Source organism: Dromiciops gliroides, chromosome 2 (genome assembly GCF_019393635.1).
Source record: "Dromiciops gliroides isolate mDroGli1 chromosome 2, mDroGli1.pri, whole genome shotgun sequence".
NCBI classification, from domain to species: Eukaryota; Metazoa; Chordata; class Mammalia; order Microbiotheria; family Microbiotheriidae; genus Dromiciops; species Dromiciops gliroides.
This window is the reverse complement of record NC_057862.1, coordinates 190908069-190979528: the sequence shown is the minus strand read 5'-3', so window position 1 is coordinate 190979528 and position 71460 is coordinate 190908069. Positions and strand designations below refer to the sequence as shown.

At 43.6% G+C, this 71460-nt stretch overlaps 3 protein-coding genes across 4 annotated transcripts in view; all 3 read right to left on the bottom strand.

The window, feature by feature from the left end:
* Positions 1 to 4803, bottom strand: part of IVD (isovaleryl-CoA dehydrogenase) — an 18926-nt gene extending 14123 nt beyond the window's left edge. For both annotated transcript variants that reach the window (XM_043983627.1, XM_043983628.1), the window contains exons 1-3: positions 4594 to 4803; positions 2511 to 2600; positions 2011 to 2062 (exon numbers count right to left, since the gene is read on the bottom strand). In XM_043983627.1, coding sequence (XP_043839562.1) covers positions 2011 to 2062; positions 2511 to 2600; positions 4594 to 4734 — 283 coding nt within the window. In that variant the 5' untranslated portion in view covers positions 4735 to 4803. The remainder of the gene's footprint in view (positions 1 to 2010; positions 2063 to 2510; positions 2601 to 4593) is intronic.
* A 17490-nt stretch (positions 4804 to 22293) lies between these two features.
* On the bottom strand, positions 22294 to 29957 carry KNSTRN (kinetochore localized astrin (SPAG5) binding protein). The gene is made up of 9 exons (XM_043985786.1): positions 28336 to 29957; positions 27963 to 28057; positions 27344 to 27464; positions 26396 to 26443; positions 26125 to 26230; positions 25862 to 25955; positions 24977 to 25038; positions 24397 to 24471; positions 22294 to 23834 (listed from the first exon to the last, which is right to left on the bottom strand). Exons 1-9 carry the CDS (start codon positions 28392 to 28394, stop codon positions 23703 to 23705), a joined length of 792 nt encoding a protein of 263 aa, XP_043841721.1. The 5' UTR covers positions 28395 to 29957; the 3' UTR covers positions 22294 to 23702.
* An 8283-nt stretch (positions 29958 to 38240) lies between these two features.
* On the bottom strand, positions 38241 to 54203 carry DISP2 (dispatched RND transporter family member 2). Its single transcript, XM_043988618.1, is given in 12 exon segments — positions 38241 to 42789; positions 42791 to 42970; positions 42972 to 43316; positions 43851 to 43948; positions 45431 to 45558; positions 45824 to 45833; positions 45836 to 45938; positions 46325 to 46448; positions 47294 to 47323; positions 47603 to 47810; positions 47813 to 47934; positions 54022 to 54203. Coding segments are annotated over 12 exon segments (4242 nt in total). The 5' UTR covers positions 54147 to 54203; the 3' UTR covers positions 38241 to 40020.
* Between the last annotated feature and the right edge of the window lie 17257 nt (positions 54204 to 71460).

Here is a 71460-nt window from a genome sequence, read left to right as displayed (position 1 = left end):
TGTTTTTTTTTAATTGAGCTCTAACTCACATTAAAAATCAAACACTTTTGGGGCAGCTAGGTGGCGCAGTGAATAGAGCACCGGCCCCCGGAGTCAGGAGGACCTGAGTTCAAATCGGCCTCAGACACTTAACACTATCTGTGTGACCCTGGGCAAGTCACTTAACCCCAATTGCCCCTGCAAAAAAAAAAAAAAAAAAAGAATGTCAAAGGAGAGCAGCACTAAGGCCTACTTCTGCCTATGTCCTGACTCCTAGGCTTGATAAGTGTTAAGAGTCTGTCTCTGGCTCACCACTTCAGTTAAATGTAATACTCACATTCTTTGGACACATAGAGAACTAGGTAAAAGGAATGTTTCCTGCACCCAAAGCCGGAGGGTATATACAGGGACTTCACAAATCCTCAGGCAACCTGTTGTAAACAGCAGGGCAAAGTAGATTTTTTGTACTGGGGGTGGTGAATTCCCGTTCTCCAAGTTCTGGATTAAGGTATTGGAGGCAGGGGTAAGAAATGGGGATTCTCCTAGCTACCCTCAGAAAGAGTAAGTGGGCTTCATCCCTGCTAAGCTCAAGCCCCTGTAGCATGTGAAAAAACCAACAAAACTAAACAGGTTCCCCATCCCATATTGCTTCCCTGACCAGCCTCAAAGCTTTTGGGACAGTTGTCACTGCACTCCCCTCCTTCTTTGCCCCACCTCCAATCTGACCTAGCAACTCTCTACAAAGAAATCTGACTGATAATTAAACCACCTGCTGTCCCACACATTTTCCTCTCTTTCCTTCTTTTTATGCTATTCCCTCTTCCAGGAATGTCAACACTCTCTTCATCTCTGCTGGTTCTACCCATCCTTCAAGACTCAACTCAGAAGCTACCTCCTTTAAATAGCTCTGCTGGATCAGCCCCGAGAGGAATGATCATAGCATACTGGACAACAGTCTTAGAAAGTACGTACTAGCCCAATACTTCATTTTACAAGATGAGGAGACTGAGGCCCGGAAAGGTTAAGTGACTTGTTCTCCCAAGACAATCACCACACTCGTATTACAGTAACCTTGCACTTTCTTTCCTCTCTTCATAGACTAACTCTTTAAAGACAGGGGAGAGTCATTCATCTCTGTTCTAGCTCCCCACAGTGCTTTTCACAGAGTGGAAACCTGTTTGTCAGATGAATAAAATTCAGCTCTCCACGCCCAAGTTCTTTGTGAGGCTTGACTCAGCAAGGGAACAAGCAGAACAGGACAGGCCTATGGATTTTTCAAGTTGATAATGGCAAAAGACAACCTCCCTGCTGCCAAGTGGATCCCAAGGCCAAACGGCAGTGACACACTGTACCGACATACTCAGCAAAGAAGTTGTTGGCTGGACTGTGCTCAAATGAAGAAGCAATGCTAAGATACTAGAGCAGCCACCTCATCACAACTTTCTCTGGCTGTACTACCGAGAAGAGTCCACTAGGCAGAAATCTAGCACAAGGTCTTTTAGTTGGTGGAGGGGACGGAGCAGTGGGGGATGGACAAGGCTGATTCTGCTAAATTAGGTGGGTTTCATTTCTTAATTCAGTCCCTATATCCCCATCAGAGCCTGAAGTCAGTGCTATCTGTTCGTTGTTTGGACTCTGGGTTAAGTCTAGCCAGAGATAAAGACGAGGAGAAGAGGGACATCTCATCTATCCCAGGCTACTTCAAGTCTGAGAAACCAAGACTACTGCCAAGACCAGACATGAGAATGAAGGAGGGTATGGGGAGCCACTGTAGGAGGCTGGGAGTTAACAGATCAGCTGGTGATCATGATGATCCTGAATCGGAAGAGGAAGGACGAGGATTCTAGGCAGAAAGAGAAGAAGGTGTCCTGAGCAGGGGGAGACAAGAAGTTGAGGACACTGGCAGAGCTGGGGAAGGTGAAGGGAGAAATCTCTTGTACTGTCAATAAATAGTAACTCTTCCCACTCCTTCTGGGAATACTGGGCATAAAGAGGATAGAAAAATCTGTTTTCTTCAGGGACCAGACTCACCAGGGGCTGTGATGCCCAACACTCCTAGGTTCCCCAGTTGTTTCCAGAATTCCTGCAAATAGAAAAGGAACCACAAAATCAAGCAACCAGTATCTGACATAAAAAAGGAAATCAACACAGAACCCAAATACTCAATCCCAGGCCACTTAAAAAATGACATAATATTACTGGGTAGGTTTCAGCAAAGTGGCCACTACAAATGAATTAACCTTTTTTTTTGGGGGGGGGGGCGGCACTGAGGGTTAAGTGACTTGCCCAAGGTCACACAGCTAGTAAGTGTCAAGTGTCTGAGGCCGGATTTGAACTCAGGTCCTCCTAAATCCAGGGCTGGTGCTTTACACTGCGCCACTTAGCTGTCCTCTAAATGAGTTAATCTTAAGCAATGATGTGTGTCCTTAACCATCCAACTCTTGGAGCACAGCGTTTTCTTGGAGCATTTTCTTTTGAGAGGGACTAGAGGATATCGTCTCATTGCCAGTAGTACAAAACTCTGGACTTACCCGAAGGTCCTTGAACTCGTTGGTCTGATCAATTTCATGGGCTTTGGGAGCTAAATGTTGCTGAAGGAATTTGAACATGGTCTGTCGGAGCTGGGAAACAAGAAGGGAAGGGAAAACTAGATGAATAAGCATTGCTGAAAGAGATCACTCACTATAGATTACAAATTCTTTCCACATTCTCATCATCTGAAGGCCAGCAACCCACTAAGGCATACTGAAAGAACCAATCTCAGCTTGAAGAGGGACATTAAAACATACGCTGACCCAGATGCTGAGTTGTGGACCTAGAAATGAAATGTCATTCCAGAGGAGAAAAGAATCTCTAAATTGGCCCAAAAACTGTCAAGAGGATCACAGAATCAGAGATTAGAAACAGAAAAGAATCTTAGAGATGATCAAGTCCAATCCCTTTATTTTAATTTGGAGAAAGATGAGTGATCTGCCAAGATCATAAAGCAGAAGAGCCTAGATTTAAACCTTTCCTCTAACATCTCTCTCCAATTTGCCATGACAACCAGCTCAGATGGTCAACCTTTTGGGTATGATCCCCTATTGGTTAAGATTCCTCAGATACACTCTACCCAAGGTCACACAGAGTGGAGGCAGTCATTGATAGACCAAACATCCCAGAGTTGGAAGGGACCTTAAGTTTCGACTAGAGACCAACCCTCTCAATTCAAAGATGAGGAAACAGGTTTAAGAGGCTAAATGTCTTACTTGCCCAAGGTTACAAAGCCAGTAAATGCCTGAGGTTAGATTTTAACTCTGGTCTAACAACTTCAAATAAGCACTTTTTTAAAAGGGCCACCAAAGGGTTATTGTTATTAAATATTGAAACAGGTTACCAGAGGACTACAGAATAATTGTCCATCTGGGAAAGCATAAGAAATGGCAACAAGGGGACAGGTGGCGTGGTGGATAGAGCACCGGCCCTGGATTCAGGAATACCGGAGTTCAAATCCGGCCTGAGACACTTAACACTTACTAGCTGTGTGACCCTAGGCAAGTCACTTAACCCTCATTGCCCAGCCCCCACCCCCCCAAAATAATAATAAGAAATGGCAATAAAAATGTTGTTTGAGATGATTCAGGTGCAGTTGGGTCTACAGAATAAAGAACAGATTAAATGCTGTTGTTGTTTAGTTGTATCTGACTCTGAGTGACCCCACTTGGAGTTTTTCTTGGCAAAAGTACTGGAGTGGTTTTGCCATTTTCTTCTCGAGTTCTTTTACAGATGAGGAAACTGAGGCAACCAGGGTAAAGTGACTTGCCAAGGTCACACAGCTCGAATAAGTGTCTGAGGCCAAATCTGAACTCGGGTCTTCCTGACTCCAAGTCCCTGCCTCTATCCACTGTGCCACCCAAATGTCCATTAAACCCTTCGGTCCCTCTAAATTCTTAGTCTCGTCAAATCAGTGAACTTGAGTTCAGAGCTGGGGGCTCTGGGACCTCATCGGTACCTAAGAAGAGAGAGCTTTGGGCAATAGAACCAAGATGTACACAAAGGAAAAGCATGATAAACATTCTTCGTCCAAAAAGGCTGGACCAGTGCCAAATCCGCAAGGCAGGGGGCCGCGGTTTGAATTTCCATATGCCCTCAGCCTGCCCTTGTATAATATAATGTCTTTCCTTACCAGGGCGCCTCTTAATGTTAACATTAATCTAAGAGAAGAAAGGTAAACACTGGCCCGGACCGCAGGTTGCAGGACAGTGCCCCGTGGTCCCTCTTTAGGTCCCCCCGCTACTGGCGCGCTTGAGGGGCCCGGCATCCAGCTGCTGGGGATATGGGGCTGCCCGCGGGCCTGAGGCTCAGTGGGGGTTGCTCTCCTGGGAGGAGGCACGGGGCACGAGGCGCTCCGCTCATCGCTCAGAGGGGGAAGACAGGGCTAGTCCGTCTGCCTCAGGCCGCCGGGCGCTTGAGAAGCTGAGGCTGGGCCCGGGCTGGGCCCAGGCCGGGGGCCTGAGCTCCTGCGGAGGGCGGAGAGAGGGGAGGCCGGGGGGACGGCGTGGGTTTAGCGGGTGCTTCGGCCGCCACCCGCTAGGGGGAACTCCGCAGCGAGGGGCCAGGGGACACTTTTGCTACCTGTTTCTGCTCTTCGTTCAGCCTGTTTATCGGTGTCATCCACAGGCATCGTCGAATATCCCCGCCGTGAGGCGAGGAGCGCGGGCGGCCGCAGTCTCCACCAAGGCAGGCGGAATAAATCAGCCAAGATACAGGCGCCATCACTGCTCCCAGGTCTGAGTCGAGCCTTTTGACCTGGGCCTATCGCTAGCAACTCCACCAATCTGCGAGTGTCTCTCCTCTGTCCAATCAGAGAGGGGGTGGGGTAGCCAGCAGCCTATCAGCGTCCCGATGCTCCAAGTGACACCCTCCTCCAGACGCAGGACACCTTCAAGCCAATCAGCGGCGGCGTCCTGAGCGGCTAGGTCTCCTCCCTGCGAAGCAGCCGAGAAGTGCCAACAGTGGGCAGTGGTCAAATCTCGCCATGGCTATTTCTACAGGGATTAGCACTTCTTAAGGCTGCCTTCTCCCTGTACCACTCATTCTTCAAACAAAATAAAAATTTTCTGGCAAACTCTCAGTTGCCAGATTGCAACATTCCCAGGGAATATTTGGTTCCTCTAGACCTCACTCTTAGGCTTGGGGGATCAGTCTGAGAATCACCTTCTCTAGCCCATTCTTTTTACAACAGGTAAAAAAAAAGTACCTAAAATGGGGTTGGGAATGCAAGAGACCAGAAGAGACAGGCTCTTAATCACTTTTTAAAAAAATTACTATTATTGTATTAATAGTAGTATTTAGATAGCTCTTACTAAGTGGGAGGTACAGTACTAAGTGCTTTAAAAAAATATTACCCTAATTGTTTGCCCATCGGTTGGGGAATGGCTGAACAAGTTGTGGTATATGAATTAATGGAATACTATTGTACTGTAAGAAACGATGAGCAGGGCCGATTTCAGAGAAACCTGGAAGGGCTTTCATGAATTGATGCTGAGTGAGATGAGCAGAACCAGGAGAACATTGTACACAGTATCGTCAACATTATGTGTTTCATCAACTGTGATAGACTTGATTCTTCTCAGCAATACAATGATACAAGATAGTTCCAAAGGACTCATGATGGAAAATGCCTCTAAATCCAGAAAAAAAAAAGAACTGTGGAACATGGATGCAGATTGAACCATACTGTTTCTTTGCTCTTGGTGCTATTGTTTTTCTTTTTTGAGGTTTTTTCCTTTTTGCTCTGATTCTTCTTTCACAGCATGACTAATGCAGAAATATGTTTAATGTGATTGTACATATATAACCTATATCAGATTACTTGCTGTCTTGGGAAGAGGGGAGGGAGGGGGAAAAATTTGAAACTAGAAATATTATAAAAACAAATGTTGAGGGGCAGCTAGATGACACAGTGGATAGAGCACCGGCCCTGGAGTCAGGAGTACCTGAGTTCAAATTTGACCTCAGACACTTAACACTTACTAGCTGTGTGACCCTGGGCAAGTCACTTAACCCCAATTGCCTCACTAAAAAAAATAAAAACAAAAATAAAAACAAATGTTGAAAACTATCTCTACATGTTACAAGAAAAGAATAAAATTCTTTTATAATAAAAAAAATTACCCTAATTTATCTTCCAACAACTTTGGGAGGTAGGTGTTATACTTTTCTTAATTTTAGAGGTGAGGAATTGGGGAAGATTGAGGGTTAGGAACTTGTACAAGGTCATACAGTGTTTGAGGACCAGTCTGAAATTAGGTCTTCCTGACATAGACTGCCCAGCACTCTGTGTATCATGTTGCCACAAAGAACAGTGGTAGTAGTGATGGACAGAAATTAAACAAATGCCTAATATGCATGTACTGCTAGTTTTGTGGGCAGAAGATACTTGTCAACCTGCTTTTTTTCATGAGAAATTAGACAAAACACTACAAGTGAAGTGGTTTCAGACCAATGGAGGACCAAAAAGACTGCAACACATTGCTAGTGGGGTTCAATTAGTTGGGGTTTTTTTAAATGGGCTAAAAGGGGACTTTTAAAAATAAAATAAAAGTTTGTTGCACTGACAAAAAAAAAATTGAAAAAGTCAATGAAAAAAGATGGCAGCCATCCAAGGGATCAGAGGAGTCTGGCTTAAATCACCACTTCTCTGTCCCCTTAGCACACAATTAGCCAAAAGATTTATATATATTTTTTCAATGTTTTTTTTTGTCAGTGTAACAAACATTTATTTTTTTGCCATTACATGTAGGGTAGTTTTCAACATTCATTTTCATAAGATTTAGAGTTCCAAATTTTCTCCCTCCCTCCCTTTCCTCCCCCCTCCACAAGACATCAACCAATCTGATATAGGTTATATATGTACAATCCACAAGTGCTCTTTTTATCTGTTCTTTCTATGGGGGTGGATAGTAAGCTTTGTCCATTAGGCCTTTGGGATTGTCTTGGATCATTGCATTGCTGAGAGTAGTTAAGTCATTCACAATTGCTCATTGAACAATACTGCTATCAGTACGAACAATGTCCTTTCCAGCTCTGCTCACTTACTATACACATCAGTTCATATGAGTCTTTCCACATTTTCTGGTATTATCCTGTTTGTCATTTCCTACAGCACAATACCATTCCACTACAGTCATATACCCCTGCTTCTTTAGTCATTCCTCAATTGATGGGCATTCCTTGATTCCCAATTCTTAGCCACCACAAAGAGTTGCTATAAATATTTTTTGTACAATTTTTCCCCCTTTTCTCTTTTTCACGATTACTATTGTTAGCTGTTTCCCCTCCTGCGTAGTCCCGTCCCCATGATATTTACTCGATTATCTGATGTAGGAGGAAAAAAAAAGGATTAACAGAAAAACCAAAGATCCAGGCTCTAATTCAGATATTAGCTCCAAAAGAGGAGTCAGACCCCCAGTTAATGGATAACTTACAAGTCAGGATGCTAGGTTATCATACCCACAGTGATTCAGTACCCATAACAGACCATAAAGGGTCAGGTCATATAACATTAAGACCTTAAATAAAATGACAGGGTATAGAAATTCAATTGAAAAATGTGAAACATAGCCATGGAATCAGATAGAGACATGCACAGAAAAGGGCCAAATTTGTCCCCAGGTTTCACCTTATGACGTGTAAACCCCCAAAACACACCCTCCACCAAAAAAGTACCTGCCTTGGGGAGTTTGTCTTAGGACCCCAGGAACTCCCAAATAGGATAAGCCTGCCCCTGTATCTCCCATAGGTGGAGAATATTATAATGAGTACAACAGGCCCTCCCTGGTACCTTCCTAAAGTGGAGATTATTTAAATGAATCTGATCATCAATTTATCCATACTTAACTATAACTGTCTTTTCTTTCTCTATTCCAGAGATACCTATCTACTATTCTGGTTCTCCTCCCTGTGATCACCTCATGGTGATTGCAATATAAACTTGGGAAACTGAGTCACCAGTCTTATAATTCTGTTGGGGGATGAGACATGATCAATTTGACCCCAAATTCCAGCCTACATCATTATTACCTTATTCAGTCGATCCCGCTTGCAAAGAGAGGATTTGCTTCTGGCGTGCTGTCCCCTCCCCCAATCTGCCCTACCTTCTTTGTGCCCCTCTCTCTTTATCCTCTTCCCCTCCCATTTTCCTGCAGGTTAGATAGACTACTCTACCCAATTGAGTGCATATGTTATTCCCTCCTAGCCAATTCTGATGAATTGAGTCTTGAGCCAATTTCTGATGAATGTTAGGCTCATTTACTTCCCATATTAAATAGATTATACCACCCACTTGGGTGTGTCACGCGCGCGCTCGCCCCCCCCTGCGTGTTAATCCCTCCTTGAGGCAACTCTGATAAGATTAAGGTCTTTGAGCCTATTCTGATGAGTGTAAAACTCATTTACTGCCATGCTCCTCCCCCATCTCTTCCCCCACTCAAAAGCCCTTTTGTGTTTCATCCCATGCTACCTCTGCCTTTCCCCCTCCCCCAGTACATTCCCCTCATCCCTCAACTTTACCCCAAAGATGTCATCATGGCACATGACCACCATGAAATTGGATCTCATTCACTGGATGTCTTCTAGGAAAGGCCAGATGACCACTTGTTGGGATATAGTAAAGAGGAAGTCTTTTTTTAAATTATGAGTTTAATCAGATGATTTTCCAGGGCCCTTCTTACTCTGAGAACATGTGATTTCCCCCCCATCATGTTAACAAGAATATAACAAAATATTGTTAAATGACTTATTAAAATATTAGCACAGAAAAAAAAGATGTCACCATGGGGCAGCCAGGTGACACAGTGGGTTCCCCATAGGGGGATCCCAGCCAAAACCTGGCCTCAGACACAAGACAGTCAGTCACCCACTGCACGACCTCAGGTATGTCCCCCAACTCCAATTTTTTATGGTTCTCTAGGGTCTTGTATTTGAAAGTCAAATTTGCCATTCAGTTCAGGTCTTTTCATCACAAATGCCTGAAAGTCTTCTTTTTCATTGAAGTCCTATTTTTTTCCTCTGAAAGATTATATGCAGCTTTGCTAGATATATGATTCTTGGTTGTATTCCCAATTCTTTTGCCCTCTGGAATATCATATTCCATGCCCTCCAGTCCTTTAATGTAGATCTTGAGCTATCTTGACTGGAGTTCCACAGTACTTGAATTCTTTCTTTTTGGCAGCTTGCAATATTTTCTCCTTGACCTGAGAGCTCTGGAATTTGGCTATAATATTCCTAGGAGTTTTCTTTTGTGATCTCTTTCAGGAGGCAATGGGTGAATTCTTTCAATTTCCATTTTACCTTCTGCTTCTAGAATATCAGGGCAATTTTCCCTGACAATTTCTTGGAAGATGATGTCTAAGCTCCTTCTTGATCATGGTTTTCAGGTAGACCAATCATTTTCAAATTATCTCTCCTGAACCTATTTTCCAGGTCAGCAGTTTTTCCCAGAAGATATTTCACATTGCCCTCTATTTTTTATTCATTTGGATTTGCTTTATTGTGTCTTGGTTTCTCATAAAGTCACTGGCTTCCATTTGTTAAATCCTAATTCTTAGGCAATTATTTGTGTCAGAGTGCTTTTGTACCTCCTTTTCCATTTGACCAATTTGGCTTTTCAAGCTATTGACGTTTTTCTCATGTCTTTCCTGCATCACCTTCATTTTCTCTTTCCATTTTTCCTCTACTCTCTAACTTTATCTTCAAAGTCTTTTTAAGCACCTCTGTGGCCTAAGACCAATCAATTCATATTTTTCTTGGAAGCTTTAGACATAGGGGTCCTGACATTGACAACTTCCTCTGAGGGTGCACCTCAATCTTCCTTGTCACTAAAGAAACTTTCTATGGTCCTCACTTTTCTCTGGCTGCCCATCTTCCCTTTCTTTTACTTGACTTTTAGCTCCCTAAAGTGGGGCACTGTTTCCAGGCTGCAGTATCCCAAGTTTCAGGAAGTCCCAGGTGGTATGATTTAAGGAGGAACAGGTCCTTACTTGCCTGGCCTGTTCCCTGGTACATAGATGACCCCAGACCAACTTGCTAATCAACCAGCTTTGTGTGTTGTGGTTGTCAGCTCCAACGAACATGTGTCCCTCTCCCATCTGGGCCACTGCTACTCAAGCCTACCTCCTGGTTCCCAGCAGGGGTGAAAAACCCAAGTTCTGCCTCAGCACCAGCATAGACCCCTGCAATCTCCCCCCTGCCAAGGGCTTAGCCCTCTCACCAGACTGTGAGCTTAATTCCAGATGACACTGGCACTGCAGCTGATTCAGAGGCTCTGGCAGTCTCTTTCTCTGGAGAGGCCTTCCTGAGACTGGATCTGTGTCAGTGTGATTGTGGGGTTGGGTTCCGACTCCTGTCTCAGCACGGCAGCTCCCTCCTTCTGACCTTCCAAGCTGTTCTTGGTTGGAAGATGATTTTGGCACATTCTTCTGTGGATTTTGCTGCTCCAAGAATTGTCCTATGGCATTATTTGGATGGTTTTTGGAGCAATCATGTCATGAGTTTGAAAGCTCACTGCCTTTCCTCTGCCATCTTGGCTCTGCCCCAGAAGTCTTAACCAAGAGATTTTTTTGTGTGTGTGAGGCAATTGGGGTTAAGTGACTTGCCTAGGGTCACAAAGCTAGTAAGTGTTAAGTGTCTGAGGCTGGATTTGAACTCAGGTCCTCCTGAATCAAGGGCCGGTGCTCTATCCACTGCGCCACCTAGCTGCCCCTAGCCAAGAGATTTAAAGAATGTTTATGTTTAAAGTATTGCTTAAGCTGAAGGGCTACAGAGATAGTTCATAGGCTGAGTGGAGCACTGGCACTTGTGGCTGCAGGAGAGCAGAAGAGCTGGTCACACCAGGATCAAGAGGATTGCTAGCACTTATAGCTTTAGGGGATTAGGGGGCCTTCCTGGGTAAAGATGAAAGTGAAGACCAGGAGAGCAGTGACCACACCTCTCCCTGGATCATACTACTGTGGAAGAATTGAAAATTTGCAGACATCCCCCCTCCCCCCTACTCCCCACCCCACCAACTCCACTGAAAACAGCCTAAAACTTGGCACAGTGCCAACTGTAAGGGGCTAAAATTCTAGCTATAGCATCTAAAATCTAATGAGTGGTTGCCAATAAATTATAAGCTTTAGCGAGAGTATTTAAGTGTTTAAGTATTTATTACAGAGGATTAGGATCAGAGAGAAAAGTAACAATCTAACTATTTCTAAGAGACCCTATCATCCGATCCACCATGGCGAGGTCAGGAACCAAAAGAAACAGAATCCCTCTGCCAGCATCCGCTTCCTACTTCCTGTCCTCCTCCCAGAAATGGGAGGCTCCTCAAGTTTATTGGCTGGTAGCCTTGATAGACACTACCCACGAGCAAATGTCACTTCCTGACACCAAAGAAAAGCCACATGGCCTTGCCCTCAGAGGCCTTCTCCTCATGGTGGAGCTTTCCTACAGTAAGTCTCCAGCAGGTGGCATCATTCCAATCATTACACTTCCCATTTCCAGGTAAGCAGACCCCAACTTTAAATTCAAAGCCAAGAAATAGGTTGGAAAGATGAGTTTACAACAACAAAAAACTACCGCAAAAAGCTACTATCATGGCAGGGAAGACCAAACTGAGAAGACAATGTGAAAAGTGCTACAAATAAAGCCTCAAAGAAAAATGCTCCCCGGATCTAAGCCCAAGAAGAAGAATTTCTGGAAAGAGATAAGACTGATAGAGGAAAAATTTGGAAAATAAATGAGAGTAATACAAGAAAATTATGAAAAGAAAATTAAAAGCTTGGTAAAAGAGGCACAAAAGAAATACTAAAGAAAATAATGATTGCACAGGACCTGGCAGCTTCAACATTAAAGGATCTGTTAGGGCTAAAATTCTAGCTATACTGTCTAAAATATCTAATGAGTGGTCACCAATAAATTATAAGCTTTAGCAAGAGTTAGACTTTTAAGCATTTATTAAGGAGAATAAGAATTTGGTAAAGAGAGAGAGAAAAGCCTGATTCATCTATCTATTAAAGGGAGAGAACATTCCTAGCTCCGTTCTCTGCCAGAGTCCACAGGAAACAGAGTGAGTCAGAGCACCAGCCTCCCCCTTCTTCCTCCCACAAGCAAACATCACTTCCTGACACCAAAGACACATAGTTTTGCCCTCAGAGACCTTCACCTCATGGCGGAGCTTTTCTACAGTAAGTCTCCAGCAGGTGGCATCATTCCAATCGTTATAGATCACATGGCTTGGAATATGATATTCAGGAAGGCAAAGGAGCTTGGATTACAACCCATAATCAACTACCCAGCAAAACTATTCATTCTCTTTCAGGGGAAAAGATGGACATTCAATGAAATAATAGGGGGCTTCCAAGGCTTCCTGAGAAAAAGACCTGAACTGGACAGAAAATTTGATCTCCAAATACAAGACTCAAGAGAAATATAAAGAGGTAAACAAGGGGGGATGGGGTAGGTGGGGGGGGGGAAGAAGAGGTTGTTCAATGAGGTTAAACTGCTTACTTCCCTATGAGGGAGGATAATACTGTTAAGGTGTTATTAAATTGACTTTGATGTGATGATATAAAGAAACTTAAGGGGCAGAATAAAAGACTAGGGGGAGGAGAGGAAAGGGGAGGTGGAATGGGGTTAATTGCACCTTATGAAGAGGCACAAAAAGAACCCATTACAATAGAGGGAAAGAAGGGAGGGGTGAGCATTGTTTCAACCTTACTATCATCAGATTTGGTTCAGGGAGGGAATAACATACACTCCCATTTGTATAAAGGAACTTGGCTTACTCTTTAAGAAAAAAAAAAGGGGAAGGGGAAAAGGGTAGTATTGATAGAAAGGAGGGCAGAAGTTGGGGGGGAGGGAAATGTGCAATAAAAGGAAGGGCAGATTTTGGGAGGCAGTGATCAGAAGCAAAACACTGGTCAAAAGGAATAGGGTGAAAGAAGGGGAAAAGGAGTACAAACAAAGGGGAAAAGAGGATGGAGGGAAATAAACAGTTAATAATCTTAACTGTGAATGTGAATGGGATGAACTCTCCCATAAAATGGAAGAGAATAGCAGAGTGGATTAAAAATCAGAATCCTACAATATGTTGTTTACAAGAAACACATTTGAAGCAGAGAGATACATACCGAGTAAAGGTAAAAGGTTGGAGCAGAATATATTATGCTTCAGCTGATGTCAAAAAAGCAGGAGTAGCAATTCTTATCTCAGACAAAGCAAAAGTATAAATAGATCTAATTAAAAGAGATAAGGAAGGAAAACTACATCTTGCTAAAGGGTATGATAGATAATGAATAATATCAATACTAAATGTGTATGCACCAAGTGGTATAGCATCCAAATTCTTAGGAGAGAAGTTAAATGAGTTTCAAGAGGAAATAGACAGCAAAACTATACTAGTGGGGGATCTGAACCTACCCTCTCAGAATTAGATAAACCTAACCACAAAATAAATAAGAAAGAAGTTAAAGAGGTGAATAGAATATTAGAAAAGTTAGATATGATAGATATCTGGAGAAAACTGAATGGGGATAGAAAGGAATATACCTTTTTATCAGAGGTACATGGTAGTTTTCTGATGAAGTCAAAGCCATATTGCCATATGAAAAAATGGTTTAAATCACTATTGATCAGAGAAGTGCAAATTAAACAACTCTGAGGTACCACCTCACACCTATCAGATTGTCTAATATGACAAAAAAGGAAAATAATAAATGTTGGAGAAGCTGTGGGAAAATTGGAACACTAATGCATTGTTGGTGGAGCTGTGAATTGATCCAACCATTCTGGAGAGCAATTTGGAACTATGTCCAAAGGGCTATGGGACTGTTCATACCCTTTGACCCAGTGGTACCACTGCTAGGTCTGTATCCCAAAGAGACCATAGAAGAGGGAAAGGACCCACATGTACAAAAATATTTATAGCAGCTCTCTTTGTGGTGGCAAAGAATTGGAAATCGAGGGAATGCCCATCAATAAGGGAATGGCTAAACAAGTTGTGGTAGATGAATGTAATGGAATACTATTGTGCTGTAAGAAATGATGAGCAGGAAGAGTTCAGAGAAACCTGGAAGGACTTACATGAACTGATGCTGACTGAGAGGAGCAGAACCAGAACATTGTACACAGTAACAGCAACATTGTGTGATGAACAATGGTGATAGCCTTGGCTCTTCTTAGCAGTGCAACGATCCCAAACAGTTTCAAAGAACTCATGATAGAAAATGTTCTCAATATCCAGAAAAAAGAACTGTGAATTATGAATGCAGATTGAACCATACTGTATCTACTTTTGGACTGGTTTTTTTCCTTCTTTGAGGTTTTTCCCTTGTGATCTGATTCTTTCACAAGATGACTAACGTAGAAATGTTTAATGTGATTGTACATATACAACCTATATCAGACTGCTTTCTGTCTTGGGTAGGAGGGAGGGGAGGGTGGGAGAAAAATTTGGAACTAAAAATCCTGTGAAAACAAATGTTGAAAACTATCCTTATAACTAAAAAATAATAAAATACTTTAAAATTTTTTCTAATGATTGTTTTTCTTTCTTTCTTTTTTTTTCCATTTAAACTGGAAAACTGAAAGCTTTTGGATCTTAATAAGTACTAAAGATGAAGGGTTTTTGTTGTTGTTTTGCTAATTCTAATTCCATGTTTATTGTTCATTCTATCTTAGAGTATCCTAAGCTTTTTGGAAGGTTTTAAGACCTAGTTTGTTCAAACTGCTTTTTTATTTCTTTCCATATTTATTGAAGTACAATTGATTTTGGTTAATTGATGTTTGCTATTTAGTATTTAAGAGAATGTTCTTGATCTTATATGATTTGTTCTTTACATTTTTGTTCCATCACCACCATAACCCTCTGGACCAAGCTTCCTATATAGCCATACAGACAACTGACTTACTGTTTTGTGAATCTACATCAAGTAGTCCAGATTTGATGATACTTCATCAAGAAGGGAATTGTGAAGGAAATGGACAAAACCTAGTGCTTGAAGCACTAGGAGTTTTAGAATCTTCTTTCCCCCTTCCAACATTTAAAAGTAACCATCCAAGTCAACAAAGTGGAGCCTTCAGGATCACATAAAGACTTGTCCTCTATTCTTATTCTATCTCAAAGGGAGGCTTCCACTAGATCTTAGATCCCTGCTTCCACTTGGACATTTTGATAAGATTATAGAACAAGATGGTCTAATGAACAAACAAATGTTTTTTTTCTTTGGTGAGGCAACTGGGGTTAAGTGACTTGTCCAGGGTCACAAAGTTAGTAAGTGTTAAGTGTCTGAGGTCAATTTGAACTCAGGTCCTCCTGAATCTAGGGCTGGTGCTCTGTCCACTGTGCTACCTAGCTGCCCCCTATAAGGAAATGTTGCTGATGAGTTCACTGACCATAGCTCTCCTTTTGGGAGTTCAGTGACTTGCAGTCTCTGGAGACTATCCATGTATGTGCCTTTCAACTCTCCCCTTTGGCTGTTCCATATTCTTTTTTCCAGGCTGGTAAGTCAGAAACATAATCACCAAAGTAAGGATTCACTCACGCTGACTGAACCACACATATGCTGAACAAGGAGGGAGAAGAAAGGATATACCTGGAGTCAGATTGTAGGCCAGAGGGAAATCTACAGGGCCTCACAGACCCTAGCCCATGAGAGGAGGGGAAAATCCTTCACAAGGAGGAGGTGGGGAGGGGGTGCAGCTAGGTGGCCCAGTGGATAAAGCACCAGCCCTGGATTCAGGAGTACCTGAGTTCAAATCCGACCTCAGACACTTGGCACTTAGTAGCTGTGTGACCCTGGGCAAGTCACATAACCCCCACTGCCCTACAAAAACAAAACAAAGGAGATGGGGGAGGAGAGCTCCTGCCACATGTGGGCTAGAGTGAGGTGTTCTTTGCCTCCTATGTGATCCTGATGCATGACAGATAAACTAGAGGTGGGACTATAGATACTCCCTGAGTGTCATCTATTCCTGGGGGGGGGGGGGTCTGACCTTGGAGCAAAGCATATCTGGTAGGATATGACTGCATGAAAGAAGTGGTATTTGAAGGAGGGATACAATTTTAATTGGCAGAAATGAGGGGAAATTCATTTCAAGGAGTAATTGTTGCATGTGTGAGATAAAAAGATAAATATTAGATCATAAATCTCCCCTACTTAACCTTTCCCTTAATTTATCTCCCAGACTAGTAAATGGAAGAAACTTCTGGTTTTCTAGATAGAGCCTTTATTGTATGGTAGTCACAAGGTGATGTTGATTAGAAGGATAGGAAAGTAGAAATACAATACAAATCGTCTTAAGTCTAGGCTTAGTCTATATTCTGTATAAAACTCACCAAAAACCCAAGGCCACTTTTGGGGAGAGAGACCGAGTCAAGCGCATGCTGTTAACCGAGAGCCGGCCGAGTCAAACTCCAGTCCGTGTCTGTCTGTGCAGCCCAGCCAGGAGAGCCACAGAGCAGGAAAAAGCCCCACTTCCATTCTCTCCACCCCGGAAGTCGAGTGCGTAGCAGGCAGTCTGACGTGCGCAGCAGGCAGACTGTTGGTCTCCTCCCCAAAAGGGTGGTCCTTCAAAAACTGGAGTCTTTCAGTTATCCTAACCGACTGTTAAAAAACTTTCATATTTTTTTTTACCACATTTCCCCCCTTTGCTTCCTCAAGAAATGGAATGTTTCCTTGATGGAACAGTAAAAAGAATATAATAACTATTGCTAACTAATAATATGTGAACAACAATATAGAAAAGGAAGAGAGGAAAGTTTTGTCCAGAGGGGCAATTTTTTTTTTATCCTCATGAACCGACGCTTTGCCATTAGTCTTGCAAAGGGAGAGCCTCTGCAGAGAGTACATGTTACAGATAGTATATATTATAACAGAAAGGAGATAGTAAAAACTAATAAACAAAACAGTTCATATAAAGTCTCTGAGTTCTTTTGTCTTCTTGAAGTGGTAAGATGTCATCAGGAGGAAACTGGATTCTGGTCTGGAAAACTGGATTCTGGACTCTGGTCTGGAAAGCTGGATTATCTTCTTTAACCGTTTGAATTGCTGTATTTTTTACTAAACCTTAGCAAAGCATTGTCAATGATCAAATTAATAAATTCCATTCCATTCCCTTCTTTATATCCTTAGACTTCTAATAGAGGGTTGAGGTAGTTATGCAATCTGTAACACTTTTTACCACCATGTGTCTGGATCAAAGTCAAATTTAGTATGTGTTCATGACACCTGAAAATGTTATGGAAAGGTTATCATACCATATCTCATGGTTCTGAGACAGCCAGTGATTGTGCTAGGTCACAGGTAAGTTCAACTGAGTGAGATAAAAAGATAAATAAGTTCAGTTAAATTAGGTTAAATTAGGAGGGAGAGAGGATGAATACTAGACTGTGCCTAGTAATTGTGCTCTACATAGTCACCATCATAAGCAAACCATGGACTTATGTATACCTGTCTCTCCTTTTGTTGCACATATATTCTCTCCAGGGCCTGCATCAGAGTTCACAGCAAGTTAGTCTCTGAAATGATAAGTTTCCATACTTCCGAAATCTCATTAATTTCACCAAAGACAGTATGATGGTAAAAATGCGTGCTATGCTGCATAACTGAGAACATAGTGATATATACAATAATTCCAAACCATACCCAGAGTATAATGACATATAAATAATAAATGAATGTAAATAGCTGATTATATTAGACATTGTTACATAATCTTCTTTTAGACATTATTACATAATCTTCTTTTAGCAAGTAGACCACATCATCTTATACATGAATTCTCTAGTATAACAGTAGCAGATACTTAAAGTGGTGATTAATTCATCAAAAAGAAATAAGACTTCAATTAGCAAGATTCAATATTCAATGTTTTCAGTGAGGTATCAAGCAATAGGGTTCAATAACCCTCTCTCAAAAAGAAAGAGTTAAAAAAAGAATTCTGGTTGCTTCTGAGGTCCGATGGCCTCACCCACAGCATATACTTAAAATGCCTTTGAAAAAGTCACTTAGTTTACAAAATCGGGTTTTTAAAGAAAAGCAAAAGAAACAAAAGTAAAAAAAAAAACAAAGCAAAACCAAAAAGCAAAAGATTCGCTAAGCACCCTTTGGTGCTCTTAAAGAACTTAAAGGTGTGGTAAATTCCAGGTCTTTTCAGTGCCTTTCAAAAGTCAAAACAAAACAAAAACAAAAAGGATTAAAAAAAAATAGGTACAGGGTAGGTAAAGGGTGGGGGAAATTGAGGTGGGACAGAAAACTAGGCCATGTGCTTCAGTGCTTTGCCTGTAGAAGGAAATGCTTGTTAAATTTTAAGGTATTTAAGCTGCTAGAGTTTGGGGTATGCCACATTGTTTTAAGTGGTTCCCTAATTCTCTGCATGCCAAAGTGGCAGGGGTTTCTGAATTGTCATTGATCTTTCTAATGCTGTCATAATGTTCTTTATGGTAGAAAATGTGGAGTTCTCTAGCATCAGTTTTGTCTGTGCCACTGATTTTCAATAAAGGCTGATTTAATTGATGAACCACCACATTCAGCTGATGCTGCTTAGCAAATGCTACAATTGTATCATTTCCTCCCCACTTTCCAAATTTCTTTAATTCATCAACATATTCTTCAAAAGGGGAGTCATTTACCCTAAAAGACTCAAACTCTTGTCTATGGTTAATCATATAAGAAGCAGCTTCTTGTCTGTGTCTGAGATGATTTCTACAGTGACCTTCTAGCTGGTCTGCTAAGGCCCTAAAAAGGCAATTTCTGTCTCCTGATACTTTACAAAGACTGAGTCCCAAAGCATTTAACTGATCAGTGGGATTATCAAATGGGAACTGCCTGTTTCCTCTGAAGTGATACTATTACTGAGTGAATTCAGAACACTTTTGATTCCGATATCTAAAATCCCCAATACTCATATCAATACCTTGCTGCTTACGTCTACATTTCTGTAAAATATATACCCTTCCATGGCAAAAGAAGAGGAGTCTTGAACTATGTTGATGATTGTCATGCTTATTCAGCTTAAGTTTTTCTTCTTTAACCCCTCTATATTGGCTGTTAGTCTTTTCACCATACAAATGCCTTATAAGATTACTAATTAAAGACAAAACAGGTTAGCAAAATTATGAACAAAATGAGCATATCTGGAATTTAAAGGGTTTTCTAAGGTTGTCTTAGAAGCACAGCCAGGCTGGGGAAGGGCTGAGCCTGAAGCTGCAAATGTAGTTAGAGAAAGTTGAGCATGCACATCAGATCTCTGGACTTCCCAGGCAGGGGAAGCAATGGGCTTGGCCATGGGAGGAGTAGAGGGTGGGGTTTGGAGAGGAGGGGAGGGACCAGTGCAATTAGAATCAGACTTGATTTTGAACTCAGGCCTGGATTCCTCTTCCCCTACTTTGCCTCCAGGCGTTAGGGGATTAAAAACTTCTAGAGGGTGGGTCATTGCCTCCAGGCATGCAAAATTAGAGCAACAATTAGTGTTAGAACTGGGAAAAGCAGCAGGAATCTCTTCAGGTTTCTCTGAAAAAGCATGGTTGGGAGAGGGAGAGATATTTCCTAGTGTAAGTTGCTGGCTCTTTTAACAAAAATAAAAAAGAAAAATAGAAAATCCACAAAAACAAAGCATTAACATGATCTTATCTCTCATTGTCTGGTTAAACAGACTAAAATCAAAAATAGGGTAATTAGGGAGTTTAAAAGGTCCATTTGAAAAAATTTAAGGGGAAAACACAGCCAGTACACCAGTACTTAGTTAAAGGGAGAGGGTAGGGGAAATTTCTTACCCAACCAGAAGATCAGAAGACTGAGGTTTAGCTTTCCTCTTCGTGGTCAGCCCTCTGTTAAGGGCTAAAATTCTAGCTAGTCTGTCTAAAATATCTAATGAGTGGTCGCCAATAAATTATAAGCTTTAGCAAGAGTTAGACTTTTAAGCATTTATTAAGGAGAATAAGAATTTGATAAAGAGAGAGAGAAAGGCCTAGATTCCTATCTATTAAAGGGAGAGCACCTTTTTAGCTCCCTTCTCTGCCAGAGTCCCCAGGAAGGAGCGTGAGACTGAGCGCCAGTCTCTTCCTTCCTCCTCCCACTAGCCCGCGTCACTTCCTGACGCCAAAGAAAAGACTCCTGGTCTTGCCCTCAAAGACCTTCGCTTCATGGGCGGAACTCTACAGTAAGTCTCCAGCAGGTGGAGTCATTCCAATAGTTACACATGGGTAGATTCAGGAATTGGGTGTAGGGGAGGGGAAGTGAGCCTGGATACAATCAGGTAATCTAGTGTATCTTAATTGGTTCCTGAAGAGGAATAAAAGATAAGGCTGGTTGATTCCTTGTTGCCTATAAACATGCACAGGCTTCTTCTTCCTTAAAAAAAAAATTCAAATGATTATCCTGTATTTCTTTTTTTATGGCCAAATTTCTAGAAAAAAAACAAAACCTAAAACCTGTCTACATTTGTTGCCTCTGCTTCCTTCTCATCTACTTCCCTACAATTAATCTACATTCAGCTAAGGGGGCCAATGATCTCTATTTTACTTATTTGTGGGGGCAATGAGGGTTAAGTGACTTGCCCAGGGTCACACAGCTAGTGTCAAGTGTCTGAGGCAGGATTTGAACTCAGGTCCTCCTGAATCCAGAGCTGGTGTTTTATCCACTGCACCATCTAGCTGCCCCCCAATCATCTCTAAATTGTTAAATCCGGGGAGCAGCTAGGTGGCACAATGGATAAAGCACCGTCCCTGGATTCAGGAGGACCTGAGTTCAAATCTGACCTCAGACACTTGACACTTACTAGCTGTGTGACCCTGAGCAAGTCACTTAACCCCCAGTGCCCTGCAAAAAAAAAAAATTAAATTGTTAAATCCGATGGTCTTTCTCAGTCCACATTCTTGACTTCTCTGTAGCTTCTGACACTTAACTTCCTTCTCCTATACATTATCTCCTCTCTGGACTTTTGACACAACTCTTCTCCTAACTAGGTTCCTCCTTCTACCCTGACTGCTTCTTCTTAGCATCCTTTACTGGTCATTATCCCCCTGTAGTGTCCAGAAGACCCTCTTCTTCTTCTTCTTTTTTTGGTGGGGCAATGGAGGTATGTGTCAAGTATGTGTCAAGTGTCTGAGGCAGGATTTGAACTCCACTGCGCCACCTAGCTGCCCCCTCCCTCTTCTCTTTCTATACACTCTCTTGGTGATCTATCTCATCATGTTCTACAGATTCACTTATCTCTTTTCAGATTTCTCTCAATCCATACACCCCACTTTAATCTCTCTTTAATGCCTACATTAGTGGAGGGAGAATCTTCATCTAGGAGTTGCCTATACCACGTCCCTATTCTTACTATCTCTCCAGAGAGCCAGTCCTGAATCACTAATGCCTGCCATACATCTCCACCTGTTTGTCCTTTGCTAAGGGAAATGAAAGAATGGAGCCCAAGTGGGAACTGTTTTAGATGAAATTGTCCATGGGGCGGGGAGTGAGACACTCATCAAAGGAGATCATAAGCTGGAGAAAAATTTGGAACGTGTAATAGTTAAGGACGAGTGGAGATAGGAAAGCATTACCAAAAAAGAGATAGGAAGCAGTGACAAATTTTGTCTCTCTTTCATTCCTTTCCTCCCAGACAGCAGAGGGGAAAAAGCTCTTCCCTTTGAAAATAGAGCCCAAGGGTCTCAGCTGCCTTGGGTACTGCTCTGAATAATTTGGGATGGGCATGGGAAACCTGAGCTGACTCCTTTAGTGCAGAGGGACCTTGGATGTGTTGCCCTCAGGTCCAGTGCATTGTTTTTGATAGAGGCAGCAAGCAATGCTTGCATACAAACAGCTTAGGAAGAATACTGGTAGCAAGTGACAACAGCCCTGGGAGAGAGAGGTGTGGGGACCAATTTTTAATTGGGGAGTGCTAGCTAAGAGGCTCGCCGCAATATTGGGGCAAGAAAGGAGACCAGCAGCCTCCCTCAAAACAGAACAAGATTTATTTTAACAAGAACGAACTTAAAAAATAAAAAACACAAACAGGATCAGTAGGATCAAGGGAAAGGAAATAAAATAGGGAAAGGGAAATTATAATACCTGAAAAAATACCACCACCCAGGAATCAGCTGAAAATACGCAGCAGAACACCTGTCACTTTCCAGCTTCCACCTAGAATGCCCAATTCTCCTCCCCCAAACCTAGAAACACCCCACACAGCCCCATCCAATGGGATGGCCGCTCTGACAATCACATGACTGGCCTCACTAGGCTTCCAATCGTTATAATTTTGCCAGGCCCATGTAGGAGTCTGTGAGTGGTGATGACGTGAGGTGCCAGAGCCCTGGCAACGGCTATAACCAGTGGCTGGAGCACTGTGTGGTTTGCAGAGCCCCAGGCCAATGTGCACCGAGGCATAAAAACCTCAAATAACAATTAATTCTTTACAGAGGGAAATACCACCTGCTACTGAGCTGGTCACAGAGGCTTATGATGAAGACTGGAAATAATTCTTGGTTAGATTAATAGTCTACTCATGGATCAGGGAAAAACAGCCAGAGAATATTAAGGTCGACTCTGTGGGGAGGCACAAGTTAGGTTTTATTCCTTAATGTTAGAGACACACTTTACAAAGGACCTTCTCCCCAAGCATCCCAACTCAACCCTAAGTCCCCACCCAGAGTGCACCAATCTGGAGCTGGAGGGTGGAGTACTTGACCTACCCTCTCTCTTGCTCAGGTCCTGCAAGGATATCCCTTCTTGAACCCTTCTAACTCTCCAGGCTGCTACACCACTTTGATGTACAATCCTTCTGGCAAGGTCGAAGACCACCAAGCCTTACCATCTGGCCTGCCACTGAACTCTAAGGTCCTTTCCATCAGCCCCGAACTCTCTATTATATAGAGTTTCTCTCAAGTAGAATGTGAACACTAGGCAGTATGTAGCACAGTGCTTAGTATACATTTAGCGTCTAACAAATCCTTTTCCATGATATTCTAGTCCAAAAATATTTATTTACATAAGTAATTTAGCTTAAGAAAATAAAAAAGAACAAACATCAGGTGGTTTGGACCAAAATGATCACAGTCATGAATTCATCCCAAGTCCACTGTTCTATTCAGTTATTTCAAGAAGATGTTAATCATCCAACTGTACACCTTCTCTCCTTGTTTAGGGACATCTATGCTGACCTACTTCAAGTTCAGAGATTTAGTTGGGAGCAAAAAAGCAGCAGCATAAGACAAGAGCTCAAGCCTTAAGATATGCTTAAATCCCAACCAGGAAACGGGTCTAACCAAAAAAATAGGTATCAGATCAGATTACGACAGCATGGATTCAACATCTCTTTCCTTTTAGTCCATTCTACAAACTGAAAACATTTCAAATTTCCAACCCCCAAACTGAGACAGATCAATCTTGGTTCTTCTGTTCACTCTTTTCAATTTCTGGTTCTACCCTCCAGCTGAACTGCCATTTAGTAACTACAGCAAGGCAGCCCAAGGGTCCAGCTTTCCTTGTTGGATCTTAAGGCTGTCCAACAAAAGATGATTCACATATCTGGCTGGTTGATCAAAATATGCTTATAAGGCAGGAATGCCCCTCAGTACAAACCTAGATTATTCCAACTTTGTTTCTGAGGATATTTTAGTTGGGAGAGTAAGGGGAAGTCCTGTCCTAGGAAAACTTAAGAGAATGTTCTTATAGTTTAACCTTATCTAAAGGAATGAACCCCCTTTCTTTTCAAAGTGCTAGTAATTGTTCCATTTGCTCAAGAGCAGCTGTGAGATCATCTCTTTTGTTGTTAAATGCTGCTCGTTTTTCTAGGAAATGAGATCTTTCCTCTTCTTCCATCTTCAATTTCACTTTCAATGCCTACAAAGAAGGAGCCATTAGAAAAAATTTCACTTCACTCATAGGAAAATATGGCAGACAAATTTATAAATTATCATTCTGTTCCCCTAGGGAAGACACAAAGTAGCAGTTAGAAAATTATACACTGCTGTATTCCACATAAACAATGTGTACTCTACCATCTACAGAACATGTTTTTAAGGTCTTTTTGTGTTTGACCATCTGTGTTCTATAGAGTTGGTATGGCAGTAATGTAGATGGTTAAATTCTTAAAACAAAACTACATAGAACACAAAACAATGTAAACTCAATGTAGCATCTACTGTGATACAAGGTATCCTATGAACAAAACAGAATTCTAGGATTCTTGCTCTAAGACCTCTTCCTTGAAAAGTTCAAGTACATGTTCAAGCTTCAAAGAAGAGGGCTCAAATCTATTGCCAAAAGATCATCTTTAGTCAACCCAATGAGCCATCGCATGCAACCTCTCATCCCATGGTTGTTGAGATAGAGCCCTAGACAAATCATGGCACTGGGATAAGAGGAATATAGGGAGCTCAAAACCTCAAGACAACACTCTTACCTGTAACTCCTCCATCTGCTTTGTAGCTGTCTGGTTAAAAAGCTTCAGTTCATCTTTCAGACTTTCCAAGAGCAACTAAAATAAGATGGAGGCTTAGCTTTGTATCAGAAATTGAACGCTTACCTATTCTAGTCAATTATGTAGATTCGTGATAGAAGCTATTTTACTCCACATAGGACTTGGAAGGGCTTTCAAGCTGAATAATTACCTTCTTCCTTCAGGGAAGAAGCAAGGAAAAAACCCAAACACTAATTAGGCTGGTCCTTTGCAGCATATAGTTATATCCCTATCATGAAGGGAGAATTTTAATAAGGGACCTGAATGAAGAAACTAGATTGTAGGATTCAGACTTCCTCACTGATAAGAATAGCCACCTTCTAATTTTAAAGAGAAATTGTTTTTGCACTCTGGACAGCAGCGTTCCCTTCCATTAACATGGATAATCAAAGAACAATTTATGCTTAGCAAGTTTAATTATGGTCAAGCCCACACCACTGAACTATTTTGACCATGATCAGTAATATAGAACATAGAAAGTGTCCTTTACTTGCTTCCCACTCATTTAAACCCAGCCTCTTACCACAGACTCCATTTGACATTTCATTTTTTCTTGCTGGTTTTCCAGGATCTGTTTGCCTGTAACTGATAAACATGTCTCCAGATTAATACAGAACTTCCTGCTCCTTCAAGTTCCCCTTCACTTCAATCCACTCCCAATACATTGAGCACCTATTACATACAACAAACTATGTTAGATACTTTGGGAAATGAAAAGTATAAAATATGCTTCAGTTGAGAAGACAAAACATAGCAAGGATATGTCATATACCAAGTACTAAGTGAGTGGTATAGGCAATCGATCCTACTAAGAATTTGCAGAAAATACAGAAATCCTTTATATCACCATAACCAACAGGTATTTGCTATCTAGGCAACTAAGTAGTGCAGTGGATAGAGTACTGGACTTGGAATCAGGAAGACTTGAGTTCAAATCCTGCCTCAGATATTTACTAGCTATGTGACCCTGGGCAAGTCATATAATCCACCTGCCTCAGTTTCCTCAGCTGAAAAAGGGAGATGATAATAGCATCTACTTCCCAGGGTTGTTGTGATAATTAAATAGGAATACCATTTGCAAAAAGCTTTGCAAACCATAAAGCATTATATAAATGATAGCTATTATTTATTTATGTATGTTAACTCACTATTAAATGGAAGCAGTTGAGCAAGGCTAAAACCCCATCAACCCAATCTGTCAACACACACACATACACACACACAAACACATTCTCTCTCTCTGTCTGAATCTTTGATAGCAATGACAATGTTGGAACCTAGACAACCAGTTGTCAAAGAGCTAATTATAAGAATTATGACAATATGAAGCCTGACTCTTTCAAAGTCAGAGCTATCAAAGAAACTCTGAAAACTTTCATAGAAAGTTTTGGGCATAGAGGCCTCTCACCTGGGTCAATATTGCCACTCTCCAAAATTGCCAAGTAGGTATCCTGAGATTTCTCCAGCAACTCCACCTTTTGAGTCAGTACCTTCAGCTCTCCCTGTGAAATCAGTTTCAAATCAGTCCTGCCTACCAGACTTGGCCTCTATAATTTCTCCTCTTTGGGTAGGTGTGCTACAAGCTCTGGGTAACCTTGTGTCTTCAGGCCACTTGAAGGGTCATCCCTTAGAATTCCAGATAATTTCTGTTCCACATGAATGGCTTCTTACCTGGCTTTCAGTCAGCTTCTGGTGCAACTGCCTGTTAACTGCTTCTAACAGCTGGTTCTTCTCTTTGAGCTCTTCCTCAGCTTTCTGTCGATTTAATGGTTTGTAGCTGCAAAGATAATTTGGATCTAGATTGCATTTTCTTTTTTAAAAAGCTAAAAACACTTTTCAGTTGCTAGAGATGACAGCACTGCTTAAGCAGTACTCTGTGACACTAGTATAAAAGGATACTAAACTTGAAAAGAAAAGCAATTTCATTTTCCTTGAGATTCACCTCTTTTTAATGTTCTTCTTAACAGCAGGATCCATAGTCTTCATCTGCCTAGAGTCAACAATACAGAAATAAACCAGTGAACAATCTGAGTGTCACTTGCATTGAGAATCATTGACTGTTAAAACTGCAAGGGCCCTTAGAAATCATCTAACTTTTCCTTACTATGAATATAATGGAAATAAGCACAGAGATCCTCATAGTTTGTAGGGAAGATTGGGGACTACAAGTCACAGAAGCGTCATTAAAGGGCCTTTCTCTGAGGTCCTTCAAACTTTATTTCTAACCATTTCAGGGGCGGCTAGGTGGCACAATGGATAGAGCACCGACCCTGGAGTCAGGAGTACCTGAGTTCAAATTCGGCCTCAGACACTTAACACTTACTAGCTGTGTGACCCTGGGCAAGTCACTTAACCCCAGTTGCCTCACTAAAATAAATAAATAAAAAATAAAATAAAATTTCTAACCATTTCCAAAACTCCTGGCTAAAGTAAAGCATCATTTATTTCAGATCAGATGTTGGAAGGTTTTTGTTGGTAGGAACTCTGGATTTCCTACTATAATGGGAAATGGGTTAACAAAAAAAACCCATCCCACCACAATAATAAGTTTAACTTCAAAGTTATGGCTCCATTCAAATAAATGAGGTTTACTAATTGTTTTGTTTCCACTTCCACTTATAATACACTATAGCTACTTTTTGCTAAGGACATATAAAAGGTTATGATGAGAAAGGAAAGGAAAGTTTTAAAACACCGTCTGTTGCAGTCTTCAATTTGTCTTTTCCTGAACAGACCAACTAAGGGAGTTGGGGGGACTAAGTCAACTATAGTGTACAATAATTCATTTGTCATGTTCTACTGAAAACCTTTTCAGTTTTGGGTTATTTGAGTTATTTCTAACGAAATTATCCATTTCAGTGCAATCATCAATTTCTTGCTCAGTTCTGACCTCTGCTTGGTGGTTTTGTACAATTCATCCTCTGGGCCTGTTGAGTTGGGAGCCTTGTGGAGTTCTATTTCTTTGGACCTCTGGGGTATCTGACTCTTAAAAGTAGCCCGAGAATGCGTCTCTGTGAAGGAAAATTAAGAGGGTGAAAACCCAAACAAACATGACCCAGTTGTAACCCAAATCATCCCGGTCAGTATTTTAATCCAATTTGCCACATTCTATGTAGAGTAGCTTTGAGTCACTAAATTTTAATCTCCTTGGGGTAAAAAGGCCATATCTAAGTAACACTACCTGAGACAGTAACAAGGCTCTGTGACTGAGGATCTCCAAGACTGGAAGAGTCTGGAAGATGGCTCTAGGGGAGAGAGTGAAGCTGGTGACTTTGCATAACCTGCCTCACTTAAATCCAATTCACAGCAAGTCTGGACGTCTATCATGGTCCTCTTCGAGAATAAAGGCCAAACAATAACAAATTAAAGCTCTTTGTGGGCGGGGATTTCCTTCTTTGTCTTTGTACCCCCAGGGCCCAGGGCATAGTAGGAGAAAAGCCGTGCGCAGAGCCATGCTTGCTACCCCACGCTAGTCTGAGAAGCCAAGACCACGCTGCCCTGTCACTCACCCACGGGCTGACCGCCCCCCAACGCCGCCGAGGGGGCCGAGCAGGCGAACGCAGGCCGGGCAGTGCTGGTTCTCGAAATGGGGCCGGGCTGCACCCTGCAGTGAACGGGACTCCATTGGAAGGGGTGCCGGGCTCGAGCCCAGCTCGCTAGGGCCCCCGCCGGCTGCGAGTCCGACAGTCCGGGTCAGAAGGGGCGGGGGGAGAGGGGTCAGTTTCCCTTCCGCGATGGTTACCAGGACCCGCCCTCCTTGGGACCCAACCTGCCTCCCCTCCCCCTCAAACCCCATCCCCAACCCCCCACCCCCCCCACCCCCCGCCCCGCTCTCCCGCCCCCAGACTCCAGGCCCCCGCCTCCATCCAACCTGTCTCTTACCCTGGACGCTCAGCCACCGAGGCCGGGTCCCCCGCTCCTAGTCTGGACCCACTCTCCATCACCACTCTAGACTCAAGTCACAGAAACCGCCGGCTGCACGCGCCTCAGTTATTTCAAACAGAAACTTCCGGTGGAAGGGGGCGGGGCGAACTCTGAGTCCAGGCGGCAGCCATAGTGTACGGAGGAAACCCGAGAATTCCGGGCGCCGTCATGTTGTACGGCCGCCGAGTTCTCAAGAACGTGGCGTGAGGTTTGGGAAAGGCTGGGGATGAGACTGTAGGGATTTCAAGTTGGAAGGGACAATAGCGTCGTAGATTTCGAGCTGGAGAAGGCCTTGGGCTGCGGGCATGGTCCCTTTTGGAAACCATGTGGTTGGGGGCAGCTAGATGGCGCAGTGGATAAAGCACCGGCCCTGGATTCAGGAGGACCTGAGTTCAAATGCCAGTCCAGACACTTGACACTAGCTGTGGGACCCTGGGCAAGTCACTTAACCCTCATTGCCTAACCAAAAAAAAAAAAAAGAAAAGAAAAAGAAACTATGTGGTTGTAATAATTTTCAATATTATAGGGTCATAGATTTAGATTTGGAAGAGACATCAAAGACCCAGTCCAAGCCCCTCATTTTACAGATGAGAAAACCGAGGCAGTGAGAGGTTATTAGTTGATTTTCCCAGGGACACACAACTAACTAGTAAGTGTCTAAGGGTAAGATTTGAAGCTAAGACTTCCCAACTCCCAAGTCCGATGTTCTATCCACTATGCCAAAGTGGGTTTAATAAAGTATCTTATTTAATAAAGAATCAGATCTACCTAGGTATGTCCAATCTGGAATGACTTGGTAACCTTCAAGCAAGGGTTTTTAACTTGGGTTCCACAGATCCTCCAAGGGGTCCAGGGATAGATTTGATCAACTTCATGAACTTAGATGGGGAAAAATACATCTGTATTTTTACTAACCTCTAACTGAAATTAAGTATTTTCTTCAATTATTTTAAAACATTATTCTGAGAAAGGGTCCATAGGTTTCATCACTCTGCCCAATATGTCCATGACCCCCCAAAAGGTCAAGAACTATGCTAAAATTATATAAAAGTGGTACAATGGAAAGAGTCCTAAACTTGGAGTCATGTGACCCAAGTTCAAATCCTTATTCTGTTACTTATTAACCTTATACAATCCCTGCCTTTGAGGATTTGCTGCTTGCTACCTATATGTTCCTTGATCAAAATCATAACTTAACCTCTCTGGACCTCAGTTTTCTCATCTGTAAAAAGGAAGGACTTGGACTATATGACCTTTGACATCTCTTCCAGCTTACGTTCTATGGTCTTAAGATTGGATGGCTTATAAAATCCATTCCAACCCTATATCTAGGATCATGTGTTGTTAATCATTATTAATTACATTTCTTGGTTGCCAAAAACCATCTAGAATTTTGGCATAAAGTCCAATTTCTTAAGATTGGGAAAGGGTAGAAAAATAAGGAGGTGAATGGTCAGATTGAAAGATAGTCCAGAATCCATATGCATACCAGTCATCTCATTAAATAATTAGTAACAAATATACTACATAAATAATATCTTGTATAAAGATGTGGTGGCATTGTTAGGTAGTTTTCAGTTGTGTTTAACTTCATAAATCTTTTGGGGGTTTTCTTGGCAAAGATAGTAGAGTGGTTTGCCATTTCCTTCTCCAGTTCATTTTACAAATAAAGAAAATGAGGCAAATAGGGTTAAATGACTTTGCCCAGGGTCACACAGCTAGTAAGTGTCTGAGGCTGGATTTGAACTCAAGTCTTCCTGACTCTAGGCCTGGCACTACCTAGCTGCCAGTTGACACTTGTTTCTGCACCTTACATACAGTTCCCTGGTAGGAGTCCCATGCTAGTGGGACTGTTCAGCAAAAGTATCTAAGTGATTGAATGACCTTGCCACCAAGGGGTGGCATATTCTAGAACTAATATTTACCAGCATTTCTCCAACACAAGTTCTTTCCCCTCACCCACAACATAAGGAGGCCCAGGACCTTCCTTCCTCCCTAATCCTTAGGGATCAGCCTTCCCTAAAAGAGACTAAACTTTCTCTGGGACCTGATTGGCATCATTCTGTTTCTAGCCTATATTTCTGCTTTGGAGAAGGAGAGTATCACCACTCCTACTCCAAGTTCTTGCCCCTTCACATGAACTGCTCAAGGCTCTGAAAGGATTCCATCTTTGGGTTATAATACTGTTGATTTTGAAAATAGCTGTACATTTTTCACTTAATGATTAAATTCACAAATTTCCACCATGTCCCTGCTAATCAACGTCTACATCCCAGTGATTCTGAACCCCTGTAAGTCATCATGCAAATGCCATTCCCCATGCCCCATTTAGTCCCATTTACCTCAGTACCACCCCCCTAAGGTATCAGTCAAATCCTACCCAATCCTTCCACTGTGCCCCCTTGGAAAGACTACTCCATAAATAACAAACTTGCTTTCATCTTTTTTTTTTTTGAGGCAGTGAGGGTTAAGTGACTTACCCAGGGTCACACAGCTAGTAAGTGTCAAGTGTCTGAGGCCAGATTTGAACTCAGGTCCTCCTGAATCCAGGGCTGATGCTTTATCCACTGTACCACCTAGCTGCCCCCTTGCTTTCATCTTAAATCTTTCCCTTCCCCACTCCTTTCATCCTCTGGCTCTTACTGAGACCTGCTTCCCTCCTGATGACACAGTCCCCCTGGTCACCCTTTCCAGCACTGGCTGTACTTTCACTCATTCCCTTCATCTCATTGGTTGAGGTAGGGGAGTTGGAATACTCCTTGCCACCTATTGTAATTTCCAGGTTATCCCCCTACTGCGAAACACTTGATTTCATTCAATCCTAATTCTCCTCCAGCAATTTGTTCTCCTTATTTTCTTATAGATATGTACTCTCTTACTCTCTCATTTATGTTAGATCTTTCCCTGGGTTGCTTCTCTACTGCCTACAAATTTGCCCATGTCTTCCGCATGCTTAAAAACCTTCACTCGATCCTTTCCTCCCCAATAACTAAAGTACTTGAGAAGGCTATCTACAATAGATATCTCTACTTCCTCTCTTAACTCTAAAATTTGGTTTCCAATTCTATTATTCAATTGAAATTATTTTCTCCACAGTTACTAATGATTTCTTCATTACTAAAGCTAATGTCCTTTTTTTAGTCTTTATCCTCCTTGACCTCTGCCGTCTCTGACACCATCAATCATCCTGTTCTCCTTGATTTTCTCATCTGTCTAGGTTTGGGGGGTCACTATTTTCTCCTGGTTCTCCTACCTATCCAACCTCTCCCTCTCCATCTTTTTTCTTGGATCTTCATCCAGATCATGTCTGCTAACCATGGGTGTCTCACAGAGCTCTGTTCTGATCTCTTTTCTCTTCTTCTATACTACTTCACTTAATGATATCATCAGCTCTTTAGGATTAAATGAATATCTCAACTCCGATGATTCTCAAATCTATTTATCCAGCCCTACCATCTCTGCCAACCTCTAGTCTCATATCTCCAACTGCCCATTCTAGATAACTTGAACTAGATGTCCAGTAAACATCTTAAGCTCAACATGTTCTTTTCTCCCAAATCCTCCTCTCTTCCAACTTCCTTATTACTGTGGAGGTCATCACCATTTTCCTACTCCTCCAGGCTCACAACCTAGGAATCATTATGGATTCCTCACTATTTCTTATCTCGACTCATATCCAATCCAGCCCAAGGCCTGTCAATTTCACCTTTGCAACAACTCTCCAATATGTCCCCTTCATTCCTCGGATACCACTGTGGTGCAGGATCTCATCATCACCTCATGCCTGGCCCATTGCTATAGTTGGTTGGTGAGTCTCTCTGCCTCAAGTCTCTCCCCACTACAAATCCATTCTCCATTTAGTCACTGAAGTGTTTTTCCTAAAGTGCAGGTCCAAACATATCACTTTCCTACTCAATAAACTCCAGTAGTGCCCTATCACTTCTTTTATTTATTCATTCATTCATTTATTTATTTGTTTTGGTGAGGCAATTGGGGTTAAGTGACTTGCCTAGAGTCACACAGCTAGTAAGTGTTAAGTGTCTGAGTCTGGATTTGAACTCAGGTCCTCCTGACTCCAGGGCCTGTGCTCTATCCACTGTGCCACCTAGCTGCCCCACCCTATCACTTCTGAAATTAAATATAAAATCTGTTTGGTGTTCAGAGCTTGTAACCTAGCCTTCACCCAGTCTTCTTATACTTTATACCTCCTCTTCCCACCCCCACTCCTCCACATACTATTCCAGTGACCCCAGCCTCTTTGCTGTTCCTTGAACAAGATACTTTATCTTTTGGCTTTGGGTATTTTCACTGGCTGTCCCCAGACCTAGAATGTTGTTCTTTCTAATCTCTGCCTCCTGACTTCCTTCAAGTCTCAGCTAAAAATTGAGGAAGCCTTTCCCAGTCCTCAATTCCAGTACCTTCCCTTTGTCGATTATTTCCTATTTATCATAAAGATGTGTGTACATGTATGTGTATATGTTTATGTGTGTATATGGTTTGTACATAGTTGTCCCTCTCTCACCTCTGCCATTAGATTGTGAGCTCCTCAAAGTCAGGGATTATCTTTGTATCCCCAAGGCTTTGTACAACACCTTTGAACATCGTTAGATGTTTAATAGATGATAACTGACTGACAGTGAAGCGGCTTGAAACCTTGCCATAAAGGAGTTATTGAAAACCTGGAGCAATGATTTTAATCCTGGAAAGGAAGACATGAGAGCCAACTTCCACTATGTGAAGGATTGTCATCATGGAGGAGAGGGATTAAATTTATTCCATGTGGCTCAGTGGGTAGAACTGGGACTGATATCTGAGAGTCACAGTATGGCAGAAATCAGTTTGAAGGAAAGGAGTTTTATAATAATTAGAGCAGTTAAAAAAAATAGAAGTGATTGTTATCAGAAGTAGAGAATTCCCCCTCATTGAAGGTGTTCATTGGATGAATAATTGTATAACATATTGTAAAGGGTATTCATACTTTAGGTAGCATTAGACTAAAAAATAATAAATGGGGCAGCTAAGTGGTGTGATGGATACAGCACCCGGCCATGGAGGCAGAAGCATCTGAGTTCAAATCCAGCCTAGCTGTGTGACCCTGGGTAAGTTACTTTTTTTTTTTTTTTTGCGAGGCAATGAGGGTTAAGTGACTTGCCCAGGGTCACACAGCTAGTAAGTGTCAAGTGTCTGAGGTCAGATTTGAACTCAGGTTCTCCTGAATCCAGGGCCAGTGCTTTATTCATTATGCCACCTAGCTGCCCCTGGGTAAGTAACTTAACCCCTATTGCACCCCCCCCCAAAAAGAATAATCAGAATGAGCATTTACACAGTGCTTTATATATGTCATCTCATTTTATCCTCACAACAATCGCATTCTATTATTATCCTCATTTTATGGAAGGAGGTTAAGTAATGTTCCTAAGGTCATACAGATAGTAAGTATCTGAGGCAGAATTTGATCATAGGTATTCCTTATTTTGAATCCAATACTCTGTCCACTGCATAACCTAGCTCACTATAAATGATATATTTGGCCTCTTCCAACTGGGACTCTATGTTTTATCTCCCAGTTTTGCCTTCTAATGGACATGGGTGGCTAAAGGTTGGTTTATAAGTACCTCTCTAAGATTCTGGGATGGAAGGTATAAGTTCAATTCCCATTGACAGTTCTACTCTCTAGTTCTTATTTCCCATTTCCCACACCCACTCTATACTCTCTTCAATATCTCATATTGTTTTTGGCTCAGCTATTGGCACAGAACTTAATAGAAATGAAAAAGCCTGGTTTTGTTATTGGCAATTTGCCTCAACTTTCTAGCTCATAAGTCAAAATCTGTGGCTTCTGATCCCTTTAGCTCTGGATGCCAGGAGTGAAGCCCTCTTAAAGATGGATAAATATGGATGGGGCCAGATAAGTTATTGTGCCTTTGTCAGAAAAAAATGTTGGCTTAGCATTGTCAAGAGAAAAATGCTGTCTCCCATGGTAAGTGCTTTAAAACGATTGTTGACTGACTCACTGATTGACTTTTATTCTGTAGATGTAGTCATCTTTATCAAGTATTGTGATAAAGTATGGTCTATCTCTCTAAGGTTCTTTGGACAGAGCCCTAGTTTGGGCCTGGAGAGGATGAGTGAGACAATAAAACTTACTTCTCTTCCTTAGGGCCTGTGAAACTATGGAAATGACTCCTAATTTGGGATTGAGATCTGGTGATTTTTATATATCTTTCTTCCCTCCCTCCATCCCTACTCCTCCCCACATCAAAACACTCATGATCTTCCCAACAGTGAGACGAGATTATGAGTCACTCATATAATTTCTAAGGGAACTTTTAGTTCTGGATCTAAGAGATTGTATGTTGCCTTTATAAAGAGGTTACAGCTGGGGGTGTATTTTGTAAACCACTCTAGGCATAACAGGTACCTTGCTAAGGATGGATAAAGAAAGGCATACTTAAGTTTCTTTCTTCTGCTCTTTCAAGACCTGAATCAGAGTTTAAGCCAAATTACCTTGGTAACCTCAAGTGACCCTACATTCCAGGGATTCTTGGGGTATGGAAGATTTTGACCTGAGTTAAGAAGAATTTCACAGAAGAAGCATTCCAGAAAATGAAATGAACTGGCTGTCTCATAGGCATCTTAAATTCAACATATGCAAAACTGAACTAATTTTCTTCCTCCTCCCCCCCCCCCATCCTTCTCTCTTACTTCCCTATCACTGTCAAGGTACCATCATCTTTTCAGCCACCGGAGCTTACAACCTAGGTGCCATCCTTGACTCCTCATTCTTATCCCCCCCATATCCAATTAATTAACAGGTGCTATTGTTTTCACCTTAATAATCTCTCTCATGTATGCCCCTTTTCTCTTCTGACACTACCCTAATAGAGGTCCAAATCACCTCACACCTGAACTATTTCAATAGCCTGCTGGTTGGTCTGCTTTCTTCAAGTCTCTCCTCAGTCTAGTTCATCCTCCACTCAGCTCTCAAAGTGATATTCCTAAAGTACAGGTCTGACCATGTCACCCCCTATTTAATCAACTGCAGTAGCTCCCTGTTGCCTCTAGGATCTAATATAAAATCCTCTTTTTGGCTTTATCACCTGGATCCTTGTACTTTACACTCCTCCTCAAATTCTGAAATCCAATGACACTGACATCCCTTACGAGCACTTGCTAACCTCCCCCACCCCCGCCATACCTGGCATTCTCTCTCTGTCCTCATCTCCATCTCCTACCTTCCCTGGCTTCCTGTAAGTCTCAGCTTCTGCAAAAAGACTTTTCTTATCCTCTGAATAATACTAGAGCCTTACCTTGATTGATTATCTCCAATTTATCCTGTACATAGTTTGAGAGTGCCTCGGTTCACCTCAGATTCAATCCTGACCTAAGAGGGTGCTGGTGTGCCCAAAATACCACCTTGGAAACCATTGCCAGATTAGGGTTATAGATCTAGAACTAGAAGGGACTTTAGATGTCCAGTCCTTTCATTCTACACCTGAAGAAACTGAGGCCCAGGGAGTTGAAGTGACTCATCCAAAGACCCACAGATCACAAGCAGACTCAGATCTTCCAACCAGTTCCTTTGTTCCAGCACTCTTTTGGTGGCATCAGGCTGCCTCCTGTGCCCTGAAAATAGTGCTTTGCATACATCATATTTGCTTATGCTATCAGGGTAGCTTGCTGACACAGTGGATAGAGCACTGAGCCTGGAACCAGGAGGACTTGAATTTAAATCTGACCCCAGGTGCTCACCGTGCAAATGACTTCTGTTTGCCTCATGTTCCTCATCTGTAAAATGGGGGTAATAATAGCATCCACCTCCCAGTGTTGTTGTGAGGATAAAAGAAGACAATATTTGTAAAATGTTTAGTGCAGTTCCTGCAACATAGCATTAATAAATGATAATAATAATACAAAAATTAGTAATAATAATAATAGTAAAAATCCTTCATTGGCTCCTCATTGCTGACAGAACTAAGTCTAAACTCTAACCTAGCATCCAAGGCCCTCTGCAACCTGTCCCCTCGTTTACCTCTCTTACTTTACATCTCGTCATTTCCCTGTAAAACCCTATGATCTTCACAAATTGGCCCACAATGTCCTTGAAACTAATAGGCCCATCCCCACCTCCTTGTCTGGAATTCTCTTCCCCAATTATCTCTTATTTATTTAAGTCCTATCCTTTCTTCAAGGCCCAAATTCAGTTCTCCTTGGGGCCAGTTTCTTAGCTGTCCCAGTTGTTGGTGACTGTACCTTCCCTTCACTAGACTCTTATAATGTTTGCCATCCATGCCACTCACAGGGCACTTTCAGGGCTGGATTGTTTCACAGGTTTCCATAAAATATTTAGTGTGCTTTCATTGATCTTTTAATGTATACCTCCTGTCTCCTCAACTGAGTTGCAACCTCTTTGAAAGCAGAGATGGTATCCATCTTTGTACCTCCAGCTCCTAACCTAACTGAAAGCCCTGCCAGGGCCAAAGGATTTGTTTCTTTGTTTTTCCATCGGGACCTCTTGGTGTTGGGAATTCCAGGTGAGGAAACTTCCTCTACCAAACAGCAACTGATCAGCAACTCCACAGCAACTTAGTCAGTAGAGAGTCTTCTGGGGCATTGAGACACAAAGTGATTTATCCAGGGTCACCTACTCAGCATATGCCAGACACAAAACTTGAATCTGAGTCTTTCTGACTTAGAAGCTCCAAATGGATGTGTCAATGATTATACTATCTTAAGTGTTAGACCTCAAAACAATAAAAAAAATCTCTTAAGAAAGTTCTTTGACCTGAGCGGTAGAGTCAGAGGGGACTAGGGCTGACACTGGGGAGGGGAGAACCTAGGCTGAGTGAACTTCCTATACCTGGTATTGAAGTAGACCCCTGTATGGAGGAGGAGCGGCCCAGAATGATGATTCCAGTCAACATGATGCTTCTCCACTAGCATGAGACTCCATCTTCCATCTCTGTGTCTGTGTAGGTTGTCCCCCAAGCCTGGAAGTCACACTCTGCTCACCTCTGCCTTTTAGTGCCTTTAGCTACCATCAAAGCACAACTGGAGTTCCACCTTGTATGCGTGTGTGTACACATGAACACATGCATGCACACGTGTGCAAGAGATAATGTGACATAATGGATACAGATCTGGCCTCAGAGGAAGGAAGACTCCCCTTCAAGTCCTGACTGATACACAATGGCCATGTGATCCTGAGCACATCTCTTCACATCTCAGTGTCCTAGGCAACTCTCTATTCTGGTGGTGTTTTGTTTTGTTTTGTTTTTTTGTGAGGCAATTGGGATTAAGTGACTTGCCCAGGGTCACACAGCTAGTAAGTGTCAAGGGTCTGAGGTCAGATTTGAACTCAAGTCCTCCTGACTTCAGAGCCAGTGCTCTATCCACTGTGCCACCTAGCTGCCCCTGCAGCTCTCTATTCTAAGGTGCACAAAAGGTGCCAATCTACATTGGTAGAAATCCCTTACAGAGTTCCTTACATAGGTGGAATCCCAGGTCCTATAAAAAAGTATCTATTGCATGAATATACACATATACATATCTCTCTATCATCTATTGACTTATCAACCTATCTATGATCCACCTATTTACTCAGCATCTACCTACCTGTCATCCGTTTATCCATCCATCCATCATCTATCAATCTATCAATCAATCTATGATCAGTCTATTTATCTATCACTTACCTACCTACTTATCATCTATTTACCTATTACCTACCTACATATCTATTATGTTTATCTATATCTATCTATCATCTATCTATCCTATCTATCTAGTTATCTATCAACTATCTCTATCCATCCGTCCATCTATCTGTCTAGTTGTTTATCATCTGTCTGTCTATCTATCTATCTATCTAGTTATTTATCATCTATCTATCTACATGTTAATTCCTCTACTAAAGTATAAGCTCCTTGGGGACAACCACAGTACCTAGTACATAGTAACTACTTAATAACTTGTTGATTGACTGGCTCCAGCCCCAGTTCCTTGTGCCTGTCCCCAAAGGGCAGGCATTCTGAGATTCTGCCTTATTTATATAACGTAATCACAAACCCTGCACCTGCCACTTGGCAATCCTCAGTGGACCCACTTCACTCACTAGAATGCTCCAAAGAGGGCACATCTATCCTTCTCCTTGTGAAGCTCAAGAATCGGATGAGCTTGAATGTCCACTTACTAACAAAATCCCCAGGCCGATTCAGGAAACGGGTGGCATTGAAGGATCAGGAAAGGAGCTTTGGTATTTGGCTTAAAGTTCACTGTTTCCTCTCAAGATTCCTCCCAGGGATAACAGATAGTTAGGAAGAGGCAACAGGGAGAAAAGTGGAGCCTTCCCCCCTGACAGTTTTGAGAAGAACCCTTGATAGGCGAAGGGAAAGGGTTCCCGCAGAGAAATGAGTAGGCAAATTTCCCTGGGTCAGAGAACAGAGCAACACGAGTTAGTAGAAGAGTCTCAGGGAGTAAGTAAAGGGGCTTGAGGCTCCTCAATCCCCCAAACACCCTTCATCCTCTAGGAATGCCACCTATTCTCCTCACCCCACCGAAAGTTCTCAATCCCTCTCTTCAATTTTTCTTTTCTTTTTTTTGACTCCTCTTCAATTTTTCACAGAGCACTTTGTGTCTCTTTACCCCTATAATATTCTGCCTTATGTCATATTTATTGTCTCCATGTTGTAACCCTTGAAGTCACTGTAACCATGCCATTTATCATCTTTCTACCCTGTCCCTCCCTCCAGGGTCCAGCATGTACTTGTAGGCACTTTATGCACTTTGGCTGAAATGTTGAACAGAGTCCAAAATGCATTGCTTCAAGGATCAAAGGCACCCTTTCCAACTCAAGGAACACAGAGTCACTGCCAGAGCTGACTTTTCCTTGTTCTCAGCAAAGAAACCCACAAAACAGACCCTTTCCTCCCTCTCCCTGGTCATACCCTTCTCAGGTCTCAGGAAACTCTCTGGTCAGAACCCATAAAAACTGAAGGGGTCAGGATGGCTGGAGCATGAAGACCCTAGGGCCCAACTCTGGGGACAAACAAGTTATTTGAAAAAGGAGTATGAGACAGTTCTGAGGAGACCCCCCCAAAGGAAGTTTGAGTCTAGGCTCCAGAGGCTGCTGGGAGACCTGCATTGTCTTTCTGGTCAGGAAAAAGTCCTGGTTGCCTTGGGAGGGATGGTCTTGGTTGATTCTAAAAGCCTTGCTGCCTGGCCCTAAAGCAGCATCATGGAAATGGAACTCTGGGAAGCATTTTTTTGTTCCTTCCTCTCCATCTAGGGCACAGCATCTCTTGCTGGGATTTGCCTTGTAATCTATTGAATTTTTCCTCCTGCCTTATCTTGGTAATGCCTTCCACAGGAAGTATCCCCTTTTCCTCTTGTAGGGACCGGAGGGACCACACTAAGCCAATATCATAAAGACAGTCCAACTTTTTCCTCTGGAGAACCTTTTAGCTTACTTCTACTCAAACTGGGAGTAGATAGTCAACACCATTGCTAGACCATCTGGCAGGGCTCCAAATGCCCCAGCAGTTTGGTGCAACATTTACACGTTGGCTCATGGGGGGCAACTTCAGGCTCCAATCCCAGCCTTTTCATTCTTCAGTTCCCAGTCTTCATTCTATTCAAGGAGTCTCAGCTGCTGTAACCAGAATTTTGGGTGCTAGATCTGCGGAGCCATACATCAGGCAAGTTGGGCTGGCTGTTGGGCAGCACAACTGGGCCGCCATCACTGCCCCCAACACCACCACGGCTCTTCCAGGAAGAGCTGCTCTGGTGGGAAGCAGGTGAGGATGGGTCATAGACACTCTCCCGAAGGGCCAGCCATAGATTTTCACGCTTTCCATTCAGTTGACCCCTTTCTGGAGCCGGGGACCTGTCCACATCTTGAACCTCTGGGGAAGAGACCACTGAATCAGGAACTGGAGCGCTGGGTTCTGAGACACTGAGGCAGGTTTCATCTGAGACACTAAGGCCCTCCAGGGAGCTGGCTGAGGAACAGAGGCAGCGAGGGGCCTCCTCTATCTCAGCCTTGGATGAATGAGTAGGTGTGATAGGCTGGGTTGTGCATGGTGGGGTCCCAGCTTCCAAATTCTGGGAATCCTTTCCAGCCCAGATTTTGGGGGCTGGGCTGCTCTCCTTGTAAGGAGAGGAGGTCTGTAGAGCCGGGCATTGACCAAAGACGACTTGATGGTCCAAAAGTGGCTCCTGGGGTTCAGGCCGCAGAGTGTCCTGGTGGGAAGGTGGCAGAGGGGCCCGGGGATAGCAATGACTTTCTTGGAGCTGCAGATCTTCGGATAGCACGGAGGGACGATGGGACAGCTTGCTGGTGGCTGTGCTGGTGTCAAAACTGTTGCTACGGCGGCGGGCTAGGGGCCGGAGCTCATACTGTTCTATGAATGCAGCTGAAGAGACCCCAGCAGGTCCTGGGCGGTGGCGGGCAGTCTTCTCCCTACCGGGCTCACGGACTCCATAGTCTCGGGCCAGGCGGCCACAAGGCCAGAGGATCTGGCCACAGTTCTTCTCAGGCCCAAAGAAACAGCAGAGGGACTGGAAGAAGAAGCTGGCAAAGCCACAGCTGATGCATTTGACCATCATAAGGAAGATGCCCAGCTTGCGGTAGAGCAAGACCGTGGCAGGCAGCATGAGAACGCCTGCAGAAAAGAGGGCAGAGGCCCCCACGGCGGTGGCACAGCTCATTTGGCGCAGGGAGAATGCCACTCGGCTGAGCCGGTCAGGGTGGGGACACAGGTGATACGAGATGCAGTAGTTCACAGTGAAGTCCACAGAGAGGCCCACGGCCATGGAGAGGAAGAGAGATTCAGCCGCATTGAGCTGCCACTCCAGAAGCACGAGCAGTCCCAGAGTCAGCATCACAGTCCCGGCGATGGCGGTCACAGAAAACAGACTGAGTAGCACATTCCAGGTGCCCAGCAGGAGTATGGCAAAAGACAGGGCGACAGCCAGGCCCAGGACCACCACGGGCTCAGTGCTCAAGCTGTGCTGGAGGCTATAGAGGTCCAGGCGGCTGGTGAACCAGCCATTGCGCAGGCCACCAGGGGCTGTGCTCAGCTCTCCCTCCAGCCAGCGGCTCACCTCAAGGTAGAAGCGGTGGGTTTGGCTGTAATCCACACTATAGTGGAAATTAGTCTGAAACTGCAGCACCAGGGCCACCAGGTTGCCCTCTGCATCAAACCGAGGCCCCAGATCCCTGCCGCCATCCCGGCTCTGTTCCAGGGCCATCATCTTGAGACAATGCAGGAAGTGCTGGGGCTCAAAGGGGAAGTGGAAATGGCCGCAGCAGAAACCAGGGCCATGGTAGGCACACTGACGGCCAGCCATCCACCTCTGTAGCTCCTCCATGAAACACAGGGTGGGCTCTTCCTCCTGCTCGACATAGTAGAAACTCTGATTGCGGGCCCGATGGCAAAGTGTCAGCAACCAGTGCTGGGCCTGGGGACCACGGGCTGAGAAAGTCGGATCGCTCACCAGGGTGCCATTGCTCCGGGGATCCAAGGGATCACCTGTGTCCACAGGGAGGATGCCCCAAACCATCGCCACGGGCATGTACCCACCCTCTCCCTGAGGCAGGCGCTCAAACATGAACTGTTGACGGTATTCAGCATCAAAGCGCTCAAAGGGGTGGCTGGGTCGGAAGACTTGTCCCCTGGGCATCGTCAGAGTGGGGAGCCGCAGCCGGGGACTGAAGCCAGCGATGTAGGCCCCTCCTGCCGCCAGGGCGGCAAACCAGCAGATCCAGATATAACGAAACTTAATAACGCTGCAAGGCAGCAGCCGCTGGAAGAGCAGATGGGAGGTGCCCGTTAGGGCCCGCTGCAGGGCACGAAACTGCCGCTGCAGGGCCAGGGCCAACCTCCGGTGCCCGCTGCCACCCCAGTAACCTCGGGGCCGATCTGCACAGGTAGGGGCCAGGTAACGCTCATACAGCACCATGGATGAGGGCAACCACGTGAGCATGAGGACCAGGTTGACCAGCACGGCAGTACCCATATAGATGGCAAAGCATCGGATGGCAGTTAAATGACTCAGGTAGCTGGCATAGAAGGCTGTTCCTGTGGTGAGACCAGAGACCAAGAGCAAGTAGCCAAAATGATGCATGGTATGGCTGACCCTCTGGGGGAGCCCGGAGGAGGGGAGCTGGCTCTTGCTGAGGTTCCACAGGTCAAAGAAGACCAGGGTGTGATTGGCACAGATGCTGCTGAGCAAGACAATAGCAGTCAGATTGACGAAGGGAAAATAGGTCAAGCGGAAAGCCACCTGGTAGAGGAAGAAGGCAACTAACAGGGATCCAACCACCACCAGCAACACCATAAGCGTGATAAAGAGGGAACGGAGGTACAGGGAGATGCTGAGAAAGATGGCCCCAAGAGCCAGCACAGGGTACCACCGTGTCCCGGGCTAGGTAGTGCTGAAACAGCTGTTGCTTCAGGCCTAGGTCCATCCCTGTGATGGAGGTGTAGTTGTCAAAGAGCTCCCAGGAGGAGGCCAGATTGTCCAGGTATATGCCCATCATGGAGGCCCCCTTCTTGGTAGGCAAGAAGAGAAGACTGTATTTGAGAGAGGGGCACCTGGTAGTCAGCGGTCTGTGGACTCAAGAAATCTCGGTCGACCAGGAAGTGCAGGAGCTGGTAGATGGCGCTGACTCGGGCACACTTTTCAGGCAAGTGGGTACAGAGTGGGTGCTTCTCCCGTTGGGTACCCAGGCAGGCGGGCACCAGGGCACCACGATGGTAATAAGGGGCACAGGCCCGTAGAAGGGCCAGTGTGCGGACGATGTCCCCCTGGGTGATGTCCAGGCATGAGGTGCGGTTGTAGAGCACGGCAATGTAGTTGCCCAGGGACCAGCTGGGGCAGCACTCGTCAGCCGAGGTGCGCTGGCATAGATCCCTGAAGTGCGCATGGGAGCGGATCTGCAGAGGGAAGCATGGAAGGCCTCAGGAAGTTCGAATGCCTCTAATGGGGCAGCCCAAGGATTATACTCATCCCCTTGCCTTCCAGAAAGCTACAGAGGAGACTGGGGAGACTGGGACTAATGCCCTCAGCTCCCACCTGATGTTAACTCACCAAGTGACAACCAGGCTTCTATCTTAGAAAAGATGCCTGGACCTCTGAGGAGTGGAGGTTAACAATTACCCTCTGGGGAACCCAATGAACTGTAACAATAGGTCGCTCTCTTGGCCATTTAATTGGGGAGAGTGGAATGGGAAGTAGGCAGACACAGTCAAGGGTAGGAGGAATAGAGGGTGAGGGCAGGGGATTGCCAGAAGCAAGGTCATTCCTTTGTCATTTACATGGAATTTCCTATCTAGAATGGGGTCAGCTGCCTCTCAGGAGCTTTTTCTTTCCCAAACTGGCCATCCATTATCCTGTCCAATCCTTCCCCCTCTTCCCCTCTCTCCAGAACCGTCCTTCCCACCCCCACCCCCCCCACCCAGATGGCTCACCTTCTCCTGCTCAATTCGACACATGGACTGAATGGCTTGCAGATTCCACAGGCTGCCGGCTGTGGTGGACATGAACACCAACTGGGAGTAACTCTTCTCTGCAACACAAACTCCAAGAAATTAACCCTTCAGCCTCAAGGACCCCTTGGGGCCCTATTCAGGATCCTAACACCCCCATGGCAGGTAGAGGGAGAAGCTAAATCATCACTATCTGTGTGATGTGGAGAAATTGAGGCACAAAAAGGAGAAAGATTAGTCCAGCCTTGCAGGGAAAGGCAGGAAGGGGTAAAAATCAGTTCTGATTCTTAGTGTCCTCTTGTTGCCCTTCTAGTCCTCAGGCAGGATAGGGACTTTGGATTTCCTTAAAGAGAAACCGAGGCTGACCCTATTGCCTCTATTTTTTTTTCAGGGGGCAATGAGGGTTAAGTGACTTGCCCAGGGTCACACAGCTAGTAAGTGTCAAGTATCTGAGGCCACATTTGAACTCAGGTCCTCCTGAATCCAGGGCAGGTGCTTTATCCACTGTACCACCTAGCTGCCCCGCCCCCCATTGCCTCTTAAATGGGAACCAAATTGTTACTGAGGGTGGCACAGTCCCTGTCAACCCAGGGACAGATCATTCCATACTTGTCCTTAAGGTGAGATTCTTGGGGCGTTATCCCTCTGTGGCATACCTAAATGTTCATTAGTCTAGTTCCCAAGCCTTTAACTGGGTTCTATGTCCATGGGGAATAGTCCCCTTAAGGGAGTTGGCCCAGGGGAACAGAAAGCGACAAAGCTGCCTTGCTAGAGTCAAGCAATTCAACAGCTCTTGCAATTACAAACAGCTCGGGCTCCAGATTTTAAAAAAACATCCTTTGGGAATCTTGTCCTCAGAAGGCAATTGGCTTGGTACCATAAGCTCCAATTCTGCTGCTGAGGTCCCACTTCTCTTGCCTAGATCCTGCCCTGCCTCTCTAACCTGTGCTTCTGATCCCTTGCTGCTCAAGCTCTTGGCCTAGACTCCTTGATCTTGGGTTCCCCAGTCTCTTGAACTATGTTTTTGATCCCTGCTGGCCAATTCCCCTAGACAATCATTTACCCCCTCACTTTGCAAGCTACCTCTTCTTCTTTACTTTAGCCGATCCTCATGAACTTGACCTATGGCTTACCTCACTGAACCTGCCAAACCTCCTCTTGATTCTTTCCTTTACTACACTCTTGATCATATTCCTCATAGCTAGTTCTTCATTTGCCCCATCCTGCTATGCCACAGTTTCAGGAGGAGGTAACTTCTGCTGCAGTGAAGAAGGGACCTGAGCCACGGTCCCAGTTAGACTGGAATGGGGACATGGGGGAGGAAGGAAGGAAGGAGGGAAACACATGGAGAGGCTGTTTTCTGCCTAGATACTAAATTGAGTGGGCAGAACATAAAAAGTGAGTCCATTCTTGTACTTCTCCTAATAGGATGGGAAACAGCATTGGCCACAGAAGGCTTAGAGATAATGAATGTCCTATTTGGGGAGATAGGGGAGGGAGAGGAGGAGGGGGATGCTTTGGTTAGACTAAGGGGGGTAGAAGTTAGACAAGATGCCACTCACCTGGGGGGCCACAGAAGAAGCCATCCTGCCCTCTGTCCTCCCAGGGCTCCACCATCCTACGAGGCCGGGATGGCCCTTCCTGGTCACTGTCCCAGTCCATGGGGCTCATAGTAATAGAACTGCCAGAACTAAGGCAGAAAGAGAAAGTTCCCATCCCAGGGAAGCCACCAGCAAGACCAGGGTAATAATGAAAGGCTTAACTGATTGACGGTTAACTCAAGGAGACAGGTCAGTTGGACTATGTGGTCACAGTTCCCTCAGGGACACAAAGGATATGTGCTGCTGCTCTGTGAGAAGTTACTGGGAGGCTGTGTGTGTGTATGTGTGACCATGGTAGGCATGTGATCTTACAGGGACACAGATATCCCACCCTCCCCATGCCATGGCCCCTACCTATTCAGGTCAGGATTGGGGTTAATGAGAACACCTTCCTGTGGCCAGTGAGTTCCTGCACGATCCTCCAGACTGTCAGCTTTCGCCCAATGTCTGTGTCCCGAGGTTCAAAGCCCTGCAATGAGGTTCACAGGATGAGCAGGATTGATGGGATAATCCTCCAACTAGGCCTCCCCTCTTTTCCTTTCCTTCCTAGTTCCACAACCACTAGCCTGTCTCCCATTTCCCATTCTCTGGATCCCTGCTCCTCTAACACAGAGACCAAAAGAGATGAAGCCCACCTGGATCCCCTGATGACTGAATAGCAATCTCTTTTTATCTTGAATATTTCCTTTCTCTCCAACTTTTGTCCATTCCCTCTGATGTTTCAAAGCCCAATTCCTACCCAGGCACCATTTTCACCCAGCTGACTCCACCCCATCTTGGTCTGTCTTGTGGGAAAAAGAGAAGTGGCAAGAGCTGGGACCTCTGCCTTTCCCTACTTGTCCTTCTGTCACTCACCAGTAATGGCTCTGAGAAGTCGGGCATCTGTCCCCCCAGCAGCCCAGCTATCGTACAGAGCAAGACAATGGCCAGGCCACACAGCAGCACAGCCAGGGGCCACTCAGCAATCAGCTGGGAGTAGCTGGAAGGGAGGGGAGTCAGGGCATGAGTGGGAGTTCAGCATCCACTGGTACCTTGGGACTCATCAGACAAGAATTCCTTAGAGGAGGGGGCTGAGGGCATTTCCTGGTTATGTTGCTTTAATGCATTTTCCAAATTGTGTTCCATGCAAACCTAGGAATGTGACTAGGAATTCCATGAGAACGTTTTAAGGATTTTGAGTGATTCAAATGGGGGTCAGTCCTCCTACAAGCCCAACATAAGGGCCTATTGCCTTGGAGGGGACCATGCCAAGCCACAGGCTATCCTCACTCTTCAGTCTCACTGGTGTTCAGGCATCAGCGTCCATTGGGAAAAATGTACAGCCCTGGGAAAGAGACACCATTTATCTCCCTTCCCACCACACCATATAGGTACTGCACCTCCACCTCAAATGTGAAAAACAGAAGAGATTCCTTAGCCTCGAGGTTGATTTTCTACAAACACTTATTCTCCACCTGTGGATAGCTAGCCAAAGCACTTATGGTAGAATTCTGCCCTTACACATTTTGCCAATGAATAAACAAACTCCAAAGTGATTTTGTAGCCAATAGCTTGGGAATTACTGTCATAGAGGAAAGCTGTAGCCTACAAAGTGACAGGGAGAAGATGAGGTATAACCCAGCAGGAGAACATGATGGAAGTTAAAACGGTAAAGGAAGGGGCAAGCTAGGTGGCACAGTGGATAAAGCCCGCCCTGGATTCACGAGGACCTGAGTTCAAATCCAGCCTCAGACACTTGGCACTAGCTGTGTGACTTTTGGGCAAGTCACTTAACCCTCATGCCCCCACAAAAAAAGGGGGGGTAAAGGAAGACACAATTCCTACCTCCTTGGCATCCGGAAAGTCTGCTCGTGCCTGTAGATAAAAAAGATAGCTAACTGGAGTTATTTCTTTCACAGGAATGGGAAGCATGGCATTAACCCTTTCAGTTCATTACCAGCTCTCCCATCTGGGTGTTAAATCTTTCTTCCAGCTGCATTCAAACCTATGCCCGGAGCCCCATCCCTAGCATCCATCCCATATTCAGGAGTTTCTGAGGGCTGGGCTCTCAATCTCTCACTTAATTCCATGGATAGAGGGCAGACCATTTTCTTCTGTTTCCCTACCCCATCCCACCCTAATCTCACTCCTTACCTGACGCTTACCACATGGTGCTGCACAGGTCTGGGCTTCCAAGAGCCATCCCTCTGTGAGGGAACAGGGGAGGGGCTGAGGCTAGAATGGTGAGAGCACAGGGCAGTTCTGTCCCCGGGCCCAGGCAAGGTGTAGCCACCTCGGTACTCCTGCTGGGCCCGGGGATAAGAGAAATGTGGAGGACCTGGGGGACTCAAGTTCTGACCTGAGGTTGGAGGGTATTTGAAACTGGTAATGGGCCCGAAGAGATGAGGGGTGTGGTAACTGGGCAGCGGTGGAGAGGACATCTTCTCTCCTGACTTGAATCAGGCACTGGGCCCTCAGTCCGGGAACTGTTTGGAGAGAGAAGTGAAGAAGAATCAGGAAAGGAGGGCAGAAGCCAAGGGTCATGAGTGTAGTCCTACAACTACAGCACTGTTGGGGAAGCAGAGGCCACTGCCTAGTGGTAGGTCTAGACTCTCAGGGCTCCTCTGGATAGTTAGTGATTGTGGCAATAGAGTAGGAGCAGGTGAAGGGACTCTGGTGCCTGTATTCAACAGTCTCACACCTTGACCTTTTGCTATCTAGGCAAAGGATTTAGTATGGGGCAGACAGTTTGGGTGGCCTGGGTTTGGTTTCTGATCCTTCAAAATTATATTTCTAAAACATAAATTTGACCACGTCTGCTCAAGAGTCGCCAGTGACATCATATTTGCGTGGAGATAAGCATAAAATCCAAAGGTTAGCGTTGAAGTTCACTACTGGGGGCAGCTAGATGGTGCAGTGGATAGAGCACCGGCCCTGGAGTCAGGAGGACCTGAATTCAAATCCAGCCTCAGACACTGGGCAAGTCACTTACCCCATTGCCTCACCAAAAAAAAAAAAAAAAGTTCACTACTGGTTTTGACTTCCCAGTGTTATTTACCCACTCTCTGTTGCAATCAAATGGGCCTATGAATTGTTTCCAGTACAGGACATTCCATCTTCCACCTCTCCCTTCTGCAGAGGCCATCTCCCTTTTCTAGAACGATTTCCGTTCTTCCCTCAGACTCTTAGAATTTCTGATTTCTTTATTTTTTTTTTCATGATTTCCTTTAAAGCATGGTTTAGTGTGCATACCCTTTGATTCAGCAACACCACTGCTAGGCTTATATCCCAAAGACATCACAAACAAAGAGAAAAAGACTTGTTTGTTCAGAAATATTTATAGTAGCTCTTTAAAAAAAATTTTTTTTTTTAGTGAGGCAATTGGGGTTAAGTGACTTGCCCAGGGTCACACAGCTAGTAAGTGTTAAGTGTCTGAGGCCAGATTTGAACTCAGGTACTCCTGACTCCAGGGCCAGTGCTCTATCCACTGCACCACCTAGCTGCCCCTATATAGTAGCTCTTTTTGTAGCGGCTAAGAATTAGAAATCAAAGGAATGCCCATCAGTTGGGAAATGGCTGAACAAGCTGTGGTATATGATGTTGATGGAATATTATTGTGCTATAAGAAATGACAAGCAGGATGATTTCAGAAAGGCCTGGAAAGATTTGTATGAACTGATGTATAGTGAAGTGAGCAGAACCAAGAGAACACTGTGCACAGAGACAGCAATATTGTTTGATGAAGAACTGTGAATGAATTTACTGTTCTCAGCAATACAACGATCTAAGACAATCCCAAAAGGACTAATGATGAAGCATACTATCCACCTCCAAAGAAAGAACTGATATCGATTGAACACAGACAGAAGCATGTGATTTTCACTTTCATTTTTTTAAATTCAAGTTTTCTTGTACAAAATGACTAATATGGTGATGTTTTACATAATTGCACATATATAACTGATATCTGATTCCTTACCGCCTCAGGGAGAGGGGAAACAGAGGGAAGGATAGAATTTGGAACCTAACACTTTATTTATTTATTAAAAATATTTTTTATTGTTACATTTTTTTTTTGCAGGGCAATGAGGGTTAAGTGACTTGCCCAGGGTCACACAGCTAGTTAAGTGTCAAGTATTTGAGGCTGCATTTGAACTCAGGTCCTCCTGAATCCAAGGCCAGTGCTTTATCTACTGTGCCACCTAGCTGCCCCCGGAACCCAACACTTTAAATAAAAACATTTATTAAAAAAGCATAGTTTAGGTGCCAAGACTCCTTTTGTATGCATTCCCTCACTGCTCCAAGGTTACTAGTGATCTCCACCTCTTGTAATTATTCTGTGTGCACATATTGTGTCTTCTTAGTAGACCATAAGTCCTTGAGGAGGGATGGTTTCATTGGTGTCCTCATATTCCTACATATAGTACAATTTGTTGAACTGAATTGAATTAAATAAAATTGAGTGGAGAATCTGCATGATGAGCTGAGAGCTAACCACAGAATCAAAAGACCTGGGTTTAAGTCCCATCTCTGACATATACTAGCTCTATGATCCTGGACTAATCATTTCATCTCTGAGTGCCCCCAGGCAACCTTCTAAAATGATATAGATTGCAGAACAGATGACCATCAGCATTAGCAGAGGGATTTTCCTCACCAAGAGTTTCTTATACAAATGAAATCACAGGTCTGGCCCAATAAATTCATTAAATTGAGTGGATTTGAGGAGGTTCAGTGGAAGTAACATCAGCAAATGTCATTTTTTTTAGTGCCATGGGCAGAACTGTGCTAGAAACTACTTGGAGATAGTCCTTGCTCACCAGGCCTGAGGGGAACTTATCAACATTTAGAGAAAAGAGGTCTGCTGAAAAGAAACAATGAGGGACTGCATGATGTACTCTGACTGCAGAGATTGCAGGAAGCCTCATTGGAACCGGATTAGGCTGGAAGGGTTTCTTTCCTAGAACTACCCTATGGGCAGCCAGACCCCTTGAATGAGCTTGCTCTGGTTCTTATTCCAAAGCCAATGCTGCTGCTGTATTGGAAAGGCTCTGAGCCAGGGTTCTGGTTAGAATGGTATGGGAGGGGGCAGCTAGGTGGTGCAGTGGATAGAGCACCGGCCCTGGAGTCAGGAGTATCTGAGTTCAAATCCGGCCTCAGACACTTAACACTTACTAGCTGTGTGACCCTGGGCAAGTCACTTAACCCCAATTGCCTCACTAAAATAAATAAATAAATAAATGAAAATTAGAATGGAATGGGAGGAGGGGTGGTGAAAGGGAGAGAAGGAAGGAAGTAGCATGTGGAGAGACTGTGTTCTGTCCAAATACCAAATAAATGGATAGAAAATAAAAGATAAACCAATTTTTGTCCTTCTGGTGAAAAGGTGACTAACATTGTTGGTCACAGAAGGCTAAGAGATATGTGGAGGAGGAGATGAGTTACAACTCTATGTTCCATTCACTTCAATAATAACTATTAAGTGGGGGGCAGCTAGGTGGCACAGTGGATAAGACACCGGCCTTGGATTCAGGAGGACCTGAGTTCAAATCCGGCATCAGACACTTGACACTTACTAGCTGTGTGACCCTGGGTAAGTCACTTAACCCTCATTGCCCCACCAAAAAAACCCCAAACAACAAAAACAAAAAAACTATTAAGTAATCTACCTGGTCCCACCCTTAAAAAACACTTTTGTCCTTTCTCTGTCACATTTACTTAGATCCTAACTTCAAAAAGGACCTTTTTCTCCCATTCCTGATATTCCTAACTTCTTCCATTTATTCTGATCCCTGATAGGGGATTGAGGAGGGGAGAACTAGTGCTCTGCTTTCCCTTTTCCAGAAACCTAATACTACCCATCTGGCAGAATTTGAGAACCCATCCATCTTCTACTGGCAGCAGAGCCAAACCTTCTGTTCTTCCTCTGCCTTCCCATGTAAAAAGAGTCAATTTCTACCCTTTTCAAAGGAAAATCTTTCTCAGACCCAAACTCTTCTGTTCCCTAATTCCTGCTGGTTTGGTTTGTTCCATTCTGTTCCCTGGTTTCTGATCCTTTGGCTTGATCCAGTAATAATAAGGAGTAACAGCTCTAGCCTCTTCTCCCTCAGAAGAATGATTTCCTCTTGCCTTCTGAGTTCCCAGGAAAGAAGTCTAAGACTCACTGTGATGATTAACTTCCTGGATTTGCTTGCTTGTCTTGGAGGGATCCAGCAAGCAGATGAATGGAGAAAGGAATACCATATACAACTGGCTTCGCCCCAGAAGCCAAAGGGATTAACAGTCATTGTCTTCCTGACTCCAAGTCCATCACTCTCTTTCCATTATGCCACCTATTTACTCATCCAGGTGGGGAATGATGGGCATACAGATATATTTCACTTGCCTCCATCAATTGATATTTATTAAGCATCTATTATGTGCCAGGCATTGTGCTAAGCACTGGATGAAGCCAAACTTGATGGAACTAAAATGTGTAAAATCTTTTATTTTCCCCTTAAGTTGAATAATTATAAATGCATGAAGATACATTTTTAAAGACCCTATTGTGAAATAGAGGGAAATGTGGGTTTTTATGGAATGCAAATAATCACCCCTTAATTTCTGTCTTGGGGCAGCTAGGTGGCACAGTGGATAGAATTCAGAGTCTGAAATAAGAGAGATTCATCTTCCTGAGTTCAAATCTGGCCTTAGACACTTACTAGCTATACCTCGCTAGTCAAGTCAGTTAATCCTGCTTGCTTTAGTTTCCCCATCTGTAAAATGAGCTGGAGAAGGAAAATGGCAAAACCACTCCAGTATCTTTGCCCAAAGGGGTGACAAAGAGTTGGACATGACTTAATGACTGAAACCACAACAACAATTTCTGTCTTGCATAAGATCAGATAGTTCTGGGGCAGCTAGGTGGCACAGTGGATAAAGCACCGGCCCTGGATTCAGGAGTACCTGAGTTCAAATCCAGCCTCAGACACTTACTAGCTGTGTGTCCCTGGGCAAGTCACTTAACCCTCATTGCCTTGCTTCCCCCCCCCCCCCAAAAAAAAGATCAGATGGTCCCGTGATTGGGTTCTCTTAAAGCCATCTCCCTGACTGTTCCTTCTCAAGCTCTTTGGGGGAGACTTGGTGGTTCTTTCTCCCATCACTGAAAGTTTCTTGTTCTGTATTTCTTTTTCCTTTTTCTGAATGCTTCTACCACTGTACATTTTTCTTACTACATTTTCACAAGCTAGCTTGTATTGTAGTTTTTGCTTAACATGGTTTTCCTTCTTGCTAAACTGTAAAATTCATGAAGGAAGAGACTGTCTTGTTCATCTTTGTACTCCCTATAGTGCCTGGCAGAGTGTCTTTCATGTAGTGCAGGCTCAACTATAGTGTTTATTGGGTTGTTTTTCATCCATTCTCTCAAGGACAGGATTTTTGTGCTTTTCAAGGCAACGACTTTATAACATAATAAGCTAATCCAGAAAAATGTAATAACAATCTACCTGGTCTCTTCTCTTACCACCCTTGCCTTTTTCCCTCCTTCCCATGTAACAAATATATGATTTAACAGTTGCCTTCTAGAGTGAAGACCCCCATATTTGATGTCTAGAGCAAAGGGGTGATTCTAATTTCTTGTCAGGTTGTAAGGGAGGGCAGTAGCGTGGTAGGAGATATCTGGGAGGGGGGAGTAAGACCTTTCAGGGGCCCATGACTATATGTTATATATTACTGTCTACTCAGCCTTTAGGTAGCTCTGGCCATACACACAAGAAATAATTAGATGTGAGGGGAATGGCTGCCCAGTTGGCCTTAATTATCAAAGCAAGTTGTAGATTTGCTTCTCTGTGCTATGAACACTGGGTTCATTTCCAGACCAATGATTCTTTCCAGCAGTGCCAGATGCAGTGTTGAGACCCTAAGTCTGCCTACCTGGACTCAACTTTGTGTATGTGACTGCCATAGGTGGGGCAGGGCCTCAAGCAAACAAAAACCACAGGTACACACATGGGGACACAGGACATGCAACTTGTCAAAATGATGAACAAAGGCAAATAGTAAGACATTCATAGATAAGGACCCAAAGGCACACCCACAGTGTTACATTCACATGCACACACTTCTCTACACAATCACGTAAGCAGAGGCTCAGAAGCTCATCCCCTGACAGATGGTCACAGAGGGTGGATGGATGTGTTTTCTGAGGAGATGCAGGGCAAGGTATAAAGAGCTTGGAGTGACAGAGGTGGAAGGGGGTAGGCTGGAAGTGGGGGGACCAGAGAAGGGTTAGGAGCTAGGAGTGAAGCAGATAGGTCAGCACCACAGGGTCGGGGATAAGGAAGATGGGCAGGACTGGAGGTGGGGGCAGGGAGGAATGTTGAGATTGGGGAAAGACATACAAGAGTAATGAGGGAGTGGTGTGTATAGGGGACGGTATTGAGGAGTGTGTGGAAGTGATGATGGGGAACTATGGGAGGGGGCCACGGTGATGGGGAAGGTGAAGTGAATGTATGAAGGCTGCCAGTGGATGCCCAGGTTGTGGGAAAGATTTCATGAAGACGTGGGAGGTTGGGTTGGGTCATGGTCTGCCTTACCTGTCTAGGGGATTGCTGTCGGGGGCTAGGTGCTGCCCTTCGGGAGGCTGCTCTGCCCTGGGGCCAGGGGTGAATTCAGAGCCCGGGCCCGGACCCTGGCTAGGGCCGCTGCCTAGGCTCTCCATGCCCGTGGGCGGCGCCGCTGTCCGGTCTCTGGTGCTGAAGCGGCGGCGGCAGCTGCCTCACTGCGCCTGCGTTTAGCCAAGGCTGTCCCAGTCAATGGGCGTGGGTCGGGGAAGGACCCAGCCAATGGACCCAAAGCCAGGTGGGGTGGGGCGGAGCCGAGCTGAGGGCGCTGGTTCCCTTGGGTGCTGCTTTGAAACTCTCAGCCCAGGAACTCCCAACCAGGCTCCAATCCACAACATTGCCCTCTCAGCAGGAGCCAGGATAGAGATCTAGGCATTGGGACCCAGGTCTCTTGCATACAGTTTTTCTCTGGAAGCTGCTCTCAAGATTTCACTTTTTTTCTGTGGAGCTTTGGGAAAGCTACGCTTGGTTCCTGTGTGTGCAGAACACTTAGAGATCTCTATGAGAAGGAATGGAAGTAGGTGAGAAGAGAGGACACTGAAGAGGGACACTGAAGAGGGTAGGAGACGGCAGTTGAAGAGATGATATATACTTCTAACTCCTCTCCTTTTCCTCCTCTCCAGTTTGGGGGTGTAGAAGTGTGAAGTTGTGGGACTTAACATCATAGGTTGAAGACTGAAAACCTGGCTTTCTCTGAAACCTTTCCAAGCGCGATTAATTCCAACTCGCTGTGCAATATAACTGCGGGGGGACCAGTAGGGTGGGTAGGTGGTTGGAGGATGAGGAAAATTGAAGGCCTGAAATAAGAAAAGGGCACTGGGTTTCCTCTTTGGTTGCTTAGAAATAGCACTCCCTCTCACTCTCCTCTCCCCCCTTAATACACAACTGGCTTTCCCCCTCCAAAGGCACACTTTAAACTTTATATCATTTGTTACAACTAGGTGTCTCAGTAATAGAGTGCTGGGCCTGGAGTCAGGAAGACCTGAGTTCAAATTTGGCTTCAGACACTCACTAGCCTCATGACCCTGAGCAAATCACTTAACTCCTGCCTTAATCCACTGGAAAAGTAAATGACAAACCACTCCAGTATCTTTCTTTTCTTTTTTGCAGGGCAATGAAGGTTAAGTGACTTGCCCAGGGTCACACAGCTAGTAAGTGTCAAGTGTCTGAGACTGGATTTGAACTCAGGTCCTGCTGAATCCAGGGCGGTGCTTTACCCACTGCTCCACCTAGCTGCCCCTCCAATATCTTTTCTAGAAAACTCTATGGACAGTATTGACATGCTATGGTCCATGGGGTCACAAAGAATCAGACATGACTGAACAACAAGTATGAATTATTTCATCTACCTAAACAGAATGGTATCTTGGATGTTTCTGGCATTGAGAGCATAGAATTTCTCTTTCTTTCTTTCATTTGTGGGACAATGAGGGTTAAGTGACTTGCCCAGGGTTACACAGCTAGTAAGTGTCAAGTGTCTGAGGGCAGATTTGAACTCAGGTCTTCCTGAATTCAGGGCAGGTTGCTTTATCTACTGTGCCACCTAGCTGTCCCTATCAATCTTTTTATATCTAAGTTGCTTGATAGATTTTTTAATGCATACACACTGGGTTGTTTCAGACAGCCTTCTTCCTATTTTCCCCCGATTGGAATTTTTCCTTTTGTGTGTTTAAATTTTCATTTATGAGAGTTTCCCATCCTTCTTCCAGTCACTTTCCCCATAGAATTTCAAGACATAGCGTCTGATCTCTTTTTTTCTCTAAAATACAGTGTTTGATCTTTATCCCTTCTATGCAAAGATGGAAGAGTGGGGATTTGCTAATATTTCTCTTCTCTTTTCTCATCTGACTGCACTATTTTGGGACTTTCCTGACTTTTCCACAATGCCTTTTCTTTGGGTACCTTCCCTACTCCCACTCCCCTTTTCAGCTTCCTTTTGTGCTTTGTCTTCCCCATTAGAATGTAAGTTCCTTAAGGGTAGGCAGGGACTATCTTTTTGTATTTGTATCCCTGGCACATAGCACCATGACGGGCACATCATAGGTAGTTAATAAATGTTCTTTTTGGGCAGGGGGGCAATGAGGGTTAAGTGACTTGCCCAGGGGTCACACAGCTAGTAAGCGTCAAGTGTCTGAGGGCAGATTTGAACTCAGGTCTGCCTGAATTCAGGGCTGATGCTGTATCCACTGCACCACCTAGATTCCCCTAAACAATTTTTAAAAATAAAGATAAGGTGTTTGTAATTGATTGGTAGAAACCATTAGAGACTTTTGAAGGGGCAGAGGCATGACACACAAAGAGTGATGTTTTAGTAAGGTTATCCTGACAATGATGTGTTGAATAAGGTCTAGACTACAGTGACAGCAGTGGGAGAGTAAGTGACTGATTCCAGGCATACCTTGAATTCAGTGAACAAATGAGACTGTGTTGTCTTTTAAGCTATAACTCAAACAATTTTTTTTTTGGTTAAAAGACTGTTTGAATGACTTATAAAAACACGGGGGGTTAGTTCAGGGACAAGCACTCGATTTTTCTTGGTACATTTTTCAAGAACATAAAGAGACATACTCCCTGGCCCAGGAGGGATACTGGGCATGGCAGACAAAGGAAAAGACTTCTTTTGATAACATGCCTTTGCCTCCAAGAGACATTTATTAAGCAGAATAGATTGGTGATGTCACCCTATGCCAGACTGGGGAAAACTAATTGCTTTGTCTCCCTGACCCTTTACATCAATTCCTTAGTGATGTGGGCCAGGAGGACCATGGGGAGGCCCTCCAGGACCATGTGGGTGCTTATCATGACCATGACAAGGTGGATGCCCTCCAGGACAGGTGGGTGCTTTCCAGGGCAATGAGGGGGCCCCTCCAGGACCAGGTGGGTGTTTGTCATGACCATGGCCAGGTGGATGACCCTCCAAGGGGGGCAGTGTCCCTGTAAGAAGCCAAAGAGACACAGTTAGAAGCCATCTCCTTATTCCCTATGTGACACAAGAAGTCAGGAGGACTGGCAAGTAGGGATGGGCAATGAAGGCTTGGAAGAGACCCCTGAAAAGTTATCAAATCCTGCTTCTAGATGGTACCACCCTTAGAATACGATAGCCAAATAAATGCTGGATAATTATGACTAAGCCTGACTCAGAAGAAGAGCGGAGAAAATATATTTACCTTCTTTCTTTCTTTACAGAGGTTGGGAACTATAGACTTGCAACACAATTATAGTTAGACTCTGTCCATATGCTCATTAATTTTGCTGAACTGCTTTTCTTTTATCTTTTTTGTTTAAAGGGGCGGGATGGGGTGGTGGTAGGGTATATTTGGAAATTAAGCTAATGTAAAAATAAAAAGTATCAATGAAAATAAAAATTAAATAAAATACACCAGTCAGGTGGGCTTCTTTCCTTGTAAAGACCAATAAAGTCAGAAGCTCTATTCTACACCTTGCCCGACTTCCCCAGCTGCAGCCCTCTGGATCATGGTTTTTGGGGAATGGGGATTAGACTGCAGACCTGCTATGGTTTGAGTAATCAACTTTTTTGCTCCAATTGCTGGTGTCGGGACAGGAGGACCAGGAATAGGTTAGGGGGAACTAGACATTCCTCAAAGCATCACTCTACTTCATCCTTTGACTTTATTCCCCACTACAGGGCCCAGACTGAATGTGGTTAGCCTGGGCCTGGGGTTAGTGGGATACAACAAGGCTTTTTCTCCATCATTCCTCTGAATCCACTGGTTCCCAATATGCCATCCCTTCCACCCACAGCATGCTGGAGTATAACCAGATGCCCAGGTCTCTGTATTTGGCAGGGAGCAGCTGGCTGAGGGCCTGGGCATGCTGAGCAGAGGGGGAAGGAGGCATGATTGCAATCTCACAGGTCTTCTTTAATCAGCTCTACACCAGAAACAACCCTAGTTGGGGTTTAAGTGGTATGTTGTGGGGGAGGGGAGAGAGACAGCCAGAAAGGAGGGGAAAAGAGCCAGAGAAGCCGAGTGGGGAATGGAACAGGAGGGCAAGCAGCAGGCGAGAGAGAAGGGGGATGGGAATAGGGTTGAGGCATGGAGAAGATATTGTGAGGGAATGAGAGAGACAGATGGGAAAAGAGGAGAAATAGCCAAGAAGATTGCTGCTGAAAAGGCTAAGCAGGGAAGGGGCAGGTGGAGAGGAATGAGAACTGAAGACGTCCTATGGAGGTTACACATCTTCCCCTGTCTTTCCATTCTGAGGGGGCTGATGGGTGGCTTCTGTGGAGCAGGCTGGGAGACTTGAGGTAACTGGGATGGGGGACAGGGGAAGGAAGAGGGGAAAAGAACCTTAGGAAGAAAAGAGGGAGATTTCTTACCTTTGGGCCTGGCGGGGAGGAAGGGAGAGAGAAAAACATTAATCATTATTTCAATAATCTGATACACGTAGCTGCCCATTCTTTAGGACCTAGAACCCCATATATATGCCAGTACTGATCTTCTCTGTCACCCACCCACCCAGTGGAGTCCAATTAGCCTAACCTTCCCTTGGTTTAGGGCTCAGAAAATGCCCTCGGAAGGCCAAATGCCCAAATCTGAACTCAAAGCTCATTCCCCAAAGGGTTTGTTGCTTCTCTGTTCCGCAGGCAACAGACTAAACCTAACTCTTAGGGACAGTTGAATGGTTCCTTGGACCCTTTTTGACAAACCTTAATTCTACAGAGATAATATCAAGATAAAAAATTTTACTAAGGAATTAGGAAAAATAATTGATTAGATTACAAAGGTCTACATATATTTCTTAGTTTCACCCTGGCTTGCCTGATCTATAGGGTCCTTTTTACACCACTGATCTATCTTTCTTGTTTTGTTTTTGTCTTTGCATTCCTAGCTCCAGCATGGGTGCCTTGCAAATAGTAGGCATTTAAGAAATGTTTCTTGGGTTGATCAATATCTCCTAGGCAGAAGTAGAACTTATTTTTCCCTTAGGCAAGCTCCAGCTCTTTCCTTCCTAATTAACATCTCAGTCTTACTGGGGTCCAGCCTATGTGACTCTAATAAATGGTTGTACCTTTTTTAAAGCCCTAGAAGCTGTCCCCTCCTTTGCAAGGAGCTCCCTCCCCACACTCAGAGCATCTCCTCTTTTTTTGCTTCAATGTTTCCTCCCTTCCCTGTCCCCTTGAGCTGCCTGAGGGCCTTAACTCTTGGTCCATTCAAAGAGACTGACCAATGAACAGATTGTCTTGCCCCTCACATTTCTAAAAGCCCCACTGTACAACTCGGAAACATAATACTGAGACAGTGTGCTGTAATGATTAGAGGTACCTGACTTGAAGTCAAGGAAACCTGAGTTTGAAATCACAAAGAAATTTAAGAAGATTCTAGGACTCCAGCACTTACTAGTTGTGTGACCTGGGGAAAGTCACTTATGCTCTCAGCCCAGTTTTGTCAACTTTAAAATGGGCATAATAATGCCAGCAGGTTATTGTAAAAATCAAAAGTATTAGTATATGCAAAGTGATAACTTTGCAGATCTTAAAGCAGCTATGTAAGTGCCAATTATAGGTTCTTAATACACATATAGTAATATTAGACTGTTTTCTATCCAGATAGAGGACTGTTTCTCACTGAGCCTTTGAACAGCTTAGTATATGGGAGGATAAGACTACTCAGAGGCTGTTGATCTAGTAAGACACTAAACCAGGTATTTTTAACATTCTTTCCCACAAATTACTAATTTTACAATATTTCAATAAAATAATATAGGCAATGTGGTATAGTTGGGGGGGTAGCAGAAAAACCTGGGTTCAAGTCCAGCCCCTGGCCCAAGCTGTGTGACCTTAGGCAGATCACTTAACTTCTTCGTGCCTCTGGCAACTCTCTAAGACTCCATGTTAAAAAGAAGTAGCAGACCTGATTGGTAGAGGGAAGTCCTTCTCTAACCCAGGTGTTCCCTGTTCCAATGAAATAATTTGTCCAATCCCTATCCCTATAACAATCCTGTGGGGGTAGGTCTTAGAGGTATTATGATCGCATTTTCTAGATGCTTCAGGTTCCCCATCTGTAAAAAGGGGGTAATAATACCGAGTCAAATTAGACAATAAACATGAAAGCACACTGAAAAGTACCAAACACTGTAAGAATTTAAGGTACTAATATGATTTTATATCTCCCCTTCCACATCCCCCCCAAAAGAAAAAGCTATATGTTAACATATATTCCATGATTGATGAGGGTTTGGGGACCTCTGACGAGGAGGAACACTCAAGAAAACAGGGAAGGACTCGGGAATTGTCAAGGGGGCTACAGGTGTCACTGACTTTATGATCCAGCCTTTCAATATACTTCCCCAAGAATGCATAGGACTAAAAAGGAACATGAAACCAGCCATGTCACAGTTATATGCCATGAAGGAATCTCCTACACTCACAGTATAAGGCTCAGTTTAAGAATACCAGCCTAGGGGGCAGCTAGGTGGTGCAGTGGATAAAGCACCAGCCCTGGATTCAGGAGTACCTGAGTTCAAATCTGGCCTCAGACACTTGACACTTACTAGCTGTGTGACCCTGGGCAAGTCACTTAACCCCCATTGCCCCGCAAAAAAAAAAAAAAAAAAAAAGAATACCAGCCCAGAGGCTTGGGTTTGCTCGGCTTTTATATGCTGTTTTCAGGTGGTCTCAAAATGGGAAAGAGGCTGGTGCCCACACTAGTAATATTAGCAGCAGTTGCTGTCTTCCTGTTCCTGAGGCTCACGTCTTGCCTTCCTGATTGTGGTAATGGTTGCTAAGTAATATGGCAGATTGGTTCATTCTTCTCCCTTAACCTCCAATCCTACTTCCATCACAATTAGCTTTATACTCCACTTCATTCTACAACCACCCAGACTGGTTCCCTACCTGGATCCATCCTTCTGGGACAAAACACAGGGAGTGATTCTGGTGACACCTGAAATTCAGAGAGTAATGTTAGTTACTATGGCTACTGACTGGAGCCAGAGGAATAACTCCTCTCCTTCCCCTCTCCCACAACCTCACTCTCCATCCATCCTCAGGACACAGCAGATAAAAACACACATATATGGTCTTCACTCATCAGGAGTTTCAAAAGACACTATTGTAGGATAGAGCTGGATCTATATGTGGGGTTCTGTGCTGGGAAAACACCAGCCATAATCAAGCTCCTAGTCTTTGCAGGCAAGACTTAAAGGAACCATGAGGAAAAGAAGTGGGAAGTACGTGAGATAGACCTTTATCTCAAATCAAAGTCTCAGCCTTCTCATCAGGCCCCATATCAGAGTTGTGGCTGACACTGTCACTCTTGCAGCCAGTTGAGAAATCAGGATTTTGTCTGTCTGCTTAGAGTTAATCAGATAACTTCACTTAATCCCTGTGCCACCTTGGGCACATCCCTTAACCATTATATGTCTTAGTTTCTTCCTCTATGAAATGAGGGGGGCTGATTTGATTAAGTAATCTCAGAAGTCTTTGGGCTGTTTTCTCATCAGTAAAATGAGGGAATTGTACTTGATTCCCTTTAATTCTAGAGCTCTAATCCTGTGATATGTGAGATGGGGGACTGGACTATATAATTCAACTCATTTCAACAAGCCTTAAGTGACTAATGGGTGCAAAATAGAGTTCCAGGTGCTAGAAATGATACAAATTCTGGTCAAAACACGAACTTAAGTTTATACTCAGTAGGAGGATATGATACATGCATGCTATAATACAAAAATAATATATAATAAATGCATTAGGTAGGATATTACATATATAGATATTATAATGTAAAGTAATATGTGAGAAATACATGAGGAAGGTACAAAAATTGCTTCATTACAATTAGGGAATTGGGGAAGGCTTTAGGGAGGAGGTGGCATTGAGTTGGACTTTAAAGAATAAGTAAGAATTCATTAGGGGCAGCTAGGTGGTACAGTGGATAGAGCACTGGCCCTGGATTCAGGAGGACCTGACTTCCGGTCCGGCCTCAGACACTTTACACACTTACTAGCTGTGTGACCCTGGGCAGGTCACTTGGCCCCAATTGCCTCACCAAAAAAAAAAAATTCATTAGATTAGATTAAAATTTACTGATAAGAGAAGTGACATTAATAAATATTAAAGTAATGTATTTTATTTTTTTGTTTTGTTTTGTTTTTTAGTGAGGCAATTGGGGTTAAGTGACTTGCCCAGGGTCACACAGCTAGTGAGTATTAAGTGTCTGAGGCTGGATTTGAACTCAGGTACTCCTGACTCCAGGGCTGATGCTCTATCCACTGCACCATCTAGCTGCCCCTTAAAGTTGTTGTTGTTTTTTTTTTTTTTTTGCAGGGCAATGGGGGTTAAGTGACTTGCCCAGGGTCACACATCTAGTAAGTGTCAAGTGTCTAAGAAAGGATTTGAACTCAGGTGCTCCTGAATCTGGGGCCGGTGCTTTATCTACTGTGCCACCTAGCTGCTCCTTAAAGTTGTGGGGGTTTTTTGGGTTGTTGTTTTTTTCAGAAGGTCATATATTTTAAACTAGAAAGGTCCTCAAAGGTTGAGTCTAACCCCTTATTTTACAGACAAGAAAACTGAAATGCAGAGAAATTAAATCATTTGCCCAGAGTCACATATCTAGTAGGTGTCTGAGTCAGAATTTGAACTCAGTTTTTCCTGATTCTAAGTCTAGAGTGGGATTAGAGAATGGGAAGACCAATTCGAAGGCTAATGAAAGAATAAGGTGGGTAGTAGTGAGGAATTATACTAAAGTGGTGTCAGTAGAAATAGAGAAGGTGGAATGAATGCAAAGTAGTTCTTGGAGGAACAAACAAGAGTTTGTATCAGAGTTTGGATATGAGAGATGAGAGAGAAGGAAGAACCAAGGTCAACCCTGAGATTTTGAACTTGGAAGTTTGAGTCAATGGTGGTGTCACAGACAAAAATAGTGAAGTCAGAAGGCAGAGCAAATGTAGCAGGAAAGACAAAGTTTGGGTTTGGTCAGGTTGAGTTTGAGGTACTGGTAGGTCTAATAGGCATCTGGAGATCTGAGTCCGGAACTCAAAAGAGAGGTCAGGGGATACAGATTTGAGAGCTATCTACTTAGAGCCAATGGTTGAACACATGAGAATTAATAAGACTGCTCAGTGATTCAGTGTAGAGAGAGAAGAGGGCCAAAGATAGAGCCTTAAAGGGTCAGGAAAGAGATAAGCAGCTAGCAAAAGCGATAGGAGTGGTTAGTAAGGGAACTAGTTGCCTCATCTGTAAAATGAGCTGGAGGAGAAAATGACAAATCACTCCAGTATCCTCCCCAAGAAAACCCCAGGTGGGGTCACCAAGAGTGAGACACAACTGAAATGACTGAACAATAAAAAAGGGAACTGGAAGAATGTGATGTCTCTGTAGCTAAAGTGAAAGAGAGTATTCAGAAGAAAGACTATGGTCAATGGTGTCAGAGATGTCAGAGGATGGGTACTAGAACATCAAGGTCATTGGTTTAATGATTTGGAGGTCATCAGTGACCTCTTAGGGAATAGTTTCAGCAGACTGCATGAAACCAGGCTGATTGGCTCCACTACAAATTTATGTACAATCTCAATTACATCCTCGATACAATGATACAGTACTTTTACATCTCCTTATCTCCCTATCTCACATACCACAGTGACTTTTCCAAATCTTTTCATACTTCCTCAAGTGTTCTATGCTACCATTTCTCTCTCCACCCTCTCACCTTCATACTTCAACAGAGATGTGAGGCTATACAATGAAAACTTCATTTTCTCCCCTTTTCTTCATCTCATATCACTCAAATGTCTTCCTCCACTATCTCCTCCTTCACCCCCTCTCATCCCAAACAAAATGGCTTTTATCTTTGCCAACACAAACACTTCAACATACACCCATGATTCCACTTGATCCCATTTTCTCCAGCAGATTGTCCCCCTCCATCAACACCACTCTCTCATTAATACAGGAATACCTTGGAGATATTGTGAGTTTGGTTCCAGACCATTGCAATAAAGTGAATATTGCTTAAAGCAAGTCACACAAAATTTCTGGTGTCCCAGGGCATATGAAATTATGTTTACACAATACTGTATTCTGGTAAGTACACAATAGCATCATGTCTAAAAAGTATATATACTTTAATTATTTCATTACTAAAAATGCTAACCATCAACTGAGCCTTTAGCAAGTCATTAATCTTTTTGTTGGTGGAGACTCTTGTCTCCATATTGGTGGTTGCTGAAGGTTGGGGTAACTGGGGCAATTTCTTAAGATAAGACAACAATGAAGTTTGCCACATTGACCCTTCCTTTCCCTTGAACACTTAGAACACTTAGGGGCCATTTTAGGATTATTCATTGGCCTAATTTCAATATCATTGCATCTTAGGACATAGAGAGGCCAGAGGATAGCGTGAGAGTTGGAGGCTGTTCATTGGAATAGTCAGAAAACACACAGCATTTATATATTAAATTCACCATCTTATATGGATGCAGTTCATGGTGTACCCTGAACTTTCCCATAACCATTACAATAATAACATCGATGATCAATGATCACAGATCACCATAACAAATGTAATAAAAATGAAAAAGGTGGAAACATTGCGAGAATTACCAAAATGCGGTACAGAGACACAGCGTGAGCACATGCTGTTGGAAAAATGGCATCGATAGGTTTGCTCAACTCAGGGCTGCCACAGACCTTCAATTTGTAACAAGTGTAATATCTGAGAAGGGCAATAAAGGAAAGCGCAATAAAATGAGGTATGCCTGTATTCAATTTCTCCCTATGTAATGGCTGCTTCTCTATTGCCTACTACAAACATGTCCTTGTCTCACCCATATTTTAAAAATGATCACTTGATTTTTACCATCCCCACCAATTATCATCCTATATCTCTCTTTTCTCAGCTAATCCCCTCCAGAGAGCTCTCTTTAGTGGGTGCCTCCACTTCTTCTGCTCTCATGCCATTAAAAACCTCTGCAATCTGTCTTTCAACCTGTCTTCAACTGAAATAGTTCTTTCCAGAGTTATCAATGATCTCTTAATTTCCTAACCTGATGGTTAGGAAAATAATCCTTCTTGACTCCTTTGCAATGAGAAATTTCCTCATCTGTAAAATGAGGAGGTTGAATTAGGCAGTCTAAAATCCCTTCCAGATCTATTGTTCTGACCCTCTGGCCCATCCCTTTGGAACACTAAGATTTTCTAGGAATGGAAACAAAATATTTGGAAGAGGATCATCCTATTTCTTCTTTCACCCCTCCACCCACCTTTCTGACTCTCAACTTTCTATACAATCCTGCTCCCTCTTTATGTAGATGGCTCCCTGGGAGGAGAGACATACCAACATATTCCCACTCTCCCTGATGCAGGTTTACATGCAGGCTTCAACAACCTAGAAAATGAGTAGCTTTACATCCAACCATTACCTCCTTACCTGAGTGGAGATGGGATGTAGGGAAGAAGGAGGTGGTGTGTCCTCCTAAGCAACCTTCAGTTATTTGTACTGAGTGAGGAGGGGCTGGCAGCTGAATGCCTGCCAGGCCCAAAGGGCAGAGAAAAGGTCCAGGAGGCAGGAGTGGCCTTAAGTAGGGAAGAGGGCAAAGGGATTATACTTTCTTTACTCTGATGAGAACAACTGCCTAGGCAGGGCTGCTTTGTACTGAGCTCAGATAAGGTGGGGCTAGAATAAACAGTAGGATTAGATTCTCTCTGAGAAAGCCCAAGTTAGGGCTATCTCAGTACCAAGACTGTTTTCCTTCTTTCTTCCTCCCTCCCTCCCCCACCCTATTTCTTTCCTCCTTTTTTCCATCCTTCCTTTCTCCCTTTCCCTCTTTTTCCCCTTCCCTTCCCTTGCCTTGCCTTCCCTTCCCAGTTTTGTTATCTGTAAAAGGAATGGGTTGGCATTCTGGAGAACAATTTGGAATTATTCCCAAAAGGCTGTGAAACTGTGCATACCTTTTGATCCAGCAATATCTCTGCTAGTTTTGTATCCCAAAGACATTCCCCCCAAAGTGAAAAAGACCTATCTGTACAAAAATATTTATAGCAACTCTTTTTTGTGGTGCCTAAGAATTGGAAATCAAAGAAATGCCCATCAATTGGAGAATGGCTAAATAAGCTGTTGTATATGATGGTGATAGAATATTATTGGGCTTATATAATATAAGAAATGACAAGCAGGATGATTTCAGAAAGGCCTGGAAAGACTTATATGAACTGATGTATAGTGAAGTGAGGAGAACCAGGAGAATGTGCACAGTGACAGAAATACTATTCAATGAAGAACTGTGAATGACTTGACTATTCTCAGCAATACAATGTTCCAAGACAATCCCAAAGGACTAATGATGGAGCATACTATCCACCTCCAAAGAAAGAACTGATATTGATTGAACACAGAATGAAGCATGCTATTTTTCACTTTCTTTCATTTTTAATTTTATTCAAGTTTTCTTGTAGTATAAAATGACTAATACACCAAAGTTTTACATAATTGTACATGTATAACCTATATTTGATTGCTTACTGCCTCAGAGAGTAGGTTGGGGAGGAAAGGAGGTATGGAATTTGGAGCTCAAAACTTTAAATAAAAATGTTCATTTTTTTTTTAAAGGAGTGGGTTGGACTCTGATCACTAATGTTCCTTCTATTTCTTCATCTAACTTCCTATGTTAATTCATTTTTATTATTTATTTATTTATTTGCAAGGCAATGAGGGTTAAGTGACTTGCCTAGAGCCACATAGCTAGTGATTGTCAAGCGTCTGAGGCCAAATTTGAACTCAGGTCCTCCTGACTCCAGGGCTAGTGCTCTATCCACTGCACCACCTAGCTGCCCCTGTTAATTCATTTTCTTTTTTTAGTGAGGTAATTGGGGTTAAGTGACTTGCCCAGGGTCACACAGCTAGTAAGTGTTAAGTGTCTGAGGCCGGATTTGAACTCAGGTCCTCCTGACTCCAGGGCAGGTGCTCTATCCACTGCACCACCTAGCTGCCCTGTTAATTCTTTATTGTTGTTGTGTTTTTTTGTGTTTTTTTGCTGGGCAATTGGGGTTAAGTGACTTGCCCAGGGTCACACAGCTAGTAAGTGTCCAGTGTCTGAGGCCGGATTTGAATTCAGGTCCTCCTGAATCCAGGGCCGGTGCTCTATCCACTGCACCACCTAGCTGCCCCTGTTAATTCATTTTTAATGAACTCAGGCCTGTGACTAGAAATAGATGTAGAGATAGAGGGGACCTTATGATCCATCTAACCCAACCCCCTCATTTTACAGAAGAGGAAACTGAGGCCCAATGGGGTTAAGTGATTTCTAGTAGAAAGTATCAGACCTAGGATTTGAATCCAGGTCCTCTGACTACAAATCCAGTGTTCTTTCTACTGTACCATGCTGTTTCAGCATCATTTGACTCTAGGTTGCTTGTTAGTTGGTACAGAGCTGGCACCAGATTAGGGATATCTTTAGTTATTTCCCTAAATGCTACTTGTATTCTGTCAAACCTCAAATCATGTCTGGAATACTGTATTCAGTTATGAGTGTCGCATTTTTTGAGGACAACTATCAAATTGGAATAGGGTTAGTTTTTTACTTTCCAGAGAAAGGGCAACCAAGTTGGTGAGAGAACTAGTATTTTGGATGCCACCCAAAAATCAATTGAAGAAGCTACAGAAGAAAAGATTTAGTTGGGTGCATGATATCTGTCTTCGAGGATTTGAAGGTTCTATGTGAAAGAAGCCTAAAACCTATTCTCCTGGTCCCCACCGAGCAGACCTAAGAACCTAAGAACTAAGAAGAGGAAGTTGCACAAACAGATTTTAATTCCATGTAAGGAAAATACAAAACTTCTTTAAAGTGGAATGGTCTGCCAGAAATGGAATATTCCATCTCTTCAGGTCTTCGAACAGAGGCTGATGGTCAACTGATAGGATGTTAAAGTGGGAGTTCCTATTCTGATATAGTTTGAATGAGACTCCTTCCAACTCTGGGATTCTGCTTTTCTTTGCAGAGGGGAGAAGGGATTTGTGAGGTGTCACTGACATTTTCCTGGTAGAATCCAGTCTTTACACAAGTCTCTCAGCAGGACATAGAGAGAAAGAGGCTGTGCCAGGGGTCTTAGAAGTTAAAGGTAACCCCATACTGGGTGTGGGATGTGGGGAGTGTTTGGGTCAAACCCATCCCTCTCTCTCTCTCTTTTCAAACCTATTAACCACTCACAAAAACATTCAATTCCACATGAAAAAGAATTCACAAATAATCACACATGAAATGGTAAACTGCATTTATAGGTTGATAAAAACATTGATGAACATTAACAGGATAGTTCCAAAGATAGCTGGCTTTGCTCCTGACCTTTTTCTTCTGTGTATTTTCCTTTATTCTTAGTTCATTGAAAAGTTTCCTTTTAGATTATTCATATTGATTTAAATGTTGATTAGAGAACATAAGCTCCTTAAAAGCAGGGACTGTTTAATTTTGTGTATGTGTATGTGAGGCAACTGAGGTTAAGTGACTTGCCCAGGGTCACACAGCTGGTAAGTGTCAAGGGTCTGAGGCCGGATTTGAACTCAGTTCTTCCTGAATCCAGGGCTGGTGCTCTATCCACTGCGCCACCTAGCTGCCCCGACTGTTTAATTTTTGTCTGTGTATCTGCAGCACCTGATACAGTATCGGGTACATAGGAGGTTCTTTTTTTTTTTTTCAAGAACAGTTCTTTTATTTTAAAATTTTCTTTCATTTAAATTTTTTTAATTTTTTCAGGGTAATGAGGGTTAAGTGACTTGCCCAGGGTCACATAGCTGGTAAGTATCAAGTGTCTGAAGCTGGATTTGAACTCAGGTCCTCCTGAATCCAGGGCTGGTGCTTTATTCACTGCTCCGCCTAGCTGCCCCACATAGGAGGTTCTTAATAAAGGTTTGTTGTTTTATTATTACTATTATTTATTGTTGTATTTTTCATCATTCTCTGACCCAGGATCTAGAGCCGTGGAGACCTTGGAGTCCAGGATTCCAGGCCAGATGTTGCAACCTACCCCAGCAGAGAAGTTCAGAGAATCCCAGGATTTGGGAACACAAGCTGGTGGAGGGGTGGGGCGGGGGCTGGGGGAAGAGTTTGGTCTTGGAACTGGGTAGGACTAATACTGTGTAGGAACTGTGAATCTCATCCTTCTCCCTTCTCCAGAGACTGAGGTGGGGCAACCCCTGAGGTGCTCCAGAGTCTAGCCAAGCACTTTACAGGCGTTTGGGTGAAATGTTTGTATGTTTGTTCTTGTTATTCCTTTGAAGTAAAGATTCCTTTGTAAAAGTTAAAAGCAACAACTCTAACTGTATGACTGACTAGCTAAAGGAAATCATGTCTAAGCAGGTGCAGTTCTATCTCAGAGCTATGTCACCCTACTCTTCCTGCCCACTCTGTGCTATAAAGAAGGAATAAAGACAAATAATGCCTTTTATTGCATCCTCTAGTATTGTAGCTGTAATAGACTTGTGCGAATATAAAATACCTGGCAGAGCCTTGTTCAATGACTTCTAGATGGAGTTTGTTTGTTTGGTTTTTCAGATGATTGAAAAGCTAATAACAGGTACCAGGTGCATTTCAGGCACAGAATGCTATTTTTCTGGAATTTATAAACAAAACAAAACACTTCTTCATGGATTTCCTCCTCCCCACAGGATTAAAAAAACCCAACCAAACAAAAAATAAAACAACCCAGAATTTAAAGCTGAGCTGAAAGTATAAGATGTATAATTTTGTTCTTATAACTGCAGAAACTAGGAAGACTACCATTTTTGTTGATGCCTAGAAAATGATCATTGGTTCTTCTTTCACACTGCTGCATTGTAAAATCAGGAAGACCTAGGTTTAAGGTCCACCTCTGACATCTCCAAGGTATGTGACCACAGGCAAGTCACTTGATCTCTATTATTATTTTTCACCCTTTAGTTCTCAAAAAGGACTAGTGACATGCCCAAAGGGCTATGGGACTGTTCATACCCTTTGACTCAGTGGTACCATTGCTAAGTCTGTATCCCAAAGAGACCATAGAAGAGGGAAAAGGACCCACATGTACAAAAATATTAATAGCAGCTCTCTTTGTGGTGGCAAAGAATTGAAAATCGAGGGAATGCCCATCAATAAGGGAATGGCTAAACAAGTTATGGAAGATGAATGTAATGGAATACTATTGTGCTATAAGAAATGATGAGGGGCAGCTAGGTGGTGCAGTGGATAGAGCACCGGCCCTGGATTCAGGAGTACCTGAGTTCAAATCCGGCCTCAGACACTTGACACACTAGCTGTGTGACCCTGGGCAAGTCACTTAACCCCCATTGCCTCACAAAAACAGAACAAAATAAAAACAAAAAAAAAAAAGAAAAAGAAAAAGGATTGGTCCTAGGTAAATTTAGGGCAGCTAGGTGGCGCAGTGAATAAAGCACCAGCCCTGGATTCAGGAGTACCTGAGTTCAAATCCGGCCTGAGACACTTGACACTTACTAGCTGTGTGACCTTGGGCAAGTCACTTAACCTCCATTGCCCCTCAAAAAAACCCAAAAAACAAAACAAAAACAAAGAAATGATGAGCAGGAGGAGTTCAGAGAAACCTGGAAGGATTTACATGAACTGATGCTGACTGAGAGGAGCAGAACCAGGAGAATATTGTACACAGTAGCAGCGACATTGTGTGATGAACAATGGTAATAGCCTTGGCTCTTCTTAGCAATGCAATGATCCAAAATGGTTTCAGAGAACTCATGATAGAAAATATTCTCAAAATCCAGAAAAAAGAACTGTGGATTATGAATGCAGATTGAACCATACTGTTTCTCCTTTTGGACTGTTTTTTTTTTCCCCTTCTTTTTCGAGGTTTTTCCCTTGTATTCTGATTCTTCTTTCACAAGGTGACTAATACAGAAACATGTTTAATGTGATTGTACATATATAACCTATATCAGACTGCTTTCCATCTTGGGAAGGAGGGAGGTAAGGGAGGGAGGGAGAAAAATTTGAAACTAAAAATCCTTTGAAAATAAATGTTGAAAAGTATCCTTATATGTAACTGGAAAATAACAAAATACTTTTGTTTATTAAAAAAGAAGGACTAGTGACATTGTGAGGATGATGTCTTGACTTGCTCATGAATTGGATTTAAGTGAGGTAGAGCTTTGCAAAGTCATTAGCCTAACTCCTTCAGAGTCATGGAAGACCAGTGACAAGAGGAAATTTAATATGACTGGTGATGGCCCAGGAAGCAGTATATGACCTTGGCTTTTCTAAATTAAGGTCTTTCCCAGGCCTCAGTTTGTCTGAGGCAATGCCCATCCCTACCTTTGCACCAAAGTCACCAAGTACTATACTGTATAAATTGATTAAATTTGGAAGGTCTTACTGAGTTCTTCCATAGATTTTCTTTCTTTCTTTCTTTCTTTCTTTCTTTTTCTTTCTTTCTTTCTTTCTTTCTTTCTT

Excerpts from the sequence above, each read along its gene's own strand:
- KNSTRN (XM_043985786.1), bottom strand. The coding sequence starts at position 28,394 with ATGGAGAGTGGGTCCAGACTAGGAGCGGGGGACCCGGCCTCGGTGGCT. Across the intron at positions 25,039-25,861 it reads GAGTGGCAATATTGACCCAG|TTACAGGCAAACAGATCCTG; the intron begins GTGAGAGGCCTC and ends CATGTTTATCAG. Across the intron at positions 23,835-24,396 it reads AGCAGATGGAGGAGTTACAG|GCATTGAAAGTGAAATTGAA; the intron begins GTAAGAGTGTTG and ends CCTTCTTTGTAG.